This window comes from Malus sylvestris, chromosome 8, assembly GCF_916048215.2.
Source record: "Malus sylvestris chromosome 8, drMalSylv7.2, whole genome shotgun sequence".
Lineage (NCBI taxonomy): Eukaryota > Viridiplantae > Streptophyta > Magnoliopsida > Rosales > Rosaceae > Malus > Malus sylvestris.
In genome coordinates, this window is record NC_062267.1 from 12,457,439 (window position 1) to 12,529,527 (window position 72,089).

The 72,089-nt window shown below is 36.7% G+C and overlaps 3 protein-coding genes and 1 long non-coding RNA gene across 14 annotated transcripts; 3 read left to right on the forward strand and 1 right to left on the reverse strand.

The window, feature by feature from the left end:
* Positions 1 to 10,795: 10,795 nt before the first annotated feature.
* On the reverse strand, positions 10,796 to 13,527 carry LOC126631366 (uncharacterized). Its single transcript, XM_050301515.1, has 3 exons — positions 13,524 to 13,527; positions 13,179 to 13,448; positions 10,796 to 11,745 (listed from the first exon to the last, which is right to left on the reverse strand). Exons 1-3 carry the CDS (start codon positions 13,525 to 13,527, stop codon positions 11,564 to 11,566), a joined length of 456 nt encoding a protein of 151 aa, XP_050157472.1. The 3' UTR covers positions 10,796 to 11,563.
* Positions 13,528 to 14,053: 526 nt separating this feature from the next.
* LOC126630946 (pentatricopeptide repeat-containing protein At5g11310, mitochondrial) lies at positions 14,054 to 19,158 on the forward strand. 3 transcript variants are annotated; one of them, XM_050301108.1, is made up of 4 exons: positions 14,054 to 14,176; positions 15,579 to 16,254; positions 16,593 to 18,427; positions 18,575 to 19,158. In XM_050301108.1, the coding sequence occupies exons 2-3, from the start codon at positions 15,669 to 15,671 to the stop codon at positions 17,819 to 17,821; spliced, it is 1,815 nt and encodes a 604-aa protein (XP_050157065.1). In that variant the 5' UTR covers positions 14,054 to 14,176; positions 15,579 to 15,668; the 3' UTR covers positions 17,822 to 18,427; positions 18,575 to 19,158. The 3 variants fall into 3 exon arrangements, with proteins under 3 accessions (XP_050157065.1, XP_050157067.1, XP_050157066.1); XM_050301110.1 differs by having other exon boundaries at positions 18,640 to 19,158; XM_050301109.1 differs by having other exon boundaries at positions 18,658 to 19,158.
* A 22,993-nt stretch (positions 19,159 to 42,151) lies between these two features.
* LOC126630954 (protein TIFY 8-like) lies at positions 42,152 to 47,154 on the forward strand. The gene is made up of 6 exons (XM_050301116.1): positions 42,152 to 42,702; positions 43,493 to 43,683; positions 43,788 to 44,230; positions 44,338 to 44,425; positions 46,394 to 46,622; positions 46,743 to 47,154. Exons 1-6 carry the CDS (start codon positions 42,405 to 42,407, stop codon positions 46,829 to 46,831), a joined length of 1,338 nt encoding a protein of 445 aa, XP_050157073.1. The 5' UTR covers positions 42,152 to 42,404; the 3' UTR covers positions 46,832 to 47,154.
* Positions 47,155 to 48,040: 886 nt separating this feature from the next.
* LOC126630971 (uncharacterized) lies at positions 48,041 to 52,715 on the forward strand. 9 transcript variants are annotated; one of them, XR_007626167.1, is made up of 9 exons: positions 48,041 to 48,250; positions 48,667 to 48,875; positions 49,023 to 49,111; positions 49,252 to 49,486; positions 49,624 to 49,746; positions 50,691 to 50,764; positions 51,614 to 52,072; positions 52,180 to 52,281; positions 52,445 to 52,715. It is a non-coding gene; the product is annotated as an uncharacterized LOC126630971 (long non-coding RNA). The 9 variants fall into 9 exon arrangements; XR_007626165.1 differs by having other exon boundaries at positions 48,042 to 48,250; positions 49,023 to 49,096; XR_007626164.1 differs by lacking the exon at positions 49,023 to 49,111 and having other exon boundaries at positions 48,048 to 48,250; positions 51,614 to 51,834; positions 51,932 to 52,072.
* The last annotated feature ends 19,374 nt before the right edge of the window (positions 52,716 to 72,089 follow it).

A 72,089-nucleotide genomic window follows, 5' to 3' on the forward strand; every position in this document is an offset into this window, starting at 1 on the left:
TTTTATAGAAGCCTCCTTACACTTTCAATAACAATAATACCTTTCTAACAAACTTAGTCCTTATACCAACATTTTTAACAACATTTCTAACTAGTCCAGTTCTTATAACTACCTTATAACCAACCAAATCATAACAACACATTTTGGTTAATAATTTGGACCATATTGTTGACGACTTCTGCAATACAAATGGGTCCGACGTAAATGTACATAGTCCACCTCTATTAGAGAAGCAATTAACAGTGTGTTCAATTAAAATGGATCCCACGTAAATGTACAGATCCACCTCTATTAGAGAAGCAGTTAACAATGTGTTCAATTAATATGGTCCATCAACGCTCTTGAAAAAAAATGTCAATTTCCATTTATGATTTAAATAATTGGATCTCTTGTTGATAATTGAAGATCTTAAGTACCACGAGTTCTGTGATAGATCCGAAAAACTATGTGGATTATAAATTAAATTTGCTCGCGTGAGAGTGTGGCACATAACATCTAATATGTGTGTTAAGTTAGGGAATAGATTTCTGCACTGTCGTTTATCTTTTGCACTCCATCATTTGTTTCCATCTCTTAATTTTCTTTTAGTTTGACCAAAAATAAAAAAAAACTCCTATGATTAATTCAATTTTCAATCCAACATTTTGAACAAAAAAAAGAGTGCAATGAGATTAATAAGGAAGTGAGACTAAATGCGTTGGACACAACCAAAGGCGTACACTAGAGGAAAAGACTGAAATGCGTGGAATGCAAAGTGAGATTGAGTAGTTTTTTCTTAAATAAACGATATTATCTACAGTAGAAGGATGAGAGAGTGGGCTAAACCTTACAATGAGTTAGCAATAATGTGGTTCAAATTCGCTTTTTGGCAAGAATCGAACCCTCTCACTTATAAGTGAAGATGAATATCACTAAACCATAGTAATAAATAGTAGGATACTCACATTCATGGCTTAGAGCTCGATCTTGTTATCCAACAACCGACATGACATCCTCAGCACTCAATAGCTTCTCTCGACCAGATACGACCTGTCGTTTCACGGGTTCGGCTAACCCAACCACCACCAAGGCACCAACCAAGCAATCACAAAATTCCAAATGAATAACTGTCAAAAGCGATCTAAATGCGTCTTATTTGATAGCGACTAAAAGAAATAGGACATATTGCATTTGCATTCAAATGAGTCTTATTTTATATACTTTCTATATAAAAAATAATTGATGGAAGACTCACTTATGAGGATGGTTCGGACCAACAAGTCATATTAGCGTGGTAAATTTATGCTATTAAAGAAGAGAAATAGAACAATTTGAAAAATACAAAACCGATCCACACACACACTTACTCTTCCTGGCATTCAAGACATTCCATTTTTCCTTCTAATCTTGCATAGCAGCACCATCTCTGCCTTTGCTACTATGCAAAAACCACATATCCGACCCCCAAACTTAATTTTGAGCCATCTCCATCTCTGTCAAAATTGCAGAGGATCTCCTACATGCAAAATGGGATGATTTGGTCACTCTCTCTCCCAAAATTTCTCACTTTGTCTCCCTTCTGTAAAGATAAGAAAGGGAATATCAAAATATGGCTGCTGAGTTTATGGTGAAAGATCTCCAATGGATTTGGGCAGTGGTTTTTAGCGTTTACCTCTTAATTTTATTAGATTGATGATAGGTATAAGTTACAACTTAGTGTTGATGCTACCATCTATGTCTAATAAAGTTTTTGTGTTGAGTTTATGTTGTGTAACTTGCATTTCCCTTGAATTTAATTATTACGTGTGTGTCTATGTCATTAGCCATTATTTTGATTCTATTTAAAAAAAAAAAAAACTTTTGATTTTCCTCTGTAAAGACTATTTGTTTTTGTTGTGGCAAGTCAAGCTTCTACAGTGCCTTGTGCAAAATATTGGGGTCAATATTTACTTCAGTCATTTAGGAGAGCTATGTACGCTGTGTTTTCATGAGGAGGTAGTCATTCACACAGAGCTGAATTGAAAATGAAGTTCAATTTGTCACATATGAGTTGAATGATTTACCATATTTCATTCATATAATCGGATTCTTTTATGGAAGTTCTGAGTTGTCAAATGAAACTTGTTTTTCAAATCTTATGTTGAATGTATATGCTGACTTATGCTTTATAACCGATAACCTTGAATGGTGTTCAATTAGTAGTACTTTGTGGAGTGGTGACTACACCCTCTTCTGTCATTTTCAAGTCATAATTTTACTTTGATCTTATGGTTTGCTTTTGGTGATCTGAGTGGTTTGTGATTTTTTGGATTTTATGTCCCTTGTTATTTGGCTCCCCTAAACATATCCATGGTGCTTCTTATTGCATGGGTTGATCGCCTCATTGGCAAAGACCATCTTTTCAAACGCAGTAGCATACTAATTAAGGCAAAGTGCTATGGGAGCCGAATTCTTGGTGCCATCATGTTTTGATTTTAACATATGCTTTGGAGACTTTGGTTCTGTATATTCTCCATGTCTTCCATTCATCTTTGAATGGTTCTCTAGCAGTTAGTGCTTTAACGCTTTAGCACTAGTAAACTAAACCGAATCAAATCTGTTTGTTTTTTATTTTTCTGCTTGGTTGATGATAAATGATGAAAAAGTTGGTACTGAAATCTGTGTGAATTAGCGTATCTTGATTGGCATTTTGATGGAATTTGATCTGACAATACATGTTGCAGTGGAGGAGAAGCAAATGCTCGAAGAAGAAGGGGAAGGACCATAATGAATATAGCAATTAATAGGGTTATAAGATGCCGAGGGTAACCGCCAGCAGGAAAAGCAAATCTAATGCATCCCATGCCGCATGACAAACAACTCTTGTGGGGTACATTGGACGTCCATGAGAAGTGAAGCTATACAGGCAAGCCTTTAACATTGTGCTTGTGGCCGTTCTCAGCTCCTTGGGGTTCTTAAGTTTTGTCGGATATACAACATACAATTATGTAACAAGTAGAAATGTCTTCTACAAGCAGGTTTCTTCATTTCACATGTATTGAATTATGTGTACAAATTAGAGCTTAAGCATCCGAATTGATATTGCTTTCTTGTTCGAGCGCATGTCAACCATGCAGAAAGAACCTAATATTGACTGATAGTTCATGGTCGTTGCCAATAAAGTAAGATGGTGAGTTCAAAATATGTAGAAAGTTTTCTAGAAATTACATCAAATGATTTTTTGAGCCTATGAGCAACTATACTAAACAACCCCTAGTTTAGTTTGCAAAGGTGAATCAAGAAATAGACATCCTTGGTCTATTTTCTAATTCTAAACATGGGCACCAGTACAAACCTCCCATGTAGTACCCCTTCAAAAATTATGTTCTCTTCACCCACAATTTTTTTTACTTACATAAAATAAGTATTGAAATTATTGTGATTCTTGACTTTCTTGTGTTTGTGCATACATACGTAATGGATCTCTAATCTAATACACGAAATCATATCAACTAAGGGGGCATTGGTAACAAGCACTATTTTTGAAGCTACAGCAAAATTACACTATTTTTGAAAACTGAACCAAAACAACTCAAACTATTTCTAGAAGGAACAAAATAAACACTATTTCTAGAACCACATCAAAATAACCACACTATTTATGAAACAAAACCAAAATAACTCCTATTATTTCTAGAACTACTGTAAAATAACCGACTATTTTTAGAACTATAACACACACCATTTCTGAAACTAAACCAAAATAACTCATATTATTTCTGGAAGGAACAAAGTAAACATTATTTCTGGAACTACAACAAAATAACCACACATTTCTAATACAAAACCAAAATAACTCATACTATCTATGTAGCTACTGTAAAATAACTCACACTATTTTTTGGAACTACAGCAAAATAATCACACTATATATGAAACTGAACCAAAAGAACACACTATTTTTGGAATTATTGTAAAATGACCCACACTATTTCTTAAACTATAGCAAAATAATACACACTATTTATGAAATTGAACTAAAATAACTCAATATTTTTGGAAGAGAAAAAAAAATAAATATTATTTCTAGAACTGCAACAAGATAACCACACTATTTATGAAACTGAACCAAAATAATTCATATTATTTCTGGAAGGGAACAAAATAAACATTATTTATGGAACTACATCAAAATAACCACACTATTTATGAAACTGAACCAAAATAACCCACATTATTTCTTGAACTATTGTAAATAACCCACACTATATATGGAACTATAGCAAAATAATCCACACTATTTTTAAAACTGAACAAAAATAACTCACACTATTTTTGGAACTGCTGTAAAATAACCCACACAATTTCTGAAAATACAACAAAATAATCTATTATTTCTGAAACTGAACAAAATAAACACTATTTCTAAATTTACAGCAAAATAACCAATACTATTTCTGAAACTGAACAAAATAAACACTATTTCTAAATTTACAGCAAAATAACCAATACTATTTCTGAAACTGAACTAAAATATCCCACACTATTTCTGGAACTACAATACTAATAGTACTAATATTCAATTTAAGAAATAGTCACTCTTCAGTTCTACGAATAGTCAGTGTTTAGTTCAAGAAATAGTGATAGTGTCAGTGCTCAATTCTAAAAATAGTGGTAATGTCCAGTTCTAGAAATAATGTTCAGTTTGAAGATTTTGCATTTTGGAGATTTTTCATGTGTTTATTATGGTATCAAAGACCTCCGCGTGTAGGAATCTAGAAATATATAATGTAATAATGATCCTTATAGTTAACAATGTTTGACCTTAATTAATCATACCTATAAAATGACTACATGAGAGTTTTACAAGTTGATACAACCATGGATCACACAAAGTATGATTAATAATTGATCTGATTTCTTGATTATTCTATTGAATTTGCAAAGACGAAGAAGGTTTAAATGCATTATAAAAGAGGTAATTGTAGCATGATTGAAAACATGCTCATCACGCGATCGGGATCCTAATTTTCAGGTTGTTACAGGCTTCCTCTTCCTTATAGAATATTTTTATGATTAATAGTTGATCTGATTTCTTGATTATTCTATTGAATTTGCAAAGACGAAGAAGGTTTAAATGCATTATAAAAGAGATAATTGCAGCATGATTGAAAACATGATCATCACGTGATTGGGGTCCTAATTTTTTTTCAGGTTGTTGCAGGCTGAAGAAGGCTTTGGTGTATTTAACACAATACGTTGAAATGAAGGAAAGCTTATTTATTGATATCCCCGATAAGCTACAAATATGTACATATACATGAGTCAAAATAAACAAACAAGAGAGAGCCTTCACAAAGGTTGCTTAGGAGAAGTCGCAGCAGTCGGTAGAGCCCCAGAAAGAGAAGGCACCGGAGGGGGATCATTCGGAGCCTCAGTACTGGACAGAACCCTAGAAGTAGGAGGCATCAGAGGTTGATCATTTGGAGCTTCATTACGCGGTACAGCCCCAGAAGACGAAGGCAATAAATGCCTTTGGAACAAACCCACAAATCTCTGATGATCAAGTAAAACCTGACCATCATATTCCTTCATCTGGTCCAGCTTCCTCTTCATGTTTGTAGCATAGTCATGTGCGAGACGGTGCAACTGTTTATTCTCATGCTTGAGCCCTCTAATCTCCTGTTTGAGACTCATCACTTCAGCCGCCAATGATTCAACTTGGCGGGTTCGAGCAAATAGGCGTTGGGCCATATTAGACACAGAACCTGCACACTGAACACTGAGAGCCAGAGAATCCTTAACAGCTAACTCATCAGATCGTTTGGAAAGTAGTCTGTTATCTTTGGGAGTGAGAAGGTTCCTGGCCACCACCGCAGCGGTCATATCATTCTTCATAACGGAATCCCCAACGGTAAGAGGACCAGTAGGGGAGACGAAGGATGGGCGCCATATGTTGTCTGGAGAAGGCGGGGCTGCCTCTTCAACAAGGTTCAAGTCAAAACGACGGTCGGAGGGGCCAGACATTTTCAAAGGTGTTGAAGAGAGAAGAGGTCGAACAAATCAAGATCTTAGAAGTGTAAGAATGGAGCTTCTACTGGTGGAGATTCAAGTGTGCTTTGGAACTTAATGCCAGCCCCTATAAAAATCTGCACTCGACGGAGCTTCAGAAATCGAAGAGGCGCCTGCTCAGAAATCGAAGAGGCGTTTGCTTTCTCAAAAGCTGGGCTGCTCAGAGACCACGAGGGTCGATCTCAGAAATCGAAGAGGCGTATGCTTTCTCAAAAGTTGGGCTGCTCAAAGACCACGAAGGCCGATCTCAGAAATCGAAGAGGCGCTTGCTTTCTCAAAAGTTGGGCTGCTCAGAGACCACGAGGGCCGATCTCAGAAATCGAAGAGGCACCTACTTTTCCAGCCTTGGCAGCACCTGTCACACGCACACTCAGCTTTGCGGAAATTATGGGCATTCTGTCGAAGACTTCTGGTGAAGTAGAAAGCACATGAGTCTTACTGTTCAATCACCCACTTCCCACACGCAATAGTAGCTCATGTGTATCACAGATAACTTTGCCAAAGTTCTCTGCCAAAGTTGAGCACGTGAAGCTTGCAGCTTCCACTACATCGCTCTGACCAAGACGGGTAAAAGAATAGCAAAGAAACAGCACTAACAAAGTTTAGACACATAAATTTTGAAGGTCTAGCTACCCCATATTATTACCCACAAGGGTAAAGGAACAGTATCACTGCTGGATAATTGGAAAGTCCCTGTGTGTCAACCTCTGTGCTTCGTGGCAAGGTAGACTAGCAAACATGCCCAACCTTTACTCACATTCGAGAAAACACTCCCAACAAGATTGCTTGCTCCAAAATCGAAGAGGCACCGTCCTCCGAATCTCGAGAGCCAGACTCCCAACATGACTACTTTCTCAAAAATCGAAGAGAGGGTAAAGGAACAGTACCATTGCTGGATAATTGGAAAGTCCCTGTGTGTCAACCTCTGTGCTTCGTGGCAAGGTAGACTAGCAAACATGCCCAACCTTTACTCACATTCGAGAAAACACTCCCAACAAGATTGCTTGCTCCAAAATCGAAGAGGCACCGCCCTCCGAATCTCGAGAGCCAGACTCCCAACATGATTACCTTCTCAAAAATCGAAGAGACACCGCTCTCCGAATCTCGAGAGCCAGACCCGCAGCAGGATTGCTTTCTCAAAAATCGAAGAGACATCGTTCTCCGAATCTCGAGAGCCAGATCCCTGATAGGATTGCTTGTTCGAAAACCGAAGAGGCAACACTTTCCCAACTACAAGAGCCGGATCTCCTTGGATAAAGCTGTCTGTAATCTTCACACGCAACATCAGCTTTCCACATACCACAGACCACTTTCTCAAAGTGCTCTGACAGGGTAAAGGAATAGCATTACTACTTGTTGTTAAGGAGACTCCTATATATGTCAATCTCCATCCCCAACGGACAGACAGACCTGCAAAAATGCTCAACCCTTCCTCATATATGAGAGGGCACTCTCAACGAAGCCTTTCGAAATATTCAGCTTTCTTTCCCCCCGATAATACCTCTGCAAACAAGTTATACTAGAGCAAGAATATCTCATATCATCAGGGTTAAAAGCAAGAGTATCCCATATCATGCTTTTTCCCTGTCTTTTCCTTTGGCCTTGTTCTTACCTGCAAGACAAGGAGAAAGAGAGCAATCAGTCAGCACTTGGAATCAAGCTTCCAGCCAGGAACTGACTGCCTGGAACTTACTTACCTGGCATTGCTCTCGAGTACTCATCTTCAACATCTTATGCTTCCAGGGAAGATACCGCATCTGCCTGAGGAACAGATAGGGCAAGTGAGAAGGATACAAGGAAGCATGTGGAGACAAGCGTAACAGCACACGTGCCGATACATCCATTACTCTGTCAAAGCAAAAGTATCCCATATCAGTAGGGTCGAACGTACTCTGGATTTGATGGACTTGTTTTGACCCTCAAATTCTTCAGTCGGCCTTATACTCTGGAGGAAACCAGAAAACCCTCCAGCTCAGTTCAAGAATAAGCCTGTGGAAAGTTACTTCTTCAAAAGCAAAAGTATCCCATATCATCTCTTCTCATTTTTCTTCTCTTTATCCTTCATGCTGCCTGCAAGATAGGGAGAATGTGAACAATCAGCCGGAGCTCTGATTGCTTACCTTGTCTGTCACCTCTTTCAGCAAATCCCCTAGCTCGGCAACTTGAGGGACTCCTACTACATGGTTTGTATCGCGCTTGACCAAGCCTGAAACTACAAGTAAGCTTCAAGTGAAATTGATACATTACCTTGTGCATCTCCACCAGTTAAAGATACCACCCCTGGATGGAGGAAGAGTACTTCCAGAGAAGATGCCACATCTACCTGTGAGACAGATAAGGCAAGTCAAGACGATACCACATTCCGATACTTAGAAGTTTCGTGATTACGAGATCATTCTCCCACAATATTTCCTAATGTCATTTGTACTAAATCATTCACCTGTACTCACTAAAGGAAAGCTTGAACCTATGTACTTGTGTAAACCCTTCACAATTAATGAGAACTCCTCTATTCCGTGGACGTAGCCAATCTGGGTGAACCACGTACATCTTGTGTTTGCTTTCCTATCTATATCCATTTATATACTTATCCACACTAATGATCGGAGCAATCTAGCGAAGATCACAAAAAGCGACCGTTTTCGCTACCTAGGATATATCGTGCAAGAGAACGGAGAATTAGAGAGATCTCAACCATAGAATAGAAGTTGGATAGATGAAGTGTAAGAGTGCATCCGGCGGGTTGTGTAACCGTCGTAGGCCACTGAAGCTCAAGGGAAAATTTTATAGGACGGCAATAAGGCCAGCGATGTTGTATGGCACAGAATGTTGGGCGGTGAAGCATCAACACGTACACAAAATGGGTGTGGCGGAGACGAGGATGCTTCGTGGGATGTGTGGGCACACAAGAAATGATAAGATTGGAAATGAGGATATTCGAGGTAAAGTAGGAGTGGCCGAAATTGAAGGAAAGATGAGAGAAAATCGGTTCCGGTGATTTGGACATGTGCAAAGAAGGCCTACTGACGCTCCGGTTCGAAGATGTGACTACGGGACAGAGGTTCAGGGCCAAAGGGGTAGAGGAAGACCTAGGAAAACTTTGGAAGAGACTCTAAGAAAAGACTTAGAGTACTTGGTTCTAACGGAGGACATGACACAAAACCGAGCGCAATGGCGTTCTAGGATTCATATAGCCGACCCCACTTAGTGGGAAAAGGCTTTGTTGTTGTTGTATTTGATTAGGAGACGAGGCGAGGAACTGGAGATAATTAATTATGTTGGGGGTTAATTGGTATCCTCTAGCAAAAAGTGTTTTTTTGTTTTTGTTTTTGACGAATCTTCTAGAAAATGTTGAATTTATTTTAAAATTTTATGTGGTTTTTGAGCTTTAAAGTAAATTGTAGCAATGATCATTTAACTTTAACTCAATTGAAGCAATGATTCATTAACTAAAAATCCATTACCATTGGTCTCTCAACTCATCAAAACATATAGCTATGATCCCTCAACTAAAAATTCATTACCATTGGTCCCTCAACTTTAATACAACTGGAGAAATGGTCTCTTAACTTTAACCCAATTGGAGCAATGGTCCCTCAACTTTAACTCAATTGTAGCAATGGTCTTTCCAACATAACTTATTTTGACAAAATGCTGACAAAGTTGGCTAAAAGGACTTTAGCTACACGTTTTGATGAGTTGAGGAAACCTAATTGTAGAAATGGTCATTCTAACATAACTTATTTTGACAAAATTATAACGAAATTTATGAAAATGACTATAGTTACATATTTTGATGAGTTGAGAGACTAATGATAATGAATTTTTAGTTGAGGGACTATTGCTCCAATTTGATTAAAGTTGAGGAACCATTGCTACAATTTACTCTGGGCTTTAATGAGTTAATGGCATATTTATAAATAAATGAATGTTTAATTCTAACAAAAGTGGGCTGATGGAAATCAGGGGCAAGGATGGAAAAGGAATTTCTTATTTTGCACGTGAGGCTTCTCTGTTTTGGTTGTTCTTTCTAGTTTTTGTCATTTTCATTAAAATTTAAATCTTTTTTATTAAATAAAGTTAGTAAATAATTTTTTGTTAATAAAAATTTTGAAAAAGCTTTTTTTATATTAAAGCTCCCAAAAAATAATTGATGGAAGACTCACTTATGAGGATGGTTCGAACCAACAAGTCATATTAGCATGGTATATGTATGCTATTAAACAAGAAAAATAGAACAATTTGAAAAATACAAAACTGACACACTTAGTCTCAAAAGCAATAACTTCCTTGCTTTGTTCACTACTTCTGTAATGACCCGTCCCCAATTATTAAGGTTTTTATAATTTTATAGTGTGAATTTACAAAAATACCCTTACATTAAAAAATTCGTACAAGCTTCGTTTTAACTTCGAATTCGATTCTGATCACACCTACACGTTTGCATCAACGAGTGCTATAGGAATAAAATATAAGAAAATTTCTAACATGTCTCCGGACGAAAGTCAACAAAAGTCAACCCTTCCATCGTTAGGATTATTTTTGTAATTTTAATTAATCACAACATAAATTTTTGATATGGATCGTTACAACCTACCTCCCTTACCTCCCTTAAGAAAAATTTTGTCCCCGAAATTTCATTACCTTAGGTATTTATTTTTGTAAATTCAAGCTATAAAATTATAAAAACCTTAATAATTAGGGACGAGTCGTTACAACTTCCCTCACAACTAAGCAATTAGAATATGCCTATCAATGAATGAACTACTTTAGTTGTGGCAAGAGTTTATTAGTATCTAAGGACATTGTGACTGAAATAATTCGTCCAAAATTTTTTCCACTTAAGGAGACCAACATCATGTCTATTCTTTGGCTATATTCAATAGAATTTCAGATTCATGCAAACAAGGATAAAGAATTTTCGGAGCAACCATATACCTGAATTTGGAGCCTCCACCCTCATCCTGAATGCCCTTGCAATAGTCACGATCGAGAACAACACATCAACCTGAGTACCACATTTTATAAAACGGATTGAAAGCAAGAAAAGTCGTGCCGTCAAGAAACCCAAAGGGCTTTATTTCTCCAAATCACTAGTTTCAAATCTAGAGAGGGTGAACTTTCTATCATTTTTTCTGTTCTTGTTCATACAAGCTTCTAAATGATGCAATCCCAAATTACCAGCATACTCCCCATCAATGATCATGGAAGGATCAAAACCCACTTCACAGTTGACCACCTTGGAATGCTCAGAACCCAAAACACGATCTTTATTCTTGGACTTCGAACTTAATAGCACAATTATTTGTTGAGTGCAGCAATTCGTCGAACACGTTGTGGCCCAGGTGAACGCCAACATTTCTTCTGGAATTAACATCTGTTTTACATCAAGAATGAAACTCACGTTGAAACGGATTGGAAAATCTATAAGAATTCCATCAGATAGAGAAAAACCAGAAGACTTGAATCTTTCATTGACAGAATTAACCATTTTGTACCCATGATCTGTGACATTCGACTTTTGCACATTGGATCACAAACAAGGGCGACTCTTGCGCTTGTATCTCTGACGAAACTGAGAAAAGAACTGATCTGCTTTCTCTCGGGCTAGAATCTTTTCCTCGTGGAAGGATTGAAGCTTGAGAACGACTTGATTCGATTTCACAAGAGAGATAGGAGATGTCATTTTGATGAATGGCTGATGCACCGATGTAGCTGCAGAAGATTCACAACTATATTTAGCCATAAGCAACTGTAATTGAAGAAGAATTAAATCCTGGGTAGTCTTGAATTTGTTTCGGAATTTGTCCTGAGAAGTCTTGAATTCATCGATCTTGGTTTTCAGATTGGAAACTCTAGATTCCATTGTTCTTGTGCGACTTTTGTCGCGTTATACAACGGAGGAGGATCGAGAGGAGCAAACGATTGGCTGATACTAATGTTACAACCTAGCTCCACATCTTCAATGGTTGCACAGCGAGAAGGTATAACAGAACAACAATACAATTCATTAACTGTTTTGCCTTCCTTTACAAGCTACTATTTATCTTCTAACAACCCATCTTCAAATAACCAACTAACTAATAACGATCTTTGTAAACTTGTCACCATCTTATTGTGCCATCTATTATGGTATTCTAATACATGTGTGTGCGAGGTAAAAAATGATGTGGCTACCACATTTTTTATTTTTTTATTTTATTTTAATAAGGTTAATATTATAATATTTTTAATGTATAAAAAAATATTTTTTTTGCCACGTGGCTGCCACATCAGCACAAATGTGGCAACCACGTCAGCTCTTAACGGACCAATGAATAGAAAATGTAATGAATGTATTATATTGAAATAAAATAGTACGTGAGGTATGAAAGTGAAATGTTTTAAAGATGTTATAAGGAATTGAAATCGACCACAAACCTGAGGGGATAAAATGTAATTTACCCTATAAATATTGTTGATATATTGTTAATATTATAATTTTTATTGATTTTATACAAAATCACTCTATAAAAATAAGGCCAAATCGGATAAATGATCCCTATGATCATAAGGTATTTGGAAGATAGCCCCTATGCTAAAAAAACTCGGATTCTGTTAGCAAATTTAGTCCAAACGTGATTTTTCCGTTAACTATCTGTTAATACATGGGTAAAATTGTACTTTGATGTGTGCACCTTCTTCTTCCTCATCTTTATACTGTCCAATGTATAAGAACAAGGTCTATAATTTGTACTTTCACAACACCATGTCTGAGAAGTATGGATAAAAAGAAGGTCTGTAATTTGTATTTGTACAACACCATGTTTGATTCAAATTCAATTAGCATAAACTTGCCAGCACAAATATCATGTTAGTTTGTTTCAAATTATCTTGTCAATCGTTGTATCACAATCACAAACAAATTAAGAGGTCTCCGATTCCAACTCCGATAACAAAAGTAGAACACAAAATTGAATTGAACGAAAATCATCATAACAGCTTTCGAATAAATTTCGATTTCTTCGAAACAAATCAAAGCTTCCTCCTAGAAACGTGATTTCTTTTTAATTCTCCACAACTTCATTAGAAAATTAAAGCATCTGGCACAAAGAAAATAGGCAAAACCAACATTGCATTCAATTTGAAGTGAAATTCAGCAACTTTACCATGGTCAAGCGTTGTAGGAAAGTCGGTCGAGCGGTTCGGCATCACTAAAATCTCAATGAAGAAACCAATCAGAACCTCATCCATTATTCCTGGCACGTGACCACCGCCATCATCAACAGCTTCACCTTCTTCTACAGGTTCGTTATGAAGCTGTAGCAAGCCCGAAGCAAACTTGGAGATCTCAGTGACGACTTTCTTGCTGTTCGTAGAAAGCAACGAGAGGCCAGTCTTGAAGCTTCCTGCGGATCTTAATGACGACTTTCTCAGAACTGGTTTTGTGAAAATTCAAATTACAGAGAGAGCAGAAAGACTGGAAGAGTGCACATGTCAAAATACAATTTTACCCATGTATTAATAGATAGTTAATGGAAAAATCACTTTTGGACTAAATTTGCTAACAGAGTACACCACAGGGGTTTAAATCCGAGTTTTTTTTAGTACAAAGGGCTATCTTCTTAATACCTTATGACCACATAGATCATTTATCCGATTTGGCCTAAAAATAATGAACAAAATATATCTAAAACTAACAATAAAATATAAAAAAATAATAAAAATAAATACATAATTTGAGTATACCTATTCAATTAAGAGAAGAAGGCTTGTCAACTTTTTGCCTCCCTTTTCTTCCAATTTTGCCCTCACTTTTGAATACACAATGTTGACATAAGGGGGGCAAAATAGTAATTGTGTATCTTTTGAACTTTTCCCTTATTTTCATATTTTGCCCTTAGTTTTGATATACAATATTTACATAAGGAGGGCAAAATAGTAATTGTATATCAAAATATTTACATAAGATAAAAAATATGCACTTATTAAGAGAAATTGTCCCATTATCATTTTTTCATACACATAAGTGAAATCATGATATTTTTTGAATAGTTTGAATGAAATGAAGCGGTTGCAGATGAAGAAACGTGAGAAGAGGTGAGCAGTTGTTCATACACAGTGCTCATCTGCTAGTAACTATAAAACATTTGAATATTTCAGAAGAGTAAACTGTCATTTAACCTCCTGAACTATCACGTGAGTTTCAATTTCCCCCCTGAACTATTTTTTTAGCCAATTGACCCCCTAAACTATGTTAAAGTGGCCAATTAACCCCCTACCGTTAAGTATCTTTAACTCCATCCAATTTTCTGTTAGAAAGTGTCATGTGTTTGGCACATGACCACCTTTTTACATTTTATGTCTAAATCTTTACAAAGAAAACATATAAAACAAATATTAAAAAAAAAAAACTTACAAATCCTAAACTTAATCATTCAAAATAATAGAAAAGGTAAGGCTTTTTATATTAACACTCCACAAAATGTTGAATGCACCCCATATTAAAATTTAATATTAAATGACTTATTTACTCTACTATGCAATGACAATTTTGACCTTATTAGGTTTTAAAAAAAAAAAATTATAAATACACCCCAAATCACTTTTAGCGTATTATTTATCTTCTCAACTATCAAAACCCTCTCATCCTCCATTGTTGAACAAAATCCTAACCAATGAAACTACAAACATGTTGATTGAGAAAAATTGTTTTTGACGAATGAAACACGAAATCGATGTTTCTGAAGCTTCACATGAGGTAAGACTTCACATTTTTCATTGTTTTAGTGATTTCGATGACATCGATAATTATTTAATCTTGCGTTTGCTGCATTATTTTTCAATATGAACCCTGAAAGATGAATATGAATATATAAGTTTAAATAATGCAGCAAACACAAGATTAAATAATTATCGATGTCATCGAAATCACTAAAACAATGAAAAATGTGAAGTCTTACCTCATGTGAAGCTTCAAAAACATCGATTTCGTGTTTCATTTGTCAAAAACAATTTTTCTCAATTAACATGTTTGTAATTTCATTGGTTAGGGTTTTGTTCAACAATGGAGGATGAGAGGGTCTGATAGTTGAGAAGATAAATAATACGCTAAAAGTGATTTGGGGTGTATTTATAATTTTTTTTTAAAATCTAATAAGGTCAAAATTGTCATTGCATAGTAGAGTAAATAAGTCATTTAATATTAAATTTTAATATGGGGTGCATTCAACATTTTGTGGAGTGTTAATATAAAAAGCCTTACCTTTTCTATTATTTTGAATGATTAAGTTTAGGGTTTGTAAGTTTTTTTTTTTTTTTAATATTTGTTTTATATGTTTTCTTTGTAAAGATTTAGACATAAAATGTAAAAAGGTGGTCATGTGCCAAGCACATGACACTTTCTAACAGAAAATTGGATGGAGTTAAAGATACTTAACAGTAGGGGGTTAATTGGCCACTTTAACATAGTTTAGGGGGTCAATTGGCTAAAAAAATAGTTCAGGGGAAAATTAAAACTCACGTGATAGTTCAGGGGGTTAAATGACAGTTTACTCTATTTCAGAAAGTGTTTCTTACAGGACCCTGAACAGGCCAAACTGAACTGAAGAAACAAATCTGGAGCTCAGTCTCTCAGTTACCAGAGTTCACCGGTTGTTATGCCATCTTACAATCCCCGCCAATTTTTCTCTCTCACCCTCTTCCTCTTCAAACCAAACCCTAACCTCCATCTTCTCTCTCGCTCGCCGCGATTCTTCTCCAACCAATCATGGCTCTCCGTACGCGGCAACCCCATCATCAAGTGGCCCTCACCACCCGACGTACCCTGCTCCCTCCCACACCCAAACACAAACCCTAACCCTAGCTCCGGCCCCAGTTTTTCACCGATGGACTTCTCCACCATCGCTAACTTGCTCACCGACCCAACCATTTCCCCCGGTTCATCGCTCCAGAGCGCATTGGACCGGACCGGAATCGAGCCGGGTCAAGGTCTGGTACAAGCTGTGTTCGACCACTTCGATTCGTCCCCCAAATTGCTGCACACTCTGTTTCTTTGGGCGGAGAAGCAGCCCGGGTTTCGATCCTCTGCGAAGCTCTTTGGGTCCGTGATCAATGTGCTGGCAAAGTCGAGGGAGTTCGACTCCGCCTGGTCTCTGATTCTCAATCGGATCGGAGGAGATGAGGAGCCTGGTTTGGTTTCGGCTGATACGTTTGTGATCATGATTAGACGGTATACCCGCGCAGGTACATTGCTATGTGATTGTATACATGTACTTAATTGAATTATGTAATTTAAATTTTGAGTTTAGTTATTGAATTTGCACGTTCAATTGGACTGATATAGATTGTATTTGGTAAAGATTTAGTTCAATTTGCGATATTACGTGTTGGCAATCTCTGCGTAAGTTTTGGCCCCGCACTATTTGAAACAGATTAAAAATATGAACTTGCACCTGTTAGTTAATTGGGGTAGCCTTAAGTTACTGAAATCATATTTGTGTTTACGGTTATTGATATCGGGATAAGTTCATTTGATTTTTAAATCCATCATCTTTTTCTCGGTGGTGGTACAATTTATGCAGGCATGCCTGAATCAGCAATTCGGACTTTTGAGTTTGCGAGTAATTTAGACTCATTTCTCAACTCCGAAGCAGAAATGAGTTTGTTTGAAGTATTGTTGGATTCCCTTTCTAAGGAAGGCCTCGTTAGGGTGGCTTCGGAATACTTCGATAGGAAAAGGAAGTTGCATCCGAATTGGATTCCATCAGTTCGCGTTTATAATATACTGCTGAATGGATGGTTCCGATCAAGGAAGCTGAAACAGGCAGGGCGGCTTTGGGTGGAAATGAGGAGGGAGAATGTGAAACCTAGTGTTGTAACGTATGGTACACTTGTGGAAGGATACTGCAGAATGCGTCGTCCTGAAATTGCAATTGAGTTGGTGAGCGAGATGAGGAGGGAAGGAGTTGAGCCCAATGCTATTGTATATAATCCAATAATTGATGCGTTGGGGGAAGCTGGGAGGTTCAAGGAGGCGCTGGGGATGATGGAGCGCTTCTTGGTCCTGGAATCAGGCCCCACCATTTCAACATACAATTCTCTGGTAAAGGGCTTTTGCAAGGCTGGAGACCTTGTAGGGGCTAGTAAGATCCTTAAGATGATGATAAGTCGGGGTACTGCCCCTACTCCAACAACCTATAACTATTTCTTTAGGTACTTTTCAAAGCATGGGAAAATTGAGGAGGGAATGAACCTTTATACCAAAATGATTGAATCTGGATATACCCCAGATCGGCTTACTTTCCAACTTTTGTTGAAGATGTTGTGCGAGGAGGAGAGATTGGATTTGGCAATTCAAGTTAGCAAGGAAATGAGATCTAGGGGATGGGATATGGATTTAGCTACAAGCACCATGTTGATTCATTTGCTTTGCAATATGCATAAACTCAAAGAGGCTTTTGAAGAATTTGAGGACATGATACGGAGGGGTTTAGTTCCTCAGTATATTACTTTCCAAAGAATGGATGATGTGTTGAGGAAACAAGGAATGAATCAAATGGCTTGGAAGCTGTGCAAAATGATGTCTTCTGTTCCCCATTCAACAAACTTGCCGGATACATATGTCAGAGATGAAGATGCATCTCGTGCAAGGAGAAAGTCTATAGTTCAGAAGGCCGAAGCAATGTCTGATTTGTTAAAAACTTGTTCAGATCCAAGAGAACTTGTCAAGTTTAGAAGATCGCCTGAAAATCTTGTATCAAGAGCGAACCAGTTGATAGAGGATATTAAGAGAAAAGCTAACATCCAGTGATATTCAGTTTCTTTTCTTTGGTACTAGACATTAAGTTTTGGATTCTGTTGGCATTCTTCACGAGGAAGGTGAGTTAACTGCAGGTGCAGTAGAAAGGCAGTTGAGAATTATTTCAGGCAGAAGTAACAAAACAATCTTTATTCATGTGCCGATTGATAAAACTTTGATATTTATATGGGAAAACCTGTGAGGCAACTACTTTTGGAGGATTCCTTTCATGAATTGAGATTATTAGTAATGTTAAACTTCTTGCAATTTAGATGTGAGTTCTGAATCCTAATGGGCTTCTGTTATGAAGTCAAGTGGTTTGAATACAGGTTCACTACGCGTACAAGCTAAATTGTACGGGTGCAAGTAAAAGAGAGACCGAAACATAAGTTGAATGTGTGTCCTAAATGACGTTTTGGTGGGATAAAATTTCCAGATGTATCTAAGATGCGAAGTGGACTAGTGGCGAGGGGGCAACCAATAATGGTTCTTTAGTTAAAGTTGGTGGAAGCTGGATTTTGGAGTCTTTTGGGTTCCGGCATAACCTGAAAGGATGGTGAGGTCAGTGTTTCTGGTAAATATGCGGCAGTCAACCACTGAAACACACACTGTATGCAGGTAAATGTCCAACTGTTGACATTTTAATCAAGAATATATTATTTTCGGTGCAGTCAAGTCAAACTGCTTTAGTTGGATTATGCTAAACCTCAATTAAGAATATAATATTTTTAACACATTGGTAAACATGTTATTTTTAACTTGCAGTGGCTAATAATGTAACTTGAAGGATGGGGCACGACATATATTAGTACAACTGATATATTTCTTAGACTTTGTCTTTTAACCAGGCTCTGTTTGCACGTGCATTGGATTTTTGCATTTAGAGTTTGTCGAAGGGCTTCAAAGAACACACATTAACGGGGTATGGGTTGAATTGAAGACAAGTTGAAGTTTTTTCTCGTATTTGTAAATAGAAATTAAAGAAGCTGAAGAACCCTAAAAACGTAGCTACCTGCTGTTCTATGTTTTTGTGGGAGTGTTGTATTTTACTGGCAGCTTTTCTTTACAATTTCTTTTGTTATGGACAAGGCATTTTCGTCATTTGATAAGTTTGGTGTTTAGAGGATTGTACAGTGTATACTAGATGCTAGATGAAGTCTTATCCCCGAATATATCACCACCACGGTGTCTCGTGCCATGGAAGTTGCTCTTCTCATCCCAAAGAAATTTGGATGACTAGGTAATTTTCAATTCGAATAATTTTCTGTATGGATGATCTTCAAGTGAAGATTAGAAGTTGAACTGTTTTGATTATGAAATTCATATAGTGAATATATGTTATTCGAAAACATGGTGTGGAACACACGTTTTAGTATTGTGAAAAGGAAAGTGATTTTCATACATCCTTTTTAGCTACTCACACACTTCTTTATTAATGCCCATCGGGTGAATAAATCAAACTAAATCAACAGCCAAGATTAAACAGTGTAATAAGCTAAAATGGTATGTGAAAATCACTTTCCTTGCAAAAAATTTAGTATGCTACGACGTATAAGAGGGAGTTTTTATTGTTAGATCTTTGTCATTAGACTTTGATTAAAAATCTAACAGAGAAATATTTTGGCATATAGATATACCGAAGCATAATAGATAATCTCAAGGGGATTGTACAATTTGTATTACATGTTAGATAATGTATCATCCCTGTGGAAGTTGGATGGATCTCGCAGTGGTTTTTGCACTTATTTTGATCGTGCTAGTCAATCATGCTTGAAGAGACCCTGTATGAACAATTGGATTGGATAATGTATGTCTGAGGACCAGATTTACAGACAAGTCTCAAGAGATCCGATCTGATTTGGATTGTCAAGCGCTTTGTTTTCAGCCAACCCCAACATACTAAATGAGTGCTTCCAATGACAAAACACAGACTAGTACCTCTTTTCCTAATAACAATAAAGATAAACGGATGATGCAACGACTATTTTAGCGTGACAATAACAGCTCCGTGCGCTTATTTTCAAGACACGGTTGTATTTCTTCTTGACTGTCTGTTGTATGCATAGCAGCATCGAAGCCAAAGAGCGAAACTTTGCCATTGCCATCACAAACGAGAGAGAGAGAGAGAGAGAGAGTTAAACTACGAAATGCATGTGGAATTCAACGATGTTTGAACGGTTTGATTGAGTCAGTTAAAATTTAATCTTACAAATCTAATCGTTTAATACGTTAATGCATTTCATATACCCGAGTATTGTAAAATTTTATGGAGATAATTTCAAAGATGGGGTCTTTTGAGTGACGGAGATAATTTGAAAGATGGATCTTTTGAGTGACGGAGTAGGGGTGGAGGGTTCGGCACGATGCCCTAAGTCGGAAAACGACGGCATCGGGCTTTTGGTTTGATGGGGTTACAGTCAACAAAATACTTGAGATATTCTTCCCCCACTCCACCCGTCATGTTTTGCTTTTTTCCACCACATTTTAGACCAAACCAATTCCATTCTCTCTCTCTCTCTCCCTCCCTCCCTCCCTCCCTCCCTCCCTCCCCTCATCTCTTTGTGTTTTGATTGAATAATGACATCAGGTTCACCCAAAAAATAATAGTTATATTAAACTCAAATATATTTTAGTGCAGAAAAGGTCAGTTTTGATATGTCTTTTTGTAAAATACACCTTATACTTCATAATATGATTGAGACATGCATTGTTTTTTAATGAACACTACTCAGCTGCATCTCAATGCGAATCTCTTTATCCATTTAGTTGTAATTTTTTATTTTACACATTTTATAATTGGTATTATTAGCATTTTTTATGAAAATATTTTTTCTAGGATTTACTTGCATTTTTACTAAAGATTGATTCCAAAAACACTTTTTTCAATCATTTTAAAAGCACTCCCCAAACGAGCCCTTAGATATCATCTAATTATTCATACGTACCTAATAAATAGATAATTTTAAGTAATAGTTAAGATCATCATATTGATTGTTCATTTATTTGGTACATGTGGACACCCAAACCATAAGCACCAGTGTGGAGGCGAAAATCATCTAAAAGGCATAGCGTCAAACACTGGTCTCGACTCAATTGAGGTTTCTCTAATTTTGTTCTATTGTGTGCATATTCATATATTTATTTTCTATTTATTATTTATAGAAATTTAACACCTAGGTGCCCTTGGGGTCTAAACCTATGTATTTCACATTTTTAATGAATAATCTTGTCTTCTTTTGTAGCATCACATATCTTAGGGGTGGTTTGGGAGTGAGGTGCTTAAAAAAAAAGCACCTATGAAAAAAAACTGTGAGGGTTTTAGGTGTTTGGTAAACTAAAAAAAGGACTTTTTTTGGAAGCTGCTGTGAGAATAAGCTGAAATCAAAGAAAAAAGATGAAGCAGCTATTTGCAGCTTTGGAAAACTGGCTTTTTTTTCAAAGCACACGGAGCTATAGTGCTTCTTTAATGAAAATACCCACTATCAGACATCTTTTTTTTTTCGAAAGCGCTTTTACAAAAAAGTTTACCAAACACTCTGCTGATTTATTTCACAGCCGCTTATTCTCACAGCACAACCACTTATTCTCACAACAGTTTTTTTTCAAAGCACAACAATACCAAACCAGCGCTTTACCATTTGATTTCATTTCATGCGTGATACAATGCACAAAATGGTGTGAATTATGGAGTAGTATTATCGTTCCTTTTTTTTTTCTCTCTCTTTGTCTCTCTTCCTATTTGAAGGATCACGATTAAGTCACGTTAATATCTTACATTAATTTTTTTTATAGAAAAAAAAAAACAAAATGGAAAGTGTGAGAGGAGAGAAGAGGAGAAAAGGGGAGGAGAAAAGGATTATATGCATGACAAACCATTTTAGGATTTATGGGTTCTCATTTTTATCCAAGAGCTAAAACCTAGTTTTCATCAATTTTTCTTCTTCCAATGCGTAGAAACAAAAAATTAATAACAAACCAAACAAATCCCAAATACATATTTATGTTACCTTAAGACCAACTCCAACCCTGGGCTATTTGCCAAATTTTGCCCCAAAATTTTCCCCCAAACACCACCCAACCCAAGCTAAAACATTGGGCTAAAAGCCAAATGCTAAAGCTGGGCCAAATTCCCCCCAAACACGAGTGGACTCGCATGATTTTGGGCTAGTCTCGGCCCGGTCACTTGCGGACGCGCCCCATGCGGGCTGCTTGCCATCATGTCCCGATAGCGTGGGACCCCAACGTCAGGGCCATGTCGGCCACTTGCCCGAGCCCAACGGCTCTTTTCCCCATCTGACGACTATCGTTTAAGGACCGTTGGTTAATCCAACGGTCCAGATTAAATTTCATTTAAAAAAAATATGTTATTTTAAAATACATTGAATCCAATGGTTAAGATTGAATATACTCAAATATAACGGTAAAAAAAGAGATCTAATGGCCCAAATTAAAATCCAACGGCTAAAATAATTAAATAAATTTATTTAACACAAAATTTACCCAAAAACTCTATAAATACCTTATGTATTTGTTCAAACATCCACACAAAACTCAATTTTCTCCTACCATTCTTCCAATTTATCTTTCTACCATTTCTCTCCATTTCCAAATTGTTCAACATGGCAAGAGAGCATGTTAGAGGTCGTAATTGGACTTGTGAGGAAGATGTTTCTTTATGCTTGGCATGGGTTTCTATTAGCGAAGATGGTGCAGTTGGCACAAATCAAAATAAAAAGGTTTTGTGGGATAAAATCATTGCAAAGTTTCAAGAAAACTGCAACGGCGGCGGGCGGGACGGTGGTGGTGTTTATGATCGGTGGAAGACTATCAACAAAGCATGCACTTTATGGAAGGGAAGCTTGGAGAGAGCCATGGTTGGCATGCGTAGTGGAAGGAGCGTCATAGAAATTGTGAGTTTTTTTTCTTGATATTTTATTTGTCATGTACATAATATTATTTTGCAACTAATTATTTTTATGTATTTTTTGCATAGGGTGACAAAGCAATGGAAATTTACAAGACAAGAGTAACACAAAAAAAATCAAGTTTTTAAGTTGCAACCTGCTTGGGATGTCCTCAAGGATTGTCCAAGGTGGGCAACCGATGCAGATCAACAATGGGGAATATTATTTCAACGTGAAGCCGCACCGAGAAATGAAGGTGTAATGAAATGACCCCATCTCCTTCTTTAGCAAGGCCCCCGGGAAGAGATAAGCAAAAGGAAGCAAAGAGAAAAGGGAAGTCCCAAGATTCGACGAGTGGAGACTTTGCTACCAGAATTGCAAAATTGCACGAAACTCATAGCGCTCGCCAAGAAGAAGCGGCCCGAATGCGTTTGCAAATGAAGGAAATCTCGGATAGGGAGGAAAATAGGTTTGAAATTGAATTCATGATGAAGGACTTCAGCAAATACACTCTAGAGAGGAAGAAGTTCTTATGTGATAAGCAAAAGAAAATTATGCAAAAGTCTGCCTCAAGGAGTATGTTTCAAGATGATGACTCCTTTGAACCCTATATCCCAATATTTCAATGAAGTCCATCACCAAGTGAAGATGGTGGATATGATTATTAAGTTTATGTAGTGTATGAATTATGTGCTTTATTAATTAAGTTTATTAATTGTCGTTTGTATTAAGTTTATGTTGTTTATTATGTGGTTTATGTACTTTATTAAATTTATGTCTTATTAATTATTGTTTCTATTTAATCTAGATGTCTTCGATAATTATTGTACTTATTATTCCACACTTTGATGTAGAATAGATGCCTTCAATAATTCAACCTCCATTCAATAAATTATCCAATGTAGTAGACAAATAACAACATAGTACACTTACAATTATTACATAAATGCTCAACCAACATCATCAACGTTCACTTTCTCGGCGCCACACATGCTCAACCAAATCCTTGCAGAGTGTGTCATGAATTTGAGGAGCTTGAATTCTATTTAAACGTCTCATATACTCACCCAAGGTGACCCTATCATGTCGGGTCTCATATGTGGTTGGAGCGAGATATTCAACATCTCTTGCAATATCTCTCGCATGTGTTGGTTGGTCATCATTCATATCTTCGTTTGAATCTTCTTCAATTTCGATGTATTCATCCTCCACAATCATATTGTGCAAAATTATGCACGTCATCATGATTGAATGGAGGTCTTCGGGTTGCCAAAATCATGCAGGCCCTCTAACAATGGCCCATCGAGCTTGTAAGATCCCGAACGCTCTCTCCACATCCTTCTTGTAAGACTTTTGCCTCTGCGAAAATAATTTCTTCTTTGCACTATCGGGATGAGAAAAACTTTTGACAAAGGTAGACCAACTAGGATAAATACCATCAGTTAGGTAGTAACCTAGCTCATACCTATTACCATTTACCTTGTATTGAAATTCTGGTGCCTATCCATTCACAACCTCATCGAGCAGAGGAGAAGACCAAAGAACTTTGATATCATTGTTTGATCCGGAAGAGCCGAAGAATGCATGCCAAATCCATGTGTCGTAAGATGCCATAGCCTCTAGCATGATGGTTGGCTTGTTATGACGACCCTTGAATTGGCCCGCCCAACCAATAGGACAATTCTTCCACTCCCAATGCATACAATCGAGACTTCCTATCATGCCAGGGAAGCCTCTTTTTTCTGCCTTGCTAAAAGCCTTTTCAAGTCTTCACGAGTTAGCTTGCGGAGGTATGTGGCTCCATAGATGGCTTGAATTACTTGACAGAAGCGCTTCAGGTTCTTAATAGCAGTACTCTCCGCAAGTCGGCAATATTCGTCAGTTGAGTCAGCAGAGCACCCATTAGCCAGCATTTGAAATGCAGATGTGAGCTTCTGATGAGGTGATAGAATTTGTCGACCTACGACATCTATCTTTCTTGCAAAGTAGTGGTCATGATTGACAACTGCGTTCAAGATGCTTCAAAAAGCTTTATCCACATCTGAAACCACCTCCGAAAATCATGAGCAGGAAATCTCGGCCACTTAATGAAATAATCTTTCATCATTTGGTCATGACACTCTTCTCTATCACGTTGCACGAATGAACGCCCCGTGACAGAACCACAATGGCTGGATTTGCCATGGTGCCCATATTGCATAAACGAGTTTACAAGTTCAGCTTCGGCGTTGATCATTTATGAATCCTCAATGTCAAGCCTTGCTTGGTATTGTGCCGTCTCCATTGCCCTGCTACGCTTTCTTCTATCACTCATTGATGAGATATTGAGAATTTTTAGGAAACAAAAACTCTTTGAAAGTTGAAAGATTGGTGAATTTAGAGGATGATTGAAGGTTGAAAGATTGTGTGATCAACTAATATTGGACCTGTGTTTATATAGAGGATGATTGATGAACAGTTAGTGAAAGTTGAAAGTTTGGTGTTGAACGGTTGGTGAAAGTTAAAAGTTTGGTGTTGAAAGTTGAAAGTTTAGTGTTGTGAAAGTTGAAAGTTTGGAGTTGAACGGTTGGTGAAAGATGAATGGTTGGTGAAAGTTGAAAGCTTGCTTTGTGAAAAATTTAATGATTTTTCAATATTTATCGGAATTTAAATTTTTTTAGATTAAAATGTTCATAAAATTAATTTACAATAGTCTACATATTTATTTATATAAAAAAAATGATTTAAGAAAAAAATTAGCCTAAGTTCATTCTTTAATAATTCCGGGCTAAAATTTTAGGCCAGAAGGGTTGGAGCAGAAAAGATGTTTTTGGGCTAAAAGCCAAATTTTTTAACCCGGACAACTCATATACCTATATTGATATAACTTTTAAATCTATATGGTATATAATATGTAATTACTCTTAAAATACGTTAATTTTCGACAAAAAATAAAACTACGCTAATTTACAAAGGGAAAATTTAAACTTTAGTACAAGAAGAGGAACACATGCCATAACAAACATGAATTGAACTTTCAAAGTTGTTAAACATCAAAGAGTATATGGGTTTTTTTTTTTTTTTTTTTTTTTGTTGAAGAAGATATATTGTTAAATGCAAGAACATGAATTTATGGAAAACAAAAGGATGCTTCATGAAAAAGCTCGCAATGGGAGTGAGCCACGTTCGTGCATACACACAGAAACACAAAGCCTCTCTCCGCACCTATCCATCTTAACTCTCCATTGCTTCTTTCGTTAGACTTGACAATTTCTTACACGATGTGTTAACACGACACAAAAACAATGAGTTTCGAGTCAACACAATAACTAATCAGATTATTATCTGGTCATCCATTAAAAACCCGTTATTGACGAGTTTACACATGGATAACCCGTTGAGAAAAAAGTTAATTTGATAATTTTAAACTTCTAAAAAAAAATCTTACTAGGTACTACATAAATAGCTATAGTACTTAATATCACACATAAGTGAGATTAAAAATTTCCAAAGTACGTTAAAAATACAAAAGCCCGTCAAATTTTTCATAATAATACATTTACAAGAGTGAAAAATATGGAAAAATATGTAAACACTCATGATCACATCTTTTACGCTTTGACAATAGTTACATCATCATTAGAATTTATAAAACCCTACAAACCTTCATGAATAGTGTTTTTAGATGCAGTTCAAAATAAATAAAAAGTCATAATAATTAATGTACAAGTTGAAAAAATGAGAAAGAATATATAAAACTCGTGATTGCATCCTCTGCGCTTAGACAACGGTTACATCGTTGATCTTTAAAACCCTTCAAACCCTCATGAATAGTTTTTTTTTTGTTTGAGTGCAAAACTAATAATAATTAATAATAATTAATATATAAGTATGAAAAATGTAATATATATATATACAATCACACATAATGACAAGCTTTACAACTTCCGTGAAGGGCTCAACCTTGAAATCTGATACCATAATCCACTTCCGTGAAGGGCTTAACCTTGAAATCTGATACCATAATCCACAAACCTTAGATTTATATTTAACTGTCGATTGTCGTTTAAACTCTATTCTTCTCACCAGATTTCGTTTTTCAAATCTTCTATGAAAACATGATCTTTTAGTGGATGTAGAAATATAACGGTTCAAATTGTTGATATCATGTTCCATGTTTACAGTTAACTAAAATATGAGTCAACGTTGTATAGTTTCTAGAGACTTTACAAACTTTGAAGAATATTTTCACTAACCATAAAAATCTGAACGTAATATCAATTATCCGAATAGTTCATCTTTCAGCATCCACTAAAAAATTATCTTTTAAATATAGAAAATTAAAAAAAAAAAACAAAAGTCATTGAGAAGAATGGAGCGTAAACGTAAAGGACAATCTACAATTAATTTTAAATCTATGGTTTATGATATTATAGTGGTGAATTTCAAAGTTGAACTTTTCACAAAAATTGTAAAGCTTGCCATTACGAACATTTGTATATTTTTCACACTTCTACATTAATTAAAAAACTATTAAAATAATATACTACACTAATAGCTATAGGATTTACTAGCAATGAATGCCCACGCAATGCAACAGGATTGAAAGAAGAATGCAATATCTTGAAATAAAAGTAACTGCAAAGGAAATTAACAATTTGCATCATTGAATTGAACTAAAAACATAGTAATGCCATTAAATCTCTCCTCTTAGAATTACATAACATTGTTTACATGGTTCACTATAAATAATAGAATTCAATTGAATACTTTCAATAAGAACAACTAAAGACATCTAAATGGTAATATTGTTAATTACCAATCAATTTACTCGCATTTATTATCAAATGCAGATGTATCATCATACTACCTCTGCTGTTGCATATCCTCATCACCAACAAGTTGATCTCTTCCTGGAAACAAAACCCCCAAATCACTAAAACAAAATTTGCACAGAAAACCCATTTGGAAAATTTACAATTCTAAAGACATAATATTCAAACCAAAAAATGACCAACGTGAAATCGGCCAAAAAACTCACCAAGAAATCCAACCTTTTTTAGGATTAAGATTTTCTTCAAATATGCACTAGATTTGCGGTTTTCAGAAGATGTTCTCTTTAGTAGTTTCTGAGAGAACTGAGTAGTGGTTCAACTAAAGATTGCAATTCGAAATGGAAGTTGTTTTGAGGGAAATGGAAAGTGAGGTTTCTGTTTTTGTCATGGTCATCTCAATAATTTGTGCAAAAGATGTAGGTCTTGCAATAAGAAACAAAAAAGATACAGATTAATCCTTACGGTGGCTAGAGGTCGCAGTACCTATGAGTCAAAGATGGGGAATGATGTCTTCATATTGTGTAAATACTTCTTCGAATCCATTACAATGTTGCTCGTCCTCATAGAAGCTGAAGACGTCCTGAGCATGTGTAGATGCTACAAAAATATACATGAAGGTTGTCATTCACTTGATCCAAATGGTAGTTCTGCATAGACATAATGCAGAAGACAAATCAGAAGGAAATAAATATTGTAGCGACATAAGTTCAATACTTGCAGCAAGCAAACAAACAGAAACTTTACTCAATTTCAAAATCCAAATCAGAAAATGAAAAAAATTGAATTAACTATGAAAGAAAATTTATTCACTGAATTAGAATCAAACTAATGAAATTGAATTGAACAAAACCCTTACTCAAATTTATGGAATGGTGTTTATGAAATGTAAAGAGAGTGTTACTCACGGAAAATATTAAGCACACGTCCATAGGCTCCATCTTCTCTTCTCTGTCTTAAATCAAGTTCCTTTTTATACAAGTTCTCAACAAATCAGACCTAAAAGCTCTTTTTTTTTTACATAGACCAATTCCATCCATCAAAATTTTCATTAAAAAATTTTGCACAACCCATGAAAATTAATCATTGACTCACTAAGAAGAATATGGACAAAGACAGAGGGCATGCAAGGTGGGTGAGATTAGAAGGAAAAAACACGGATAAAAAATTATAAACTGAAAAAAAAATCATACGAATAGATCATTTAACAACTAATGACAGAGGAGGGGAAGGGGTTAAGAGCATGTGACCTTTCCTTGGCATAAATTTGTACCTGCAAGTTTAATTCCAATGAAACAAATATGTGAGTAAAGCAAAAGACATCAAGGCTCCATGTACTGTTTTACAATCATCTCAAGCTGTTGACACAAAGCCTAAGATATCTCAGACAAAAAGTTTTTCTTATAAATAAAGCACCTCACCTAAACAATAATTGAGGTTGTGGTATTTGAATCAAGTAGGCAGATGCTTTGCAATGTCTTCTTCAATACCATCTCATATTCCCTTTCCATTTTTCCTGTATGATACAATAAATAGAATTAAGGACCTTTGTTTAGAGATTAGGAGGGAACAAAAACGGTTTGAAAAGGAAAAAAAAATCTATATTTAATCATACATACAGTTGAAAGCATGGTTAATGTAACATCCCACATCGTCCAGGGGAGTGATCCTTAAATGTACATTCACATCCCTACCTAGACGAGGCCTTTTGGAAGCTCACTGACTTCGGGTTCTATAGGAACTTCGAAGTTAAGCGAGAAGGAGGCCAGAGCACTCCCAAGATGGGTGACCCACTGGGAAGTTGCTCGTGAGTTCCCAAAAACAAGACCGTGAGGGCTTGGTAAGCCCAAAGCGGACAATATCGTGTTACGGTGGTGGAACGGGCCCGGGATGTGGTGGACCCAGACCGGGATGTGACAGTTAAGATGTATTATATGTCAAAAAACCTTTGCTTTCAAAATCTAAATCCAAAAAAGGGTCGCGAGGGTATCTATTAGCAATTAACCAGTTTGTTATAGTTCAATAGAATACAAAGGGAAAATCCTTCTTTTTTGTCTATTATATGAAAAATCTAAATAAGAGATGGCAGAAGAGGACTATGAAAAGAAAAATATGCGTATGAGTTATGCAACTTTCTTGAATGATTCCTATTAATGGTAATTCCCCAAATCCAAACCCCAAAGCTAAACAGGGCAACTACATATGTATTAAATTCACAATAACAAATAAGTAAAATTGAGCAAAATTTACCTCCATCAAGCAAAATTTAGGATCTTCCATCTTCACCATAGCAGGTGGACTCATCTAAACCTTAGCTGAACCAAACCAAAATCAAGATTACCAAAGTTAATTCCAATCATTAATTTCTATAAAATCATACCTCAAAAGGTAAAACAAAACGAAATTGAAGGATTTTACATGGATTTGCAAATGCAAGAATTTGAATTTCCGAAAAACCCACTCCAAAAAAGAAAGAAAATTTCCAAAACATGAAACCCTAAAAACTAAAAGCCCACAAATTTGCCCTCCCTGAGGAACCATCCAAGATTCAAATCGAAGAAATCACACAGAAGGGATTGGAGATTATCACATACCGAATTGGAAGAAGCAAATATTTGGGCGAGAAAATCGTGATCTGACGATCGTATCTATGGATGCAAATTTTCGCCTTCTCTTTCTTGGACAAAATCGCACCTACAAAACAATTAACATCTTAGGTCAAGGCCAAAAACCTCACGCACCCATGATAAATGGGGGAGTTTTGGCCGAAGAACCTTCGATGCAAAAGTTAAAATTTTGAGGCAAAAATGTTTGGAGAATTTAGAGAATTTAGTAAGAGTGTAGAACTTAGGTTTTGGAGAAAATGAGGGTGTTCATATAGGAGTGTGGCCGACCCCTTTTGGAGGAGGAAGATTGGCCACTTGGATGGTTTTTGGGTGAGATTCATGATTTGTTAGCAATTAATAAATTAATTAGGTAATAAATCAATTAATTAGCTAATTAATATAATTAGAAACGAATGATTTGGGGGTTACCTTGTGGAGAAGATTGATGATGATGGATGAAATAGATTTTGAATAAATACCTATTTTGGGCATTTTTGACTTGATTGAGGAATGATTGTCCACTGCTTGCGCGTAGAAATCTCAGTGTGCCTCGAGGGTAGTTTTGTCTTTTTTACCCAAAATCCATGTGTCGCCTCCATATTTTTCTTGATTATTTTTGGCTCCACAGTATCCGCCTCATCTTCCTTGGCTCTTATTTGAATGCTTCGATTTCTGAGCTTCTTCTCCTTCTCTAGTTTTTAGGGTTCCTCCGAAGTGGCGTATTAGACTTCTGAGCTTCTTCTTCTATCATCGTGATTCTGCAAGCTGCAAGCTCTCTCTCTCCCTCCCTCTTTGCAAGCTGAAGGCTCTCTCTCGTAACTCATCCCCTCACCAAATCCCACACAGCCGTTGATACTACTGTATGCAAACCCCATATGATGGTTGACCTAACACTTGTATAGGAAGGCGCCCAAACCCTACGGACAAATTTACCATCCTATTTTTTAATAATTACCCTCCAATCCAGATGGCTTTGTGGTAAATAACGTGAAATTGAGTGGACTGTAACTAAGCTACAGTCAAATCCCTCTTCAACTTTAGAATAGATAATATGATTATTTCTTATAAGACTGATATCTGATAAGGTTCCACAAAAAAACTCCCATCATTTTCCATATCATTGAACATATGATATTTTAAAGTAATTTACTAATGATTTTTCATTTAGGCTATTATTTTGAAGTATGTAATACTTGAAAGACAAATGTGTTATTATGTTTTGAAGTAATGTTTATATGACAATGTGGTATGTATATACTAATTTCGTATTTATTTTTCATTTGATTACTTATTGGTTTAAAATATATTTTCTTTAACAGGTCGAGTCATATTATCCGATAATATTAACGGGTTGATTTCAGGTCATGTTATATTATCTATTTATTTTAACGAGTGTTATACGACACGACCCGTTAAAGTAATTAGGTATGTCACGAAAACGACATGTTCGCGAGAAACACAACACGAATACCAAGTATTTCTCTCCCTATGATATGTTGCTAAATTTATCTTTTAACTACATAATTTTCTTACTTCAAGAGAGTTGGTAAACTTATTTTTCACCTGTAGGAGTTGCACTACGCTCTTTAGGTTTGGAGAATTTCTAACCAAGTCTTTAAACATTCTTTTTTAATGTGTTTTTGTCTCACTATCTACATCAATTAATAAAAAAAAAAGGTGACTAGCTTGTTTCATTAGATAATACATAATACAATATTAAAATCTATAGAGTCTGTTGGTAAACAAAATTGTGTAGTAACAAATTTTACTTTTTAAATTGTCACTAAATCAACCAACTTGTATTTAAAGAGATATTTATAAAAATGGTTAATCTTAGTGTACTACTTTGAAATTTCTTAGTTTTTAACATTTTGTAAATCAAATTTTTTTCATCTCAGTTTAGTACCTGAAGTTATAATTTTGGGATAGTTTTGTACTTCTGTGAGTTTGACCGTTAACTTTTCTATTAACCGATGATGTGGCGCTAATGTAGATATTGACTGGATGTCACGCTATTCTAAAAATCTCCACCTAGTGCCACCCAGGCAATTGGCCACCGCTTCAATTAGTCCCTAGGTGTGTGAAAATTAAGAAAGTGCACCTAGACCCGCTTAGGCGTTCGCCTAGTCAGCCAAACCCGCCTAGGTCACTATTCTCATTTAGACAGAAAATCATTAACTTTCATTTTGTATTTTATTTTGTCAATAAAATGTAAGACACTTGTTAGATACCTGGATGAACACTCATTATATACTTCTTTCCCATATTTTCATTATGTTCTAGTACTTTATAATTTATATGTCAGTTTATTTTGCAATTGATGTATAACAATACAATTATGTGTTTTTTTGGTATAAATGGCCACTTATTTACATAATATATAATAAAGTTATTTAAAATCCAGCTAGGCCCCGCCTGGGCCCCGTTTAGCCAACTAGGCCCTAGACCCCAACCCGTCGCCCGGTTAGTGCCTATCACCTTTTAGAACCTTATTTAGCCCCATGTGGACATTAAAAAAATTGATTTAAAAAATAAAAAATTTGAAAACTAAAAAACTAAACCCTAAAAGCTCAAGCTTGCTACAGACATTCAAGTAGCTTAAACTGTGGAGCTTAAAATATTCTCAAAAATTCTAGAGGCGACCCATGGATTTTGCTCAAGAAAGACAGGATTGTGCGTAGCTCAACACCCGTAAAGGTCCATGCAACTGCATACGACTGACCACAACTCACATGCCTTTGGCAAGGAAAAGTCAAAGTATTAAAGATAATGATTAATTTATTCAAGTAAGTAATTCATATTTAAATCAATTAGGGATATTTATTTCATTATCTCAAGATATTATTTCCTATTAATATCTTGAGAATATTCTCTTCATAAACCTTGGCCAATATGATGCTGTCATGTGTAGGGTAAAAACCTTACACCATGGCTATATATATATATATATATATATCTAATTTTACCAAATTTCGATAAGCTTAAACTACCCCTAAAAGCCCTAAACACATACTCTTTTTAGATAAACTAACTTAGGCATCGAAGATCCATTGGCCTAACCCCCCTCCCCACCTCATGGGTGCGTGAGGCTTAAGTATTTGATCAAAGGTGTAATTGTTTGCAGATGCATTTTCGTCAAAGCAAAGAGACGGGGGAAATTTGCATCGACACAAACCATCTTTCACGTTATTCTTCCCGAGCCCAACATGTTGAATAAAAAATGCAGACACCTCATGTGTGGAGATCCGCAAATCGCTCAAATCCTCCTTCATGGCATCTCTCAAATCTTTCAAATCCTCATCCATAGCCTCCTTCAATCTTTCTCCATACCAACCTATACCATCACTACTACGTCCACCAGAGCCGCCCATGGTTGCTTTGCTAGAGGTTACTGGAAAAAAAGAAAAAAAGAAAGAGAGAGAGAGAGAGAGAGAGAGAGAGAAAGAGATTTTTGGGATTTTGTGATATGGTTCACGGGTTGATAAGAAATAAAGTGGGGAGAGTTGTGGGAAGAGAGATGTGGCTGTTTGCCATGTCTATGTCTTTTTTATTTTGTCATTTTTTGTCTATGTCATTAGGGAATAAGAAATTTATTTTTATATAAAAAACAAGGTTGTTTATTAAATGAGAAGCAAAGCCCAATAATAAATTAAATATATGGGTTGAGTAAATGTTATAAAACTAACATAAAAGCCCTAAAAATTTACAAATATACTCATACTTTATAATATATATATATATATATATATAATATACAAATCCGCCTACACCACCTAGGAGCCTAGGTGCTAGGCCCCTGCTCGCTGCTCGACTAGCGCCTTGGGTTTTTTAGAACCTTGGTCTGCATCAAACTTGATCTTTTAGGTTTAGTTTTTAGTTTTTTTGTTGCAGTCATATTTAGAATAGGAATGTGATTATATAAATCCTAGTGTATCTAAGGATATCTTGGAATATTCCCTTTAGTAGTTAGTATCCTATTAGAGTTGTGATCCTATTAGAGTAAGGATTTAACATATCCTACTACTATAAATAAATGCACAATGGGGTGATACAACACACACCTCATAATTAAATCTCTCTTCTCTCTCTTGCTGTCGACCTTTTTCCCTCTCTAGTCATAAATATAGTTCAGTCAAATAGGCTTACAACACGTTATCAACGTGCTTTTGCTAGAAGCTAAGGAACTGAAGGATCATAGGAGGAGGTTTTCTTCAACAAAATTCAAAGGTTTTTATTTGTTTTTTGCCAATTAGGTACGCTTTAAATAAAGTAAGATATTTGAGACGTCCATGAAGCACGAAAACATTCCCCATGATGCATGAACCCCTTATATTTATATTTTCCTTCCAATATATTGTATATAATTCATATATTTATCAATATATATATGCACACATGTTTCATGCATTACTCAATTATTTTGCTATATAGAATTTGTGAGTCAAAGCATATAAATAAATGATAAGCAATTTAGGGTTTTTCAAACCCTAGAGATGTCGAAAAAAAATTTGGGAATTTAATGCAACATGGCTACTGTTCGTCGCCGCACCATCGTTGGCATCACCGTAGAGCATCGCGTTGGTTTGCAACCCAACCGTGTCGAGCACTTTACCAGGATGACATCATTACGACGTTTGGACCATGGCAATAGCCCTTTGGGCTTTGCTGCTCCTACACAGACACGCCAAGCCTTTAGCCTGGTAGGGTTACAGGGGCTTGCAACCTAGCCTAACTCCTAAGAAGGCTTGCAGCTCTTCTTGGACCCGTTTATGTGTCCCCGACCCAACTTGCCAGCAGCCTTATGCTGCTGGGCTTTGTCTCGTTTCACAAGCCCATCTGTAGCAAGCCCGTGTTGTTTGCTGGGCTTCGCCACCCCTCGGCCTACTTGCTCGCTGCTTATGATGCTGGGCTTGACCTGCGCCAACCCAAAAACCCAAAACCCAGCCTCGGTTGGGCTTCCCCGCACTAACCCGCAAGCCAGCCTTAAGTTGGGTTTGCCTTGTGCCTCGGTTTTAGGCCCAAACTAGCAACACTTGTTGTTGGGATTACCCAGATCATACGACCCATAGGCCTGCAATCCTTCCCATGGCCCAATGGCCTGTAGTCGTGCTGCAATGCCCATCCTCACATCGCAACTAGCTCACTTTTGGCTGGGTTGCGTTATTTTTTCGACCCAATGCCAATTTTTGGCATCCCCATGTTATAAATCATGCCCAAATATTTTTTTGGGGTACTTTGGATTACGCTAATAAATTCTAATTTAATTATCACTTGGTTTATCATCGACTGAAGCTAATATGACCTATCTGTCATTATTTTACTTCCACGATCGATCTCGTTGGTCACGATTTATTGAATTAATTAAAAGTGACCTGCAGTCCATTAATTTGATAATTTATAAAAAATTATTGACCTGAAGATCACTTTTGGACATTAACTATTCAATAATTTATTTTTCTACTTTGAACCGTTGACAACGTTTCGTATTCCTGAAGCTCCACACTTGAGTTCCCGAAGCAATTAAATCCACTACACTTAAATCAACATATTGCATTCTATGCTCTTGCATGAAACTCTCCTTTATGAACTAATCGTTCATAAAACAAAATTGAACTTGTAATTTCATATTTAGTGCCTTTGAAACCCGAAGTTTTCATTCAAAACTTACCACATGAAACCTGTAGCTTTCATGTTTAAATTAAACCAATACATGTCTATAGAACCCGAATGTTTTATGATGTATGTCTAGGGATTACCATATGACTATCTACGTTTTGTTGCACCCTTTGTTTTAGGGACATATTGAACTTAAACAAGCTCGATTTTACCGCTCTGAAGTATCTGGAAGAAACTACTTGAAATGGGTTCAATAAATGAAGCTCCATCTTATTGCAAAGGGTATTAGAGCCACCATTGAGGCACCTACCGACGTCACCCTGTCGATGAAGCTTAGAAAGCTACTGCAATGATCTTCATTCGAAGACACATCCATGATGCACTGCAATCTGAGTACCTCATTGAGGAAGACCCATGCATTATCTGGTTTACTCTGACCTACTGTTTCGATCACTAGAAAGACATTTACTTGCCTAAAGTAAGACACGATTGGCAGCATTTACACTTCAAAGACTTGAAGTTCATGAGTGAATACAACTCTGAAGTTTGTAGAATTCGATCACTACTTAAGTTATGTAAAGTGGACTTAACAGATGTAGATCTCTTGGAGAAAACCTATTCGACCTTCCATGCCACCAATATTGTTATGCAGCAGCAATATAAGGCACATAAGTTCACCATATTTTTGAATTTGATATCTTTTTTACTTCACGCTAAAAAGTAACTAGCTTTTGATGAAAAATCATCAAGCTCGACCCATTGGCTTAAACTTTGCGCCTGAAGCGCATGCGACCAATTCCAGCAACCATAAACAACGAAAACATCATCATGGCCGTGGTAATGGGTTGCAAGCCCACCCACAAGCCCAAGGTCAACTGAGCCAAGGCCCACCCAAAGGAGGAAATTTGACCTAGAACCACCAACCCCTTGCACCTAAGGCTCAAAACTTTAAGAACAAGGGAAAAACTACCATTCAATTGGCTTCCATTAAAGTGGACATGTGCTACCACTGTGGATCAAATGATTATTGGTCATGCGTATGCAAAGCTACCCCCGAGGCTATTGCCAAGTATCATTCCTGTCGTGAGTTTAACTTTGCCAATGTGGAACATACTGAAGATGCTACTACACCCTTGTAAATATTAGATTTTCAGGAGGCATCAACTCTTATGGACGAATAAGTTTTATTCTTCTAGACATGTTTTTAGGGTGTTTTTACCCCTAGTGGCCGAACCCCCTTAATTTTTTTTAGGTTTATGGTTTAATTTTTGGACAATTTTTCTAAATATTTGGAATAATTTGTTTGGTTTTGGTTTTGGTTTGTTTTGAATTATGGATAATTATTTAATGGATATTATTTCTTGAATTGATTAATTGAATGAATGGAATTATATTTATGCATGTCACCAATTCAATCAATTTATTTCTATGTATGTCTAGTGGGGAAGTTAGTTGTCTGGCTGATAGTGCTACTACGCATACCATATTGCATGAGTGACACTATTTTAATAACTTCGTACCTAAAAAAAACACATCTGACAACCCTCTCAGGCCCATCCAACCTGATTGAAAGATATGAAAAGGTCCGTATAATGTTGTCTAATGGTATTGTCTTAACCATTAAAGAGGCCCTCTATTATCCACGTTCTGGAAGAACATTGCTGAGTTTTAGAGACATTCAAGATAATTAATATCATGTTGAAACCACTGAAGAGAATGGTTATGAATTTCTTTATATCACTTCTTACGAGTATGGCTAGAAGTGTATTCACGAAAACTTGGAACATCTCTCTAGTGGGTTGTACTTCACAACCATTCGCGGCATAGAAACCCATCATGTGGCTGGCCTTGAGCCCGGGTTCCACAACACTTTACTGCTTTGGCATGACTGTATGGGACATCTCAGATGTGACATGATGCGTCATATCCTTAAATCATCACATGGGCATCATTTACATCTCTACGTTGGATTCCCACCATGCAAAGCTTGTTCTTTGGAAAAGTTTAATACTCAACCCTCCATTACAAAGATTATTCACAACCCTTCTAAGTTTATTCAGAGGATTCAAGGGGATACTTTTGGACCTATCCAATCAACATGCATACCATTTAGATACTTTATGGTGTTAGTTGATGTATCGACACGTTGGTCACATGTCTGCTTATTGTTCATAGGCAACGCTACATTTGAGAAACTCCCAGCATAAATTATTAAGCTTAGGGTTCACCACTTTGATTATCCAATCAAGTCGATTTGACTAGATAACGCTAGAAAATTTACGTCACAGACTTTTGACGACTATTGCATGTCAATTGGGATTGAAGTTAAACATCTTGTATCCTATGTTCACACCCAAAACGGCTTGGCAGAAGCTTTCATAAAGCACATTCAATTGATAGCTCAGACTTTGGTTATGTGAACCAAACTGCTGGTATTTGCCTTGGGCTATGCAATATTGGATGCAACTATGTTGGTTCGCCTGAAGCCCACCACTACCCAACCTTATTCACCATTACAGTTGGTTACTGGATACTAGCTTGATGTCTCGCATTTACGTGTGTTTTGGTGCGCAATCTATGTGCCAATAGCGCCGCCACTACGTACCAAAATGGGTCATCAGAGAAGAATGCGAATCTATGTCGGTTATGATTCACCATCAATTATTCGCTATTTAATGCCCTTAGTAGGAGATCTCTTTACCACACGTTTTACAGATTGTCACTTTGATGAGACAATCTTCCCGTCATTAGGGGGAGATAAGCTTGCTAGCGTTCCTATAGAATGCCATGAATTGTCGTGGTATGCTTCGACCCCGCACTGCCTAGTTTGAAACTGAAGTGCGACGTATTATAGATCTTCATAGCATTGCTCAACATATGCCAGATGCTTTTATTGATCTAGCAAAAGTGATGAGATCACATATACCCGCTGCAAACACACCTGTAAGGATAGACGTACCTAAAGTACGCCATAATATCAAATGAGGAGGCTAAACCGTCCCTAAGGGTGGGGCGGTCGCACTTTCCATACGGCCCGGTACACTGGCGGCTAGTCAATGATCTGCTCTTACCTTGAAGCGTGGCATACCTCTTGGTTCAAAGGAGAAAAGCAGCACAAACTAGTGACCTTAGTCTGAATCCAACCATCGCTATCTCATTTGCTTTAGTGCATGATATTATTCTAGATTTTGGTGATATCTTAGATAAGACAACCTTACTTTTAGAGAATCGCGAGATTACGGTCCATTATGTAGTATTGGATGTGGTTTGGAATCGGAATGAGATGATCGTCAACGATGCATTTTCTTACACAATAGCTATTGTATCATGTTTAGCGATGACATTGAAACCTGTTCCGTTGATGAATGTCGATGTAGAACAGATTGGCCCAATTGGAAACAAGCAATCCAGGTTGAAATCGATTTGCTTACGAAACGTAAGGTGTTTGGGCCTATAGCTCTTACTCCACCACATGTGAAGTCTATGAGCTATATGTGGGTTTTCATGAGGAAATGTAATGAGAATAATGAAATAGTGCGATACAAAGCACGCCTCATAGCGCAAGGTTTATCTCAACGCCTTAGGATTGATTACGAGGAGATGTATTCCCCCGTAATGGACGTCATAAAGTTCCACTACCTTATCAGTTTGATAGCTTTCAAAAAACTGAATATGCAGCTTATGGACGTGGTAACCGCCTGTCTTTATAGGGATCTAGATACGGAAATCTACATGAAAGTTCCAGAAGGACTTCCATTGACTGGTTCAAATAGTTTTAGACCACGTAACACTTTCGCTATTAGATTGAGGAGATCACTCTACGGATTGAAACAACCCAGATGGATATGATATAATCATATGAGTGAATATTTGACAAGTTAGGGTTATGTGAACAACGAATTATGCCTATGCGTGTTCATAAAGAAGTCACATTCCAGATTTGCGATCGTTGCAGTTTATGAAGACGACATGAACCTTATCGGAACTCCCGTAGAGCTTGAAGAAATTGTCATTCACTTGAAATTGGAGTTTGAGATGAAAGATCTTGGAAAAACTCGATATTGTCTCGGCCTGGAGATCGAGCATTGTTCGGATGAAATCCTAGTACATCAATCGAACTACACCCAAAAGGTGTTGCAACATTTTAACGAGGATAAAGTGAAGTCTTCGAGTACTCATATGGTCGTTCGAACTCTAGATGTTAAATGAGATCTCTTCCGTCCTAGGGAGGATGAGGAAGAAAATTTGGAGCCTGAAGTTCCATACCTAAGTGAAATTGGTGCTTTATTGTACTTGGCTCAATGCACTAAATCTGACATCTCATTCGCTGTTAATCTTTTGGCTAGATACAGCAATGCGCCTACAATCAGGCACTGGAATGGTGTTAAAGACATTTTTTGTTACCTCAAGGGTACGACGGATTTGGGTTTGTTTTACACCCACGAATCCTCAAGAGGAGCTGTCGCCCCCCTTGATCCTCAGGTTGATTCCTGCCTTGTTGGTTACGCATATATTGGTTATATGTTTGACCCACATATGACACATTATCAAACGGGCTATGTCTTTACCGTTAGAGACACCACTATATCTTGGAGGCCTACCAAGCAAACGCCAGTTGTGACTTCTTTGAACCATGCTAAAATCCTCGCCCTGCATGAAGCATTGCGTGGGTGCTTTTGGTTGAGAGCAATCATGGAACATATCCGAAGCACTAGTGGTCATACTACCATCATTGACCTTCTTATGACGATCTTTGAAGATAATGCAGTATGTATCGAGCAGTTAAAGAAGGGATACATCAAGGGAGACAACACCAAGCACATAGCGCCAAAGTTCTTTTATTCTCACCAGCAACAACAACATCAGAGCATTGAAGTCAAGCAAATCCGTTCCCAGGAAAGCATGACTAATCTCTTTACCAAGTCATTGCCTAAGTCTACTTTTTAGAAGCTCGTCCAAGGAATCGGTATGCGTAAATTATCTGAGTTGAATTGCTTATAGTTCTCTTATTTGGAAGTTATGTCTAACTCAGGGGAAGTATCTTGAAGCATACTGACTTGATCTTTATGTACTCTTTTTCATACGATTAGGAGCATTTTTCCCATTGGGTTTTTGCTAACTAACGAGGTTTTGATGAGGCACCCATCATGTGATGATCATACTCTGTTGAGTTCACTACTTTCGTCCTGTTTGACGTTTATTTTAGACATTATGCATACTTCTCACTTTTCTCCTTAGTCTATGGGTTTTCACTTACCTTAGGTTTTACCATAGCGAGGTTTTGTACTTTCTTTATATTAGATATTCATATAATTCGCCTGTTGTGCCGCCGACTTCATCAACTATTCTACCTTATTTGCTGAAGATCTGATGCGATGTTTTGTTTGAGTATTTCCACACTCAAGGGGGAGTGTAGCAGTTATATCTAGAATATGAATGTGATTGTGTAAATCCTAGTGTATTTAGAGATATCTTGGAATATTCCCTTTAGTAGTTAATATCTTACTAGAGTTGTAATCCTATTAGGATAAAGATTTAACCTATCATAACTACTATAAATAAAGACACAATGAGGTGATACAACACACAACTCACAATTAAATCTCTTTCTTCTCTTTCTTGCCGCCGGCCCCTTCTCCCTTTCTAGTTCTAAATACAATTCAGTCAAATAGGCCTACAACATTTTAAAATTTTTAGTTTTTTTAGTTTTTTTATAATGTCCACGTGGTGCTAAATTGATAAGTGGTGTTCAGTAATTATCCACATTGGCGCCACGTCATCGGTTAACAGACAAATGAACAATCAAAATCATAGAAGTATGAAAGTGTCATAGAATTATAACTTCAGGTTGGGATGAAAAAAAAAATTTAATGTACGAAATGTTAAAAAGCCAATAAACTTTAGGGTAGTAAACTGAGATTAACTCTTATAAAAATTGTTGGAGACGCTTTTACTCAGTAGAAAGAGACATGCTAAAGGAAACTCTCTCAAGGTGAGCCTTTTCCTAGACTATTTGTCATCTCACAGTCTAACGTTAATTTTTGTGTCAATATTATACAAAAAAATATGAGGTGCTTAAGAATCTATAAAGAGTCTTACTTTTGAGATGATTTTCTTAACATTATCAAATAATTGCCAATAAAAAGAGAGTCTTAACGAAACACTTCTGATACTGTTTACATTTAATGTTAAAAATATTTAAAAATTATTCATGATACTATTTACTTACAATACATTTTTATCATTTTGATTAAAACTCAAAATGTTCAAACTATTTTAATTAATTTCCTAAAAAAAGAAACCTCCCAACCCCGACATATATTCCCCCACAACCAAACAACCCAACACCCACACATTCAGACAAACACCCCATTTAATCTTTAGAGAGAGAAGACTCAGAAAAGCCCAAGCACAAGTCACAACACTTGCCCAAGAACCTTTTGCTTTTAATTGCTTCTGTCTCTCTCTCTCTTCCTCCTCGGTCTCTCTGCTCATATAAGAGCCCCCAAGATTCCCTCTTTTTCTTTTAAAGTCTTCTTTCTTTTTCCTTTTCTGAAAATCGAGCTTTCCTTTTCTTCTCTTTTCACAAAAACACCATCCCTCTAGCTAGCAAAGAAGCAACAGCTATGCAGAGTGGTGGAATGGGGATGGAGATGGAATGGCTGTTCTGAAAATGGCCCAGCAAGGCATCCCCAACAACAATGCCACAACTCTTAGCAGCCAACAGCAAAAACAGCAGCCGGAGAAGCAGAAGCTAGAGGAGCAGCAGCTGGGGAAGCACACCATCTTCCATGACTTTCTGGGCATGAAGCCTGGAGATTCCCCTGTGCTTTTGCCAGCAAAAGCCTCCACCGATTGCAGGCTCTCTGAGCCTTCTCCCTCGGCCTCCGCTTCCCTTGGGGCTTCCTCCGGCGGCGGCCGGGGCCCCATTTCTACCACCTCTGATCTGGGTTCCGGTGAGTTTGTACCCATTTGGTAAAAAAAAGCTGCTTTTTTTTTTGACCCCTGTGCTTTTATTTGAGTTCAGAACAAAAACCCATCAAATTTTTTTTTGCTTAAAGATAATTGCTTTAATATCATTTTTGTAATCAGGTTGATAAAGTTCGTTTCTTTACCATGTTTTTTTGGGGGCTGTCTTTTTGTTGTTGTTTTGGATTGCTTGTGTAAATGAAAATGAGAAAGATGGGAGTGGGTTTATAACTTTCTATGTAATGGATTAGTTACTGATGTCAGTGAGGAGTTCGGTAGCTGTTGTGGGCTTTCTCTTTTTCCTCTATGCTTTTGATTTGTTAAATTTGTATGGATAGGTTGAATCAAGGGCAAGCTTTTCACTTGATTTCCCCTCATTGCCTTTGTTAGCTCTCTTAATTTGTGTATTATTGGAGCATTTGAAATTAGGCTTGAGAATCATGATGCTGAAATGGTTTTGTGTGTTTGTTATCATTTACTTTGTGGCGGGGCTTTTTCGGGTTTTGATGTTGTTATCGTGGGAGTGAAAAAGTTGAGTGTGTTTGTCAAAAGTTATCATTACAAAGTGAGACTTGTCGGATGAGCATTTGTTTATGATGACGTTTTTGTTATATTATTGACCTTTTCATCTGGTGATTTCGGTGAATGAATGTTAACTACTGATCTTGAGCTTGTCTGTTATGATTATATAACTGAAATGTCAACACACATACAGTACTTATCTTTCTTATCTGGGTTGGATTAGATTTTGATTTGTTGTCTCATTAAATTTGGTAGAAAGGCACGCTGGAAACCATCTTGAGGGGGTTCCGTTCTATGGCCATAGGAGCGATATATCTGGGCTTGAGATAAGTAACAGGTTACTAGGAAGTAAACGGAGTAATTCAGACTCGACTTTTATGGGTTCATCCAGAGATGGTGTCCCTCATACGGGTCCTGATCACCTTGAGAGCTCGCATTTGATGAAGGTGTTAGTGTGACATGATACAATACTTTTATCCTATTCTTACATAAGGAAAACGCCCCACCTATGTTTTTCTCATCTGATGCGTTTTAGTTATCCTGAAATCAGATGCTTCGAAATGGACCAGGGGGAGAACGACCTAGAAGGTCCATTGACGATGAAGCAGTCTTTGCTACACAGCCACTGAGGCCAACTTCTGGTCCTCTGATTTTTCAGCCTCCACTTGGTGGTAGAGTTGACACCAAACGGGAACGACCTAGTCCTATGAATATGGGTGCTGCAGTACAGTACCCTCCACGAGGGGGTCATTTTGTACCCATGGTGCATCAATTACCTTCAAATCGATTTAGGGATGCCAATACCATTCCAAACAATATCTCTCAATCAGCAGCAGATGAGGGGTCTAGAACTGGAATTAAAGGCCCGGGAATTTTGAGTTCCATTAATGCCGGCAGTGATGCTCCTGAAAGAAACTCATCTGGGGTGCTACCAAGAGGCAGCAGGCAGAAATCTGGGACTCATAATTTAGAGTCAGAACCTTCTAATCCAAGGTAAATCTAATTATACAAGATATAGTACATGTCTGTTACTTTTGTTTGTTTTTTTTTTTTTTCAAGAGAAAATTTGATGCCTTATCTTTTGTCGTCCATTGTGGCAGTCAACATGGATTTACTTCAGCTGGTCGGCAGATGACCATATTTTATGGCGGTCAAGCTCATGTTTTTGATGATGTCCATCCGAACAAGGTTTGCTTTCTTAAAGAATGTAGTTTATATATCCCTTGATTTATAGTAGAGCGAGCTCCCTTGATTTATAAGTTTATATATCCTAATATAGCAAATATATGTGGACAATCTCTCATAAAGAATATATACTACAGATATCAACATTGGCTAGCTTATGGAGTCATTGCATACAGATAAGCAATCTGTAAATTGCAGAATTGGTGTGATCTGATATTAACTTATAGGTATAGTGTAGTGTTCTAGAGCATGTGGTTTTGGCTTTGTGAATTCTTTTGTAGCCATAAAAGTTTCTTGATATTATCATAAGCTCGACCTTTTAGATGTCTATATTGAGTCATTAAAAAAGAGTAGGTTATAGTTATTAGGGTATGTCTAGCTAGGATTAGCACGGTACTGTTTGAAAATTGTGCGGAAGTTGCTTTCCCTGTCAGTCCCTGGTTGCGGGAGATTGACGAGTTAATGACTAGAAGTCCTTGAAATTGGGTATGAAGATAATTTTCAAGGCTGTAAAAGACTCTGAACGTGTTTTGTCTTGGTGTGGGGCAGTTTAGAGTTACGCACTTTCTTTGTCATTATGGTCACGCATGACTCTATACTAGTGCATGCCTGATATTTATCTGCTCTTTGGCCCTGAACCGGAGCTGTTTTGTGTATTTCTTCCTCATTAGTGCTGGTTTCACCCGTCAATGTGGTCAGCTTTGCTACTTCCATTAATTCTTCATTTTTGGTTGGATTAGTGGTCCTCATTATTGAGTGCTTTTGAAAGTCAAACAATCATTGTTGGTAATAAAAATGTGACATGGTCTTAAATACCAAGTTATTATATCAAATTGGTGGAAAGTACGATGTAGACGGGTGTAACAAAGAAAAAGTACATCATAGAGAATCTCCTATAGTACTTTTCATGATTGATGTGAGGAAGTTCATTTGTTAATTGTGTGGGAAGGTTCTTCAGTTGCTGTCTCATTCTGGCGGTAGAGAGTAGCCATTGGTATTTTACACATGAAATATGCAGTAGTGGTTTCCCGTGTAGATCATTTATGAAGTCATATTTGCTGTAATTTATACGTTGTTATGTGTTAGTGTTGGCCCTTTTATTGTCCTTCATAGGGATTCATATGTGAGATCAAGTTCCAAATTAAGAAAGAGTCAGAAGGGATTGTTACATCTTTGGTTTGACTGAAGACTTGTATGCCTAAGCTTTGGGAGTGTTCTTTTGTGATTTTACCCAAGACTCGTAGCCTAAGGTCTCTCGTACACTTGCTTATGTCATGTAGGCCATGGATGGTGTCGGGCAAACTGAGAGAAAGTAGAACAAGGAGAGAGAGAAATTAGGGAAAACTTTGTTATTTCAACCAATCAACAAGTGCCCTTAAATGATTCTTGTAAAAAAAGGAGTTGGCTTGCGTCATTAATCCCATTGGTGCACCTACTTGTCCATCCAATTGTAATTGATATATTTTAACCGTACAAATCTCATAATTGTAACCGGTCGTTTTATTAATCATGTTTAAAGATCATCTCTGCAAAAGAAGTTCAATCAAATTGACAATCGCTTACTAATGGACAGTTGGTTATGTGAATATTAGTTGTTAACAAAACCGTTGATTTGTTTTATACATATGGATGTATAATTTCCAATTTGATTGATTTCTTATAGAGCTGATATTAAAAGATGATAAAGAAAGTGAATGGTGCGGATTATGACTTAAGTCTAGTTTCCTAAGAACTCCCTAAATATTAATTAGAAATCTAAACTTAAGTCTAGTTTCCATCCCATAGTCTACTGCTATTTTCTTTCATATATTATTCATCAATGTTTCTCTGTCATTGATGTCTTCAAAAAATTATAATTCCCTTTTCTTCACCATCGTTTCTATTAGCAACATAGTACGAATTCAAATATCTTTTCACTCTCTGCTGTTAATTACGTGACATTGTTGTGACCACTGTACGTACTCTTTTCAGGCAGATGTTATAATGGCTTTAGCTGGATCAAATGGAGGATCTTGGTCAACAACCTACTCACTAAAACCTAATGCAAAGCTGGGCAGTGAAAGTCGCATGCCTAGTGGAGAGGTTGAAACCGGTGCAGCAAGTAACAATGCACTGTTGCGAGAATACCATGGGAGGTTAAGTGTTCCTGGGAATTCTAGTCCAGCTGCGGGTTTTGCTGATCGAATATTGACACCAGCAGGTAATCTTCTAACTCCATTATGGTTGCATGGATATCCAGTGGGGTGTTTGACACCGAGAGATCAATAAGAACATATGGCCACAACCGTGTATTCAATGGTCCATTTGGTTTGTACTGTAGGTGGCCATCAAGGTAGCAATTTAGTCAAAGATACAAGAAACCCGATTCAAGCTGCGGAACCCAGTTCAAAAGAGAAAAATGAGCTGTGATGTTAGAGAGTTTCCGTATTTCGAACCCAGGATACAGTAAAATCTTCGCCATTGTAGTTTCCTTGATGTTTCAGTTTGGTCTCGACTTGTATTTAATCCTATAATTTTGAATCTTTGTTGAATCCTTCGGATGAACAACACCCCGCCATGAAAGCCAGTGATAGCAGAGCTTCTCCCACAAATGACCAAGAAACTTGACTTCCTCAAGTCTACTTACGGCAAAGGGAATGCCTGGGATTTGGGAATACCCTTAACAAAAATGTCTTTCAAGGATAAAGATTCATTTCTGTTAGCTTTTTATTAAAATCACCTTTTAGTGCTTATTCAGGAAGTGCTTTCAGATAAAAAGCAGTTGGGTCCTCAGTAGTTGGATTAATGGGATGGCCACCACCATATCATCTGATATGGGTTGGCCTTCAATGGAACATACTTGGGTTACAACTTAATCTGGTTGGTCGACATCGATATGGTCATGGGTCAAAATTTAGCAAATCCTCAAAATAGTGATCGGTTGACTAGACCAAAAACTCACCCTTGGTGTTCTCGGAAAAATTAGTACCGGTCGGACCTAGGTCAAACGACCGATCGGACCTAGACCAAAGATCGGTCGGTCGGTGATTTGAACTCTAAGCTTTGATATGGAATATATTACAATGAAATAACTTGATAAACATGTTCTAAGCATTTGAATGACAATTCAAATAAAAAAGGCATGTTTCATATGAAGTGGTATAATGCAAGTGATACTTTGATTTGAATGGTTGCGACACTAATTCGTTCACACAAATCATGGATGATTGTTTTACACAAAGGCTTTCCTATTTCCTTCACATTTCCATAGAAAAAACAAAGAACTAAGAACAAATTTACGAGGTTTACTTGAGTCCGCTTGTTCATTTCTTAGTGTGTTTGAGGTTTGTCTTTAGAGTGTGCAAAGCTTTGACAAACACACAACGTTAGGTTGAACTGTACTGTATCCATAGGTTGCATTTCTCCTTCCACGTTATAGATACTACGTACCTTAAAGCAATCATATCTGCTGTAACTAAAAGAGACAAACGCCTAAAACACTGTTCATAAGCACAGTGTCATTCCATTTTGCCTTTACTTAATTGGTTTTATTTCATTTCTGCCAAAATCTCAGTTGGTGCCTTTATCTGGCGCTGCTCCTGATTTACACGTGTTGGCGATGTACACGTGTTCGTAATCTTGAAAGAAGAAGGACGGGAAAGCCGACCTTTTATCCTTTTGCTTCCAGAAACAACGAGCTCTCTCTTGCAGAAACCACAAGCTCTATTCTTCCTTGTTTTTCTTCTCAGCATCTTACAAAACTATTTCTTTCTTCATATTCTCTTTATGTTTGGCTGAAATCCTGAGTTGCCGACTCCCATTGTCTTCCTTCCCGACTTGAGTCATCGGGTAAAACTCATCTTCTTCCCTGATTTAGACTTCTCTTTAACTCTTGACCTTCACCATGCAGTCACCAGCCTATCTGCCGAGCTGTACCAGAAAGACATACCATTTTCTCATTAAGCTCATACATGTATTTAAATTTTTGCTGTGTTTTTCCAAAAATTAGTGAAAAAGTTTCAATCTTTTCCTTACCCACGTCAATGAAACTCGAAATAATTTGTGGGTTTCTTTTTTTGTGTAATTTTATTTGTTGGGTTTGCTTCTTCGTCGATTTTTATTTGAAAATCAAAACAATTTCTGGGTCTTTTGTTGTCTCTACAAAAAGGTGAAAAAGTTTCAATTTTTCGATATCAATGGAACATGAAAACAAATTGTGGTTTTGTTCTTTTGGTGGATTTTAATTGTGGGTTTTTGATTTGCAGAATGCGGAAGACAATGAATACGAAGAAGGGGTTGAACCAACACTAGAATTTGTGATGACAAAGAAGGACATAACTGGGAGTGGAGCTTCGGCTACTCTGCTGGTTTTTAATAATGAGGTTGGATTTTCCAGGAAGAATATGGACTCGATCTGCAGTGTAGGACGTTCTACAAAGAAAGGGAAGAGACAACAGGTTTATTGGAGAAAAAGGTAAATTAAAAGGTTATATATAAACTTATTTTCAATTTAAACAACATCCTATATATTTTCATACTGCATGTGTGGGTAGCCTCAAACGGATATGTCAAACATTTTTTTTTCTAAATTGTTGTAGTGTTTCCATTTTTTGGTGCAAAGCTCCACGATTGGCTAGCGTGAATCTTGGTATCTTCATATTCATGCAATGTTCAGGGATCCATAAGAGTCTTGGGGTACATATATCAAAGGTATACTTTTCGGTTATGCAAAAACTTCAAATTCGTTTTATTATTTGTATGGTACTCAATTCCTTATTTTATGCGTTATGCTAATGAGTTTCAGTTCTATTTTTTCCTGCATTATTCTGATGATTTGGATGCTTTCGTAGGTGAGATCTGCCACTTTGGATACATGACTCCCATAGCAGGTTGCATATATCCAATGTAATTACCAATGCTGTTTTACCGGCTTCTTTCCATTCTGGTAGTAAGGTCATATCTCTGTCAAGCAAGGTCGTATTGAGTGAGAACACCAAGGGCACTCTCTCTTACCCTCACTGACCCACATTTAAAAAGGGGCACATTATGTTTGCACCCTATTTTCTCATATCTCTGTAAATTTAGGTATTTTTTACCCAAATTTTTTTTTCGTTAAGCTTTCATCTTGCTGTAAATTTAGGATTTTTCTCTCTGTGTTGGTCCATCTGCTTATACTTTTCAAATGTTGGTTCATCTTATGCAAATATTGATATGCTTAACAGCCTGCTGCCGGCAACAGTGGTGGCAGAAGTGGAGGAAATGACAGTGGTAATTGAGGTGCAGTGGTAACAGGAGAGGTAGCAGGAGGCAGTGACCATGGCGGCGAAGACATTGTTTGTTGCATAGTAAGTTTCTATTGAGTTTCTTGAGATGTATTGTAATTTGTATTTGTATAACACCATAACACTCCAGTGAGAATATTTAGCTACTAATAGATAAGAGGGTAAATAATAGTGTCCCGATAACTGACTATAAATTTGATATCAAATCTAATGACGGATATTTTTTTCGGTCATTTAGCAAATTTTCTTTAATAATCGATTATAGTGTTGTCTGAGAGGTGAACAGTGTAAATTGACTTTAAGACCAACTCTAATCAATGAGATGGTAAAGATTGATTAAAATTCAGACTACGTAATAGGCTAGACTAGCAAATTTAGTAATTAAGTACTAAAAGAGTATTACTGAAATATTAGATGGATAAGACATAATTGAGGAGAGCCTGTGAACAAGATTTTAATTATTATTTTCTTCCAACTAATCTTCCAACTAACCTCTCACTTATTTTACTTTTGTATTGAATGGGGAAGCAGTGTGTGATGAGTAAGACCACATTAGGCTCAATTCTTTCAAATTTATCTTAATTTTGGATTGCATCTGCTGAAGAATATTTGAGGCTAAGCTTAATACTAATCAATTTAGCTTCAAATTATTTTATTTTCAGTCTTCAAATTAAGACTAAAGATTTAACACCCTACAATATAGTTTCAATTGTTAAAGATAGTAGATTGAGGTTCTTTGAATCATGTTGGTATTGGTTTTTGGCTTTCATGAAAGAGAATAAAACTAGCAATTCCACCAATAATAATTTGTATCAAACTCGCCATTTCATAAGACTCGAACCTCAGAGCTCTATGAAAAAGAATAAAACTGTACCATACCATTTTATTTATGTTTGATTACATTCGTTATTATTACTAATAGTTACATTTGTGCATTTTAGGGAACTTATGCGATCTGTTCTATTGTTTATATCATTAAACTTTCCTCTACTTTCCCTTTCTTACAGGGTTTTATTGAAAACAAACTTATACATCCCAACGCAAAAGGAGAGAGGAGGCAATGGATGGCTTTGTTGATAATGTGAGTAAATTTGTAAACAGGATTTCTAATAGTTTGCTAGCTATAGAGTTATTTCTTCGTCTCCCATAAGGTTCAACTTTTTATTTACACATTCATGATTTCTCCATTTCTCTTTTCAACTACTGAAGCAAAGAGATAGTGAATGTCTACCAAATTCAGAAAATCAATAATGTTTTACACAACTCTTTTAAACGGTTAATTGTTGTGCTATGTCAAATTAGTTGGAGAGTTGAAGATAGAAAATTTACTCATGTCAGTAATTCATCGTGTTCAATTTTCATGCTTCTCTTTGGAAAGAAACATGTTTGGTCTTCAATCCACCATTTAAATGTGAAAGAGGAAGTTCCCCTCTCACATGGTTAGATCCGTAGAGGTAAATGATTCTTTTTTCTTTGATCAAGTATTTGGTACTTTACCTTATGTCTAATGGCTTTTGTTGCTGTTTGTTTGTGTTAACTGATATTTTTGAATCTTTGGTAGTATTTTTATACTCTTTTGGAAAGAAATAATTTATTTCATCCTGTGTTTTTTTTTCTCAAATAAATCCATGCTTTGTTAATTGTTAGCTTTTCTTTGCTCACTAAAATAAGCCATCTTAATTAATTAAGGTCTCTTGCTGCTGTTTTTGTGATAATATTACTATCTTTATTTCATTTTCTTCTTTTCAGTACACTTTGACTTCATTTTACTTTTTAAAATTGGTCCTTACTTGGCTGAGCCATAGTAAATTGTCCATAACTCACCTGCATACACTCTCTCGATTTTGAAGATTGCTCAAATGAAATTTGTGATTAATTTTATTGAATTATTTTTATTTAATTTAATCTGTAATTTTTTAAAAATATGCAGGGGGAGTTCAAAGTCAAGAGGAGGGGCGTAAGCACATATTAAGTTTTTGTATCTCAATCTGATTGTTTGATTTTGGTTGTATACATCATGGGTTGAGTGATGCAGGTGAAGCTTTGTTTTAGGACCATCTTGGAGAAGTATTGTTTGTTGAGCTGCCAGAAAATGGTCACTCAGTCTCTCAAGGGGGCAGCTTTGGATTGCCTTTCCAGAATGTTGAGGAGGTCATTGAAATTAAACTAATTGAAACATTATTTGATAATTTTGGCATATGAATTTTAATTGGTATTGATTTTTTTTCACAACTTTTGGAACGACAAGATGGGACTACGAAGTCCAGAGGTCAGATGGTCATCTAAGGTGCTGTTAGTCTTGCTCTCCAAATGACTCTCATGAATGTGAACCTTGATCAAACGTGCAGAATATTTGAGCATATTTGAGCAGATGGTTTATCCGGTAAAGGTTTCCACCTATTTTACCTTATAGATACACTTAACAGTCTTTATAAATCATTGATTTTTATAGAGTCGGTTGAGATGAAACCTGTTCTGAAACAACTTCTTTTGAAGGTTCTTTGAAATTTCTGCAAGTATTTTTGGAAAAAGAGTGATATGTCAGCATAGTCATGGTATATGACAATGATAATTTGAAGAACCATTTAAAGTATTTTGGTAATCAGCATACTTAAATTTGAATGTGATATATCCGTTTAGTTTTTTTATACACAATGACAATACTCAAGTATAATTTACATCATATATCTTTTGAAGTACATGAAACTATGAAGACAAAACCCTAATTAAGCTGATTATGGAGGTTTTGTTTTATATCAAGATATTGCAGCAGAAGGCAGACTTTGAAGAGTTCACGCTGCATAGAAAGATGATGAAATGCTACCCATTGAATCCATCGTTGCTCCATTGGAGGCGAAACTTAAGCTTGCTGCAGGAGGTATACTTCTGTTTTGCAATATGACCCCTTTAATTTGTTTGTACATGGGAGGTATAGAGAGTGTTCAATGTGTATTTGGTTTCCATATTGTTTATGGATCTATCGACTCATTTATTACATGAATCAATAATTATAACTAGTTAATTTTTTTTTACATGAGCACAATCAAGTTGTTTACACCTGAACTCATGATATAATTTATGGACCTGCCATTATGTACACATATGAATATGCTAATAGTGTTCAGTTTTTTACTTGGTCTTTTCTTTTTGTTAATTTGTGGATCAATTTTAGTTGCTAATCATTTTTGGAAAGGTTAATTAGTCCCATTACTTAAAATGGGTGTGCTAAATTGTGGTTACGATTTTAAACCCGCGCTTTCTTTGCTAGTATATTTCTATTTCTTAAATAAATGGCTAAAACTCTTTAACGTGTAAGAAAAGGGTCGAGATTTCCAAATTTTCTTAGATTCAGGACATTTTTATATTAAGTATTTTTTTTTTCAATCCAATTAAGAGAAAGTTTGAACTCAATACATCTTTCAATATTGAAAAGATAATTATTACTAGACAAAGAAGTAGTTGGTTGATTAAAATTCGCATTCTGTGTATCTTGTGATTCACATATATAATGATCATATATATGTTGAGAGTGTTAATCCCACATCAGGGAAATGAGAGATCTTGTATGTGCTTATAAGTGGTTTGGCTATTCTCCATTTTCCAATTGATTTTATAGTAGAATCTCAACTTTCTTCTCTATAGGTAGAGGGATCTACCGTCCTTGTACTCTTATTCAATTGAATTGGCTCCAATAAGATGATTCTGAAGAGAAGTGGTATATATACATACATACATATATATATTCTGAAGAGAAGAAGTGGTATATATATATATATATATATATATATAGGGATAGGATCAAGGACAATTATTTTTACACTCTTTTTAAGTCTTTTGATTACATGACATCCAATGGTTCTTATTTATTCATTAACTGACATAGATGCTTATATGGATTTTAACTAATAGTAAAGATAAAATAAAACTGAAAAAATAAACATAAAATCTGGAAAATTAAAAAAAGGAAGAAACTCTAACTGAAATTGGTTCTCCCATTCCCATTTTGATCAAGACTTGGATTTAGACTTTGAACCCTAATAAAAAAATCATTAACTGATGTTTTTATTCCAGACTTGGATTCAGACTTCATCCTTTCCGTATTCTGCTGCTCTCAGCAAATATTTTCTTCGTTGTGTCGGTAATTTTAAAAGAACAAATTGAATGAGAATACACAATAATATAGAGGTGATATTGGTATCACATAACATAAGAGAAAATACATCTTACATCTTTGTGTTTTAAGATGAGAGATTCCATATTATGTGATCTTTTGAGAAACTCTGTTAGCAGTTCCCAGAGAAACTCTGTTAGCAGTTCCCAGATGTAGTAATTTTGAAGAACCGAATTCAATTTTCTCAAATTATCAAAAGCAGCGCACAACAAGGCCTGGAATTAGGTCAAATGAAATAACATGAACAAGGGTAATATATTCAACTTCATGTAATTGCCATACAAATTAAAAACTTGATTATTATCTCGGTCGTGATAGAAAATTAGCATCATTCTTCATGGTTGTCATTCTCCCAATCCTCTGATTAGCAACATTCTTCATCATGGTGTAAAGAAACTATAAGATATCGAAAAAAGATAATATGAGTTGGACTAAAACATGAAAAGTATTAAAAATGGTGTATCCATTAAACTAAAACTAATTCAAAGTAAATAAGTTCACTTGCCTTGGTCTGAATCAATCTTTTTCTTCTCTTTGGATAGTTTCTTGTATCATGTCCACTCCCAATCATCTTACATGTTTGACATTGCTTGCCCTTTTTCTCTTGGGATAACTCAAGATTGCTTTTTTATTCTTTTGGAACTACTGGATTTTCCTCAATTATTATCATCCTTTTTTCTAACCTTGGTCTTTGAGATATTTGGATCCAAAAGCAATGTTTGAGAAGTGTTGTCAATGGACTGATTGGGCAAATCACTATAATTTTGTAAATCATTGGTTTGAATCTCAAAAGCTTCTTCACTCGATGCAATATTGACTTCAACTTGAGATAGTTTTTTTTAACAATTCATCTAAAACTTCCATGTAAATTGTATATGCCTCATTTGAAGATGCTGCACAACAAGCTAATTTAGTAGCTCTAAGGCACATATGGTTGAGTCTCAATGCCTCTGCTTGTTCTTGACTATCATTTCTTACTAGTTCTTCTAAATCCATAACCCTAAACTTGTTCCCTCGTAGGTTTGTAGATTGAACTTAACTAAAAAATCCTCAGCTTCACCAATTTTTTTCCTGACCACATACAAATGAAACTAATTGACACTTCCTATATCTTCAACTTTGAGTCAATTGACATTTATCCATTCTTCCTTGAACTTTTCAAACATTTTTCGAGTATAAACTTGGGCCGCATGCTTCAAAAGGAAGTCATCATCATCCACAATACGGTACTTATGCTCCGAAACAAAATCTTCAACACTTTCATTTGTCACAATCTTATTAATAGCTTGCTCATACTTGACAACAAATTCTTTAAGATTTGTCGTTGATGTAACAAAATCATCGAAAAATGCATTGATACCCTCACTATGTCCAGTTGTATCCATCCCAGCAAAAAATGTGACACGATTAAAAACTGGCACCCACGACTCACGTATTTCATAGAGTTGGGCAAGCCATTCACTTTCTTCCAATTCATACTCCTTGTTTTTCCATTGTTATTCAAATTCCTCTATTCTGTATGTCAACCTAATACACTTTTTCATTGCAATCTTAAAACTTGATTTTTTTATAATATATATGCGACAATTTTTCAGCAAAATTTTTCTTAATATGCCAAAGGCAAAGGCGATGGCTAGTATTAGGAAATACCTGTGAAATTGCTGTTGCCATTGCCAAATCTTGATTTGTGAATATAGATACAGGATGACGACCTCCCATAGCTTCCAAACATGTCTCAAATAACCATAAAAATGTTTTCTCTATCTCATCTTGTAAAAGGGCACATCCAAATTGTATTGACTGAAAGCGATGACTTACTTTGGTAAATGGTGCAAACGGCATTTTAGATTTGTTTGTTCTATATGTTGTATCAAAATTGACTGCATCTTCAAAATAATGATATGCCATTCGTTTTCTAGAATCCACCCAAAAAAAATTGGTGGCCCTTCCATTTTCATCACATTGGACTACATAAAATAATTGTGTTTTTCTACTTGCTTTTTTCTAAAGTAATTGAGAAATGATTGCGCATCTCCTCTTTCTATCTCTCTATGCCTGACATTTCTTAAATGGTTTTAACAATCTCTATTATTGAAACCAAAATTTTGAGCACGGCTAAAAATTGATGGAACTTTACCAATCTGTAAATTTCTTTGTGAAATGCTTCTGTCAACTCCTTAATTGCATCAGGCATAAGTCAATTGGACTTCATCATTTTCCTTCGAGATGGGGTAACTGGTTTGTGATTGTGAATGTCACTAAAAACTGACACTTTCTACTTGTTAGTCCATTTATCATGAACAACACGCATGTTAGCCTCACACCCACATTTAACTGTTGAACAACTTCTCTATCTTTTCTTCCCTTTTTTTCATGTCACATACCTCTTGTTCATCATTATCATTCATGTCATCTTCATTTTCAGACTGCATGTTGTATTTTCCTTGATGTGAACAAACAAATTGTGCATTTGTCACCTCATTTGAACATCATCTAGACTTTGATGAAGTTCGAATACGAATCCAGAACCCTTCTTGTCGGCCATAATCTTCATAATAATTTCTCGCCGCTTCCATTATTTCAAAAACCATACCCACATATGGCGTTTCTAATGCTTGATCAGTTCTCTTTTGAGTGTGACAATTGCCTGTGTCACTTATTACTTGAACTGGTGCTAACTCGACATCCTCAAGTTGAGGATCCATTAAGGCTAGAAAAATAAACCTGAAAATACTACCATCATTTTACTTAAAAATAAAATACCAACCGTTATGTCTTAATCAATTACTCTGAACTAGTTTCACTCACCTTGTGAAGTGTAAAGCTTGATGCTCCTATTTCCACTATAAGCTCGCTAGAAAGATTAAGATTGGCCTGAGGTCCGTCTTGTAGTCCTGCGCGAGTTCATGAACAAGGCGTTGAAACGGCAGCTTGCAGATGATGGAAGCATATTTATGCGACTGAGTTAGCTTGTTCTCACGCATTTATGTTGTTATTTCTTAGTTAATTATGTATTTTAAGCTATTTTCGTGCGTTTGTAGGTCCATAGGCCTTATAAAGCAATAAGATGCATTTTGGTGCATTTTGGAGCAGTTTTGGGCTTGGAATGGATAGCACATGCATGGAGCAAGGTGGATGGATGAAATTGAAGACTAAAGAGGCTAGGAATGTGTTGAAGAGAAAGAAGAATTAGTGTAAAAAGGACAAAGAGCTCAGCCACAAAGGGGTGTCACTCCACCATTCACTTTTCCATCATTGCCGTGCACCACCATTGCACTCCCTTTGGATTCCTATGCCATGCATCATCATCCATGTTCCCTCCATTGACTCATTTGTTGCATCATTCCACTTCATTTCCTTTGTCTACCATGTGCACAATATCCTTTCACCTCCTTGCACTCATTGATTCACCACTTACTCACCTTTCCACCCAAGCCATGCATAATAACCCTTGTCCCCTTCATGCACCAGATTTCTTGCACTCATTTCATGCACCATTACACTCATTATCCACCCATGCCGTGCACCACCCTTGTCTCCTTCATTATTTCTGATTTCATGCATCAAAACATTGAATCATTGCACTCAATTGCTGCACATTTCTTGTCCCCTTCACCCATCAGATTTCATACAACTTTTACCTCCACTACATGCACTCATTGATGCACCATCCACCACATTAGGAATCCCATGCTGTGCATCATGAGTCTTGCTCCACCTTTGACTCATTTCTGCACCATTCCACCTCCCTTTCCTTTCTCTACCATGTGCACAATCATTCATGTTCCCTAGCTGCAACACCACTCCATTTTACCCCCCATGCTTTGCATCATCACTTCACTTTCACCTTTGAATCATTTCAAACATCACTCAATGCACTCATTGTTGCAACACCACTCCATTTTACCCCCTGCTTTGCATCATTACTTCATTTTCACCCTTGAATCATTGCACACACCACCAATTTCCCTCCATTGCCTTGCACTTCCTCTATAAAAGAAAGTGTGTGTGGCAGCCATATAGTTTAGTTTTTACTTGATCATTCATCCCCATTTCAATACAACATTCACCCAAACACATCCATTCATCTTCACATCCATTCTTCCATACAAACAAACCTTCAAACACCCACCAACACCTTGTGTTGTAGCAAAGGAAGGGAAGGAAAGTGCTTGGATGTGCTTGCTGTCCAACTTGGATCGTTGGAGCGTTTAGGTGTTTTCTTTCTTTTGTTTCTAATGTTTAAATTCATTTCCTTTCGTTTTGTTGTAAATATGAGTGGCTAAACCCCTCTTGGCTAGGGTGATTTCAAAGCCATGATTATGTGTGCAATATAATTTGATAAATTCCAGTTATGAACTCTTGAATCGTGAATGCAATTGGCTTAACTATTTGATTGATAACTTATTTGTATTTGTTAATTAAGGGTCGACACTTAATTGGCATGCATAAATCCGTTGCTAGAATATAAGAAAGTTTCACATAATCGTTACAAACTTATATTCACATGTAGTGAAGGTCGCTTATAAACGATCGTGTTAAGTTCAATTCCTAGCATGAGTGACATGATGTCATAGTTGCAAGTGCTTTGTCAATGCTTATGATTTTCATTAAACGTAATGATCTTTGATTGTATCTCTATTATGATGTCATGTAGGGAACTTTAGAAGAATGTTTTGGGTTGTCGAATGATGTCATCCAATCCAATAAAACAAGGAAAATCTGAGAGTTAACTAGTGATGTCACGATTAATTTGGAGCATTGTCGTTCATAATTTAATGAAGTAGTAACTAGAAATCAAGTTATTTGCATACATGTCATGTGTGGAGAAAAAGCCTCTAGCTATCCCATTCATCATCTTATTTCTCAAATTTGTTTTACCATCTGTCTAGTTTTTCATACTTGTTTGTTTGTTTCAACTTCATCCAAATCAAAACCCCCATTTTAGTTTCTTGTTTCAAAGTGTTTCAAATCTGTTTTAGTTTGTGTTTTTAAGTGTTTTGATTCAAGTAAAAGTCAATTTTCGTCCAAAGTCATTCCTAGTGTCTAGTTTAAGTTTATTTGGTTGTTTTAAGCTGTTTTGAGTATTTTAAGTTTGCTTTGAGTCTTGTTAGTCTTGTTAAGTATTTTTAAGTTTAGTTTTATGTTTTTGAGTCAGTTTAGAGGTTATTAGCAAGCCATCCTAATCCCCAGTCCAGAACGATCCCTACTTATACTTGTACTACAATTGTTAAAAGAGGGTTAAATTTGTGTGTTAAGATAATTTTCGCATCAGCATATCAAAAGCTCAGTGCTCTTATGGTACTTTCGAATTTCACTGTAAATTATCATAAAATTGAATTAAGGAACAATTCAAATAACAGAGTTCACTGGTGTAGTCAAAGATGACGAGTAATAAAAGAGAATGATACAACAAATATTTTAGAATGTAAGAAAGTATAAAATTTTGGGCAGTGAGTAAATCACGTTAGAATTGTAGATTTTGTCACATCCCAGTCTCAACTCCGTCGGCACATTCGTACCAAATGACACAGTGGTTTTGATATCATTTTGTCACATCCTAGTCTTAACTCTATTGTAGCATGATATTGTCCGCTTTGGACCTCGGCGTCACAGTTTTGTTTCTGGGAACTCAGATGAGAACTTCCTAGTGGGTTACCCATCTTAAGATTGCTCTCACCCGAACTCGCTCAACTTCGGAGTTTTGATAGAACCTGAAGCCAGTGAGTTCCCAAAAAGCCTCGTGCTATAGGAGGTGGGCATGTACATATAAGGCACATCACTCCCTCTTCGTTGGTATTCTATCACATGCTAGTCTCGACTCTTTCGTAGGACAATATTGTTCGCTTTGGGCCCCGACCATGCATTCACGGTTTTGTTTTTGCGAACTCACACGAGAACTTCCTAGTGGGTCACCCATCTTTGGAATGCTCTCACCCCAACTCGATTAACTTCGGAGTTCCGATGGAATCCGAAGTTAGTGAGTTCCCAAAATGCCTTGTGCTATAGGAGGTGGGTATGTACATATAAGGCACATCACCCCCTCTCCGTTGGTCGATGTGGGATCTTACAATCAACCCCGACGTCCTCGCCGGCACATCCGTACCGAACGGCAGAGTGGCTCTGATTCCATTCTGTCACATCCCAATCTCAACTCCCTCGTAGCATGATATTGTCCGCTTTGGGCCATGGCTATGCCCTCACAGTTTTGTTTCTAGGAACTCACACGAGAACTTCCCAGTGGGTCACCCATCCTAGGATTGCTCTCGCCTGAACTCGCTTAACTTCAGAGTTCCGATGGAACCCAAAGTCAGTGAGTTTCCAAAAGGCCTTGTGCTGTAGGAGGTGCACATGTACATATAAGGCACATCACCCCCTCTTCGTTGGTCGATGTGGGATCTTACAATCCACCCCACTTAGGGGCCTGACATCCTCGTCGACACACTCGCATGGAATGGCAAAGTGACTCTGATACCATTTTGTCACATCCCAGTCTCGACTCCATCGTAGCACAATATTGTCCGCTTTAGGCCCCGGCCACGCCCTCACGGTTTTGTTTCTAGGAACTCATACGAGAACTTCCCAGTAGGTCACCCATCCTGGGAATGCTCTCACCCTAACTTGCTTAACTTCAGAGTTCTGATGGAATTCGAAGCCAGTGAGTTTCCAAAAGGCCTCATGCTATAGGAGGTGGGCATGTACATATAAGACACATCACCCCCTCTCCGCTGGTTGATGTGAGATCTTACAATCCACCACACTTAAGGGGAACCTGGCGTCCTTGCCGGCATATCTGTACCGAACAACATAGTTGCTCTGATACCATTATGTCACATCTCAATCTCAACTCCGTCGTACCACGATATTGTCTGCTTTGGGCCCCGGCCATGCCCTCACGATTTTGTTTCTGGGAACTCACACGAGAATTTACCAGTGGGTACCCATCCTAGGATTGCTCTCGCTCGAACTCGCTTAACTTCGGAGTTCTAATGGAACCCGAAGCCAGTGAGTTCCCAAAAGGCCTCGTGTTATAAGAGGTGGGCATGTACATATAAGACACATCACCCCCTCTCCGTTGGTCGATGTGGGATGTTACAGATTTGGCTGTATGATTTGTGTCTATCTTATTCACTTGAATAACAAGATTACATAGTTCAGATAACGAAATTCAAAGAACATAAGTTATATAACAAAATTCAAGAACACTATTCAGATGATGAAATTCAAATAAGACAATTAATACAACAAAATTCAAGAAGACGGTTTAGAGAATATGAATTGAACATAATTGAGAACATACTGAAGAGCGATAGTTCCAGGGTGGTAACGGTGAGCTACTTGAAATGTGGGCTACAAGCCTTCGACAACACCTAGGTTTTGGAGGGGGATTTCTTTTGCACGACTAATATTAGTTAAAAGTCTATTTAGGGTTTCTTTTGCACAGTTACAATAGTTTCATGTTTTTTTTATTAGGGTTCAAAGTCTGAATCCAAGTCTTGATCGAAATGGGAATGGGAGAACCAATTTCAGTTAAATTGTCTTCCTTTTTTAATTATATTTTCAATTTTCCAGAATTTAAGTTTTTTTTCATTTTTTTAATCTTTAATATTAGTTAAAATCCACATAAGCATCCATGTCATTTAATGAATAAATAAGAACCCTTGGATGTCATGTAATCAAAAGGCTTAAAAAGAGTGTAAAAGTATTTGTACCTTGATCATATCCAAGGTCTAAAATATCGATATTATCTCGATATTTCCATTGAAATTTTCATATTTTTGGATTACTGATATTTCTGATATCATCGATATTTTAGACCTTGATAGGAACTCTATGTGGTACTAAGTCACTCATGTATCTTACCATGCAATGTATAAAGTGTAAAATATTGTACTAATTAATTATATATAAATGATTATGGTGTGTTTAAACTTCTTTCATTAATTACTACATATTTTCTACACTCACAATGTTTGCCAGCTCGCTATATAATCAACTTAAATCAGTTAAATCCATCATGCAATGCATTTCCTTCCAATTTTTTTGTGATAGACTAATAGATAATTAACTAAATAAATATCCTGCAAAGTTTCAATAAAAATTTCCAAGTTTTTCTTACAATTTCCATGGGTTTTATTCAATTTTTATCGATATCGATAATATTCCGATATTTCCATCGAAATTTTCGTGTTTTTGGACTACCGATATTTCCGATATCATCAATATTTTATACCTTGATCATATCCCATATATATATATATATATTAGGATCAAGGGACAAATATTTTTACACATATCTTTGCACTTCTTTGTAGCATTGAGATTTTATAACATCCAAGGGTTCTTATTTATTCATTAAATGACATGGATACTTATGTGGATTTTAACTAATATTAATGAGCAAGTGGCCCTCTACCACAGTGGTGGAGATGAGTGTTGCTCTTGCATTGTAACATGGGTTCGAACCCCGTTGACATGAAATCTCTTCGAGGTCTACAATGCCTTGGATGAAACCTAATTAACAACGGCCTAGGGGGGAAGATGGAGGCTTGGAAGTTTACGTTTCCCTAAACTGATATTGTTCCTTAAAATGTTTTAATTGAATAAAGTCTTTTTATTTCCATGTCATTGCCACATCATTTAGTAGTTTAGCTTGAGTAATATTAGTTTTATTTAGGACCATTAGATGTAAAAAGATCTAAGAGCTAATATGGAGTGTAAAGATATTTGTTATAATATTTGTCTCTTGATACAAAGTTATGTCTTTACTCATCATTTCTCACTTGACTTGAGCTACACAATTTTTATTTTTATTTTTAAACAATGAGATGATTGGTTCGTGGTGGGAAAATATAATCTGGTTTTGTAATTTTGGAGGCATTTTTCCATTTGTTGAGCTCCAAAACTTCCAATGAATGGTGGTCAACTAGGCAGGGCCGGCCATGAGAATTTGGGGATTCTAGGCGAGCCTTCAAAATGAGGCCCTTAAGTTTTCTAACCCATGACTCTTTGTACATTGATATGTTAAAAAAAAAAATCGCTAAATACAAAAAATATCTATTTCAACATCAAATACCATTAGAAATTAATATCAAAAGAAGAAAAACAAACATTACACGTCTCGCGTTTTTAGACGCAAATGTACTAATTAAGTTTACATAATCTAATTTTTCAACAAATTGTTTTTCAATTGATAAAATAGCTAACCCGTTCAACTGTTCTTGTGGCATAATTGATCGAAGATAAGATTTGATAAACTTTAATTTTGAAAAACTTCTTAACTGGTATGGTTAACAAAATTCTATATGCAACCCATGCATTTGGGAAACAACCATCCATTTGTCTCAAATAGTTCAACACTTCCATTGCTCGACTGATTTCCTTCGGTAAAAGTTTTCTCAAGATTCTTAGCTCTAGGAATAAGTTTTTCCCATAAATATTAGAATGCTCACCATGTTTCAAAAATCCTTCAAGATTGATTCAAAAACTCCTCAAACTATCATTTTCTGCAGCTTTTAACTTCTTGAAGTTAAACAAAAGCCCAAAAGTTGCTTCATATTTCAGAAATTGTTCAAATCTGATATCAAGTGAAGTATGGGCTTGATCAACTATATAAAGGAAGTAATCAACTCTAAAAGTTTCAATAGTTGATTGTGTTACCGCTTCACTAGCACTCTCATCAAATTGTTTATTTCTTCAAATGATGTGTTTCTTATGAAAAATAGTTCAATCCCTATCTCATTTGCTATTTTCTTAGCTTCATTCATTGCCTCCTCAAATTCATGTTCTCTATACTGAGCAAGAACGGTTATAAGTCCTTTTAACTGATCAATAGCAACATCAATATGCATGTCTTCTTTTTGAAGAGCTTTGCTAACATTATTAATAGCAAACAATAATTCATGCCATAGAACCATACCTAACAAGAATTCAAAATTCTCCAACTCAGAAATTGCTAGGGACATGGCTTCACTCCTGGACTTAGGATGTTCACTAGTATATGCCAAGTGAATTAAAGCATCTTTTATCTGTTGAGTGCTTTTCTCTTATGAGTTTAACACTTTCAATATGATTTTCCCAACGAGTTTGTGACGATGGTTTTAGGGTGTGACTTCTTTGCACATAATCTGTAAAAACATTCCATCGCTTGGTAGAGGATGAGAACAATGTATATATGCGTTGTACTACTCCAAAAAAAGACATTGTTTTAGGGTAACAATTGGCCATATCACAAAGTGCAAGATTAAGGCTATGATATCCACATGGAGTGTAGAATGCTCTAGGATTTATTTTAAGTACTTTGCCTTGCACACCTTTATTTTTTCCTTTCATATTAGAACCATTGTCATAACCTTGTCTTCTTATGTCATCAACATCAAGTTTAAGAATGCTCAATGCACCTAAAAACACATCAAAAAATGTATTCCCTGTTGAGTCATGTATATTCAGAAATTCTAAAAAGAATTCTTCAACCTCTTTTTCGTAACATCCACACCATATTATAAGAGACATTTGGTCTTCATGACTTGCATCTGGAGTGCAATAAAGTATTACCGAAATATATTTAACCTTTTTTATTCTTGCTATGATTGCACTTTTGACCTCACTTGCAACCAGTTGTATCAATTTCTTTTTGAATCTTATGACGAAGATAATGATAATGAGTCTAACGGGTATCAATACATCGAATGTGCTTTTGCATAATAGGATCAAATTCAGCAACCATTTCAATAAGATTTAAAAAGTTTCCATTATTTTCTTCATACAACTTCTTATTGTGTCAACAACATGCTAAAGTAACTTTTGCAAGTCTTTTCACCACATCAATTATCCTTCATAACACTTGTCTCCAATGTTCTTTTTCTTGCTGATTAGTTGTTGCACACTTTCATCAATTCTTTTACACTTTTGCAATCTTCTTTCCAACTCAATTCATATACTCATGTGATGAATATGTTCCTTGCTAGTTTCATGAGTTACAAACCTATTAGCAATATTCTTTCGATCTTTGAAACCCTCATTATCCAGGTAAGTCTTGATTCTAGTTTGCTTGAATAACTTAAAACAAAAACAAAATACTTTATCTAAAGAAACTGAATATACTAGCCATTTCCTATCTTGCTTCTCCCCGTTAGCTCTTTTAGGGCATCTTTCCACTAACATATCTCTAAGATTTTGACCAATCTTATCCAATTCCCTGGATCATCAATATTTAAAGAAAAAACTACTTCTTCACTTATCTTCAATGTGAGCATCCTCGGACATATTCTCAATATCTTCCCCATTATGATTATCTTCCACAACTTCATTTTCTTCTACCTTCTCATTAGCTTGATCATGTTCTTCAATACCAGTCTCAATCAGAGGTTCACCTTCTGGCACTCCACTAACATAGTCAAACATAGGCTCATCTTGTTCCTCATTCACTGAACTGTCAAATTGTTTTGTGAAATACCTACTAAGATATCCAACTTGAGATCTTATTAATACTTCTTCCTTTTTCCTTTTTTTTTTTGAGACCCAGAGAGATGCTTTCTAATAAGAGGCATGATAACTATAACTCATTTTCAATCAAGAAACCACAACGTAACAATCAACTTTCAACTCAATATTAAGTCAATAAAGTCTTAAAGAACAATAAAATCCGATTGACGTATAGAAGAAATTCTCTTATGCTTTTCCAAAATTCAGCATCACAAATTCATAATTCCCAAATATACCTACTAAAACCAAGTAACAAAAACAAAAACAATATCAAACCATTTCCAAAATTCTCTTATTCTTTTTATGTATTGGAGATTTAAAAGGGAAAAAAAATTAAAAATATAAAATTGTTATTAGATTAGGTTTTCTGATTACATTTGGATATGCTTTTGTTGGGGAGTCCTTGGGGGCTATTTGGATATATGGTTGATTGGGTCTTCAGCATGGCCTGTTTAGACTTCAGTTATACAAAATTAATTAAAAAAATAAACACGTCCATTGTGTTTCGAACCGGAGATGTGAGGCAACATCATTCAGTTTTCGCTACGCCAGTAGGTTTTTTGTGTCTTTCATCTTACTTTTACAATATTTATATATCAATAGCTATATAAAAAAAATTTGTTGCCCCCAAAATCAAGGGCCCTAGGCGGTCGTCTTGTCGGGCTATCATTAGGGTTGGCCTTGCATCTAAAGACACGACTTCTACCTTTATCAACATCAATGAGCCCCCCCCCACCACTACACGTCTAGTTGACTGTTCCCCTCAAAGATTTGGAATTAACGTTAATGTCGATGATCTTCTTGTTGAAATTCTTATCTGAGCTTATATTTTTACAGAGTCATGCAAGCACAAAGATGAAAAATCTAAGAGAAAACAAGCATTGCAGGAGGAGGAAGAAGAAGATGAAGCTATCAAAAGAGAGAAGTTTGTGATTGCTACACTAAACATAGCAGTACACACACACTGTTATTCCAACGGAAACATTCCTTTTACATGTTTAAAGATGGCATCACAGCCTTACAATGTAGTCAGCATTATAAGTCTGACACTTGTCATCTATCAAAGACATACAAGACCTATAAATATTGATCTTATCAAGAACTTACACCTGTCTAACTTAATTCAAAACAAACAATAGTTATTGAGAATAAAAATTAGATCAGGGAAGAATTTACATTTCAACATTCCATTCTAAATTGTTAACTGGTTTAACTTCCAACAACCCTCTCAAGTAGTAGAACTGATCCTTAGACAATGCTTTTGTAAATATATTAGCTACTTGCTCTTCAGACTTGCAATATCTCAAATCTACTATACCTTTTTGCAAAGCATCATGAATGAAATGATACCTGCGGTTGATGTGTTTTGCCTTCTGATGAAGAACATGATTTTTGGTTATTTGCAATGACAGAAGTATTGTCCACCAACAGTAGTATTGCTTATGTTTGCAATTCTCCAAAGTCCTCTAGTACAAACCTTAACCATATGACCTGAGTAGTAGCTTCATTTGCATTGACATACTCAGCTTCAACTGTAGAAAGGGCAACACTATGTTGGTTGATTAATGCACAAGAAAACACACCACTGCCAAAGGAAAAACTATAGGTGCTTTTCATGTCATCTTGACTCCCACTCCAGTCACTGTCATAATACCCTGTTAGCACATCTTCTTTTCCCTTCTAATACTCAATGCCATAATTGATTATCCTTGTATGTACCTCAAGACCATATTGTGAAATTGGATATTAGGCGGAATATTTTGCAAATAAAAGTTTAACTTTGCACAGTAGACTAGTCAAATGAGCTGGTCAACTATTTATAAGTTAGTCGGTGATATGAAGTGTAGTTGCAAGAACAAATCCTAAATGACCAATACGTTCAACTAATCCAAGTTACCCAAATTAGTTTCACAAAAATAATTCCTAGACTTGAACACATTTACATATAAGTTCATTATGCAAACAACAATGACAAAGCATTTATGAATTAAAGTATGTTGGATTGACTAGTTAAGCTTACCAGTTAACTAAGTATAGATTCGTCAATTAATCAAACACAAATCTACAAATCAAACTTAGTTCACTATAGGTTATCCTAGTCAACAACAATCTAGTTCATTGCTCATAATATGCAGTGTATCTCTAACCTATATCAAATAACAATTCATAGGAAACATTAAACATATGCAAGTAAATAAGATATGTGGACAAGTTTAAGAGACAAAGAACACAAGAAGTTTTTGGACGGAAAAACCCACCTTTGGGTTAAAAAACCGGAGACTACACTGAGGCCAATCCACCAGTGTAAAAAGTACTACACAAAACTCAATTCCTAAATCTAGTCTAAGGAACAACTTTACCTTTGTGCAACCTTGCCTTACATGAGAAGGATTCATTCAGTCTTCATGAAGTGGCAGCTTCTCCTGAACTCTTCACCTTATGGCACTGATATGAAAATGATGATAATGTGCTATCTAGATTCAATGACTAGTCAGTTTAGAGTTAAAGGAAGAAATTGACATGAATCCGAAAATGGGGTCTGTGTAAATATTTGAAACTCGGAGAACTTAACCACCAAATTAAAATAAAACTGTTTGTACCATACTTAACCAATCCCAAAATTACTGAGTACCGGTCAACGTTATACCGTCAAGGACCCAGAAGAGCTTCCCTCCAACCATGAGGCCAATCACAGCGCGACACGTGTCAACATCAGAAGCCAATCATAGAGCAACACGTGTCAACATCAGAAGCCAATCACAACACGACACGTGTCAATGTCAGAATGAAACTAGAAACTCTTTTCTATAAATAGAGATCATTCTCTCACAATATTTCCGAATGTCATTTGTACTAAATCATTCACTAGTACTCACTAAAGGAGAGCTTGAACCTATGTACTTGTGTAAACCCTTCACAATTAATGAGAACTCCTCTACTCTGTGGACGTAGCCAATCTGGGTGAACCACGTACATCTTGTGTTTGCTTCTCTGCCTCTATCCATTTTCATACTTATCCACACTAGTGACCAGAGCAATCTAGCGAAGTTCACAAACTTAACATTTTCTGTTGTACCAAAGTCCTCACTGATTTTGTGCATCAAGATTTGGCGTCGTCTGTGGGAACATTCCCACTCTCTTCAGCTTTGCTAAGCTGGTTTCCACTATTTGTACACTCTCTTTTGACCAGGCATCCCACTCCAACATGGGGAGCGAAGGAAGCCACAACACACAGAATGACACCCCTCCTGCACCTAGTGCGAAGCAACGAAAGAAGGAAGGAAAGATGGTTGCTCTTCAAGCTAAAGTCGATGAGCTAGAAGCTTAGAACAACAAGATAACAATGAAGAATGAGGTTCTCCAGGAACAGTATGAGAAGCTTTTTGAGATGCTCCACGAAACTAGGCATACTCAAACACGTGGGCTCGTTGCCCCTGTGGACATCAACCATCATCTGGGTGCCCCCCAACACGGAGGGTCACCTCCATTCGACATGGGTATCCCTAATGAGGAGTGAGCTAATCATCAAAACATTGATCAACATGAGACTTCTCTCAACCCAGATGCTTCGACCCGAAGTAGAAGAAGTGGAAGAAGACACTTCTTTGTAGAAGGGTTGGAACGATCGAAAGCCGTTTATCGTGACTGCCGAGACTTCCTATAGCAACGTCGAGAGAATCCCCTCCATATATGTTCGAAGATCAATGACCCAAGGGTTTATGAAAGACTCAGTCCCCTTCCACGACCCAGGCCATCTGTTAATCTAGGGATTGAACGACATGTCCCAAAAGAACATGAAGGTATGGGGGACTCTAAGGTATTCCGACAGACCCACCCTAGAAGTTAGTACGGCGAGTCCAAGAAAAAACCACATGCCCTTGCTCAAACTTTCCTACTTCCAAGAGGCGATGGAAACTTACGAAAGAAAATTCCAGTGGTACATGACTCCACTCAGGACCCCTTTGTCCTACAGCTCTTTGAGGAAGTAAACAAGTTGAAGGCCGAACGTTAGGCTGAGATACTTGACTGGAACCAACCTAGGCTTAGCCCTTTCACAAGAAGGATCATCGACACCCCCTTCAAGCGAAGACAAAACAAAAGCTTGGTTTACAACTCTATACTGGAAGTGCGGACCCAATGGAACACCTTAACCTCTTTAAGTCCATCATGCATATCGGATGCACACCGACGAAGAGCGATGTCTTCTCTTCCCCTCCACCCTCTCTGGTGGAGCCTTAAACTGGTATTGCCGTCTTCCACCTGAGACAGTAGACTCATTTGAGTAATTGAGGAAACTGTTTGTCTCTTAACACATCTTCCAGACTGATCACTTGTATTCTGCAGATGACTTATACACTATTCACTAGAAGCCGGACGAGTCACTATGAGAGTATGCCGGTTGCTTCAGCCATGAGTATTCTCGCTATGCTGAGGTAGATGACAAGACCGCCCTCAAGGCCTTCACGGCAGGCCTATGTGATTGTTTCTTCAAGTATATGATCAATGCTAACACTTGGAAGACTTACTCTAAGGTGATGGCACAGGCTTACAACCACACCTCCGCCGAAGCAAGGACATACCAAAGGAACCCCCATAAAGTAAGGACATACCAAAGGAACCCCCATATGGTTAACCCTTATCAACAAATGGGAATGGGAAGTCAAGTTCTACCAAGTGAGGAGATATTGGCCATTCAGACACCCATTGCATCATCTCCTGCCTCATTTAGCTACTCGCTAAGTCACCAAACGTATCTGTCTCTTGGTAAGAGGAAGGATTTTTACTTTCAGCAAGCCCATTACAACAAGAGGGTTAAAAATTCGTATCAAGACAACCAGGGGTGAACGTACCCTCGACTATTATAACTATGGGACCAAGCCTTACTCTTTCAAAGTGGAGGATTAGGTACTGAAGGAAATGCTATTATAAGAAAGCATACACATTACAAATGTTTTGACTCTCAACCGCTTGAGATCTTTTGTCACACAAGCCATTCGGCAAATATTTAAAGAAGGGGGAATTCAGACAATTTCTTCTGAGTCTTTTGCGTTCCTGGCACTGGAACACTTGGCCTACATGACCTACCTTTATACTCAAACTCAGAGCTTCAACATGCGTACTTTGACACAAAGTATGTGATACTAAGTGTTACTAACAACATGGTTCACATATCAAAACCATGGATCCCTTTATGCATAGCAAAACATTCATAAGCATCACTCATATCAATCAACATAAACATCATACATTCCAACACATTCATACATAAACATCATACATTATAACACATTCATACATAAACATCATACATTCCAACACATCTATATATAAGCCAATTGTGATTCGAAAGGGTTCAACATACTTTGTGTCTTCGACACTTAATACAATGTGCCTCGACACTTTGCCCTTATTCTCACCAACCAGGTGATGAAATGTACAACTCGTACTCTAATATCATTTGACAACTTGCCACTCATGCCACTAACCAGGTGAAGAATGAGCTCATCTTCATGCCACCAACCAGGTGATGAAATGTACAACCCGTACTCTAATATCATTTGGCAACTTGCCACTCATGCCACCAACCAGGTGAAGAAGGAATTCATCTTCATGCCACCAACCAGGTGATGAAATGTACAACTCGTACTCTCCTTCATGCCACCAACTAGGTGAATAAGGAACTCATCTTCATGCCACCAACTAGGTGATGAAATGTACAACCCGTACTTTCCTTCATGCCACCAACCAGGTGATGAAATGTACAACCCATACTCTAATATCATTTGGAAACTTGCCATTCATGCCACCAACCAGGGGAAGAAGGAACTCATCCTCATGCTACCAACTAGGTGATAAAATGTGATGAAAGGTGATGAAGGAACTCACCTTCGTACCACCAACCAAGTGATGAAAGAAACTCACCATTCATTCCACCTACCAGAAGACGAGTGGTACAACTTGTACATGTGAATTCCTAGCATTCACAAATAATTAAAAACCCTCAAGCTTGACAACTCAACTAGGGGAGCACTTATGCCCAACAAGAGTTATAGTCACCAACAAAGTCTTATTGCAAGCCAACAACAACTTCAGTGCATGGCATACGAAGATCAAACTATTTAGCCCTCTTGCATCTGCTTCAAACATTTCCCCTCTGTAACAATGCAAACACTACAACCCGTAGAAAGCTTCACACACTCTTGATCAAGACAGTGTGAAGCAAAACCAATTTATGGTGCCAATAAGAGCTTCATCAAAGGAGTTCAACCACAATTCTCAAAAGCTTCACACACTCTTGATCAAGACAGTGTGAAGCAAAACCAATTTATGGTGCCAACAAGAGCTTCATCAATGGAGAGCAACCACAATTCTTAAAAGCTTCACACACTCTTGATCAAGACAGTGTGAAGCAAAACCAATTTATGGTGCCAACAAAAGCTTCATCAAAGGAGTTCAACCACAATTCTCAACAGCTTTACACACTCTTGATCAAGACAGTGTGAAGCAAAATCAATTTATGGTGCCAACAAGAGCTTCGTCAATGGAGGGCAACCACAATTCTCAAAAGCTTCACACACTCTTGATCAAGACAGTGTGAAGTAAAACCAAATTATGGTGTCAACAAGAGCTTCATCAAATGAGTTTAACCACAATTCTCAAAAGCTTCACACACTCTTGATCAAAACAGTGTGAAGCAAAGCTAATTTATGGTGCCAACAAGAGCTTCATCAATGGAGGGCAACCACAATTC

Bases quoted from the DNA above. Each gene is read 5' to 3' on its own strand.
- LOC126630946 (XM_050301108.1), top strand. From the start codon at position 15,669: ATGCCATCTTACAATCCCCGCCAATTTTTCTCTCTCACCCTCTTCCTC. The intron at 16,255-16,592 runs GTACATTGCTAT...CAATTTATGCAG, and splicing joins TAGACGGTATACCCGCGCAG to GCATGCCTGAATCAGCAATT.
- LOC126631366 (XM_050301515.1), bottom strand. The intron at 11,746-13,178 runs GTAAAGTTGCTG...AATCTTCTGCAG, and splicing joins TCCTACAACGCTTGACCATG to CTACATCGGTGCATCAGCCA.
- LOC126630954 (XM_050301116.1), top strand. From the start codon at position 42,405: ATGGCTGTTCTGAAAATGGCCCAGCAAGGCATCCCCAACAACAATGCC. The intron at 42,703-43,492 runs GTGAGTTTGTAC...TAAATTTGGTAG, and splicing joins CACCTCTGATCTGGGTTCCG to AAAGGCACGCTGGAAACCAT. The intron at 43,684-43,787 runs GTGTTAGTGTGA...TCCTGAAATCAG, and splicing joins AGAGCTCGCATTTGATGAAG to ATGCTTCGAAATGGACCAGG.